Here is a 70644-nt window from a genome sequence, read left to right as displayed (position 1 = left end):
GATGAGTAACTCGTAGAACAGGCAGCTGTGAATGTAACAGTGAAAGCACAGATCGAACTCAAAAATGTTTCCAACTCAGTACTGAATGACGCTCGAGAATTTTGTTAATACTTTTATTATCTTTACCAGCTCCCTTTCGCTTTGATTCCTGTGTTGCATTTTACGGGAGATAAAACCATCATGGGAACGTTTAAGAATGGAAGGTAAGCTAAGCTGTCTCTTTGTATTGTTTCTGTGCCCTGGTTAGTACCATGCTGTACAATTGCCGCGTAACAGATCCCGTAGGGTTTAATAATTAAAGGGAAAATATGTGGCAGCTAGTTCGGCCTTTCTATGATTACCCTCCAACGTCCAAGTGTTGTTTCAGACAAAAAAAATGGTATTTTAAATTTTGAAAGAGTTGGGTCAATGCTGACTACCAAAGTTTAAAATGAGAGCATTGACGGCCAATCCTTTTTTTAGATTAAGTTTTGCAGGTTGATGGTTAGTGGAGGCAATTAAAAAGAAAAAGGCGAGCGAAAATGCGTCACTTTTTCTCTCGTTCGCCACAAACAAACAAACTGAGACCCTGGAATAAGACATTTCGCAAGTTTTATTATTCGATACCGTTTGGACTATTTCTTTTTTGGCTTTTCTAGTTTTTTCATTGAAATCCATTTAATTCTCGTCCTGTTGTTTTCATCCCTAGGGTGATGCAAGGTGTAGCGTGGTTTTTATCCGTCGTAGTTATAGGGATTAACATGTTTTTTGTGGCAGAGTATGTGGTGAGTTGTGATTTGACCCATCTCTACGATGTTAATATTTACCTTTACGACTTGCGTAATAATCTTAACTTCCAGGCAAACGTAAGAGAAGTCCGCTTATTGCGAATTATTTGCACTAAATGACCTTGTTTTTTCTTACACTGTTTTAAAAATTGTCGAAAAATTATATCAAACAGCAAGCCAACTTTGAAATTTGTAAGCTTGAAACCCTTTTCTTGCTGGAAGATCAGTCGGGTTTCGTCTTGAAAAACATGAGAGTTTAAATATGATATTTGTTTTAGATCTTTGCCCGTGGAATGTCCGTCGCTCTAATGCTTCTCTGCTGTCATTTCCTTTGTTGTCTTTCAGTCCGACATACCACGCAACGCGGGCTACTATTTTCTAGTTGGATTGTACCTTCTTTTCTACGTCACTTTTCTTTCGTTATTGGTTAGTATCCTGTGCTTGGATTTCTATACCCAGGTTTTAAACTAAGGTTCAGTTTTCAATTTCTTATTTATCCTCATCATCGATTTTAGTCTCCTTCACCATTGTTGTCTGTTCTTTTCACGTGACGCGCACTCTACCCCACCGGCACGTGCTTCAATTAGAACATTCCTTTCTTAAAGTGTAGCCAATCAGAGCGCGGCTCATATTTTTTGAGCCAGTCGCGCCAAGATTGCTTGTCCAATCACAGCTCGTATTTTATCGGGTACCATAATTTCCGGACGATGGTGGGGGAGAGTGTACATTCCGTGACGAGACCAAATAACGGCTATGAAGAAGACTTCATCAATTTGAGTCGCCCATCGTTTGCAGTTTGGCCTTTTAACCACACTTATCCGGTAAAAACAATTACCAATATATTATGGGCCACCTTATAAATAACAGTCTCCGTTGGGAAGATTTAATGGTGTACCTACTCAACCACGCCCCCTGAAGAAGAGATCTCTCCCACCGTCCATCTCTCAGTTTGAACGGATGACGTAGTGTAGTGGTAACGTCATATATGACGACTCCCCGTTTTCAATTTCTTGTGGATGAGAGGAAATGATTCAAATGTACAACAGCAGAATTATTTTTTTACTTTTACGTTAGGAGAAAGGAAAGTTTAATAAGAATGCGAGTGGACAGGGCCTGAAAATATATTTATAATAATAAAAGCTTTGTGTGATCTATTATTTTAGGTTTATTTTGCACTTGGGTTCACCTTCTTGGATTTCATCAAGGTATGAAATGGTGTTTGATATTTCATTAACTAGAAAGTTAACTATTTTTTTAAGATCTACTGGAATATAGTTCTGGTATTAAACGATCGTCACTTTTTTTGTTCATAAGCTATTAATGCAGACCTCAAATCACTGAGGTTACTTCTCTGAGAATTTGAGCCTGTACGTTCTACTGGCTAGCAGCACGGCGTAAATTGTGGTACCTTTACAAGCTTTTGATAAGAACGACAGACGAACTGCTCCTGTTCATGTGCCATTTCGTTTGTTTGGAGCATTAAAGAAAAGAGGTTATACCCATGTGAGACACCTCGACTTACTGGCGAGTGTGATTAGTTCTTCTGAAAGGTAACCTGGTTATAACAACCTGAGAACATGCGCCGATCGTTGCGCCGCGCCATCACAGCGTTGGCAGATGCGCTGACATTTGACTGGTTTGTTCCTCCTCCATCTCCCTCCCTCCCCAACTCCCCTCATTACCTAAAGGATACGCTGACTTCAATATGCTCGATTTGTAAATGAATGACGATATTTAACAGAGAATAAGTAGGGAAAAGAGTACCCTTCAAATTTTTAATTTGTTTTTATTCTGGTTTTGGCAGTTTTTGAAAAGACCTGATGCGATTCAATACAGTATTCAAGAAGACGATAACACTATTTCCAATGGCATCTCACACTGACGTTGTTCCGAGTTTATTTAGCTCGGGGACGAGGGGGGGGGGACGAAGCGTGAAACTCAATCAGAAGGCCTTGTCTTGCATTGTTATTTAATGTTATTTCACTATGAAGCCAGGCAATATTTGGAGATTAAAATTAAGAAAGAGAGTTTAAAGACCATGTTAGGTAGTGCTATAATAATTGGTATTAACAGCTTTGAGACAAACAAGGAAAAAACACATACTTAATTGAATATTAAATGAGATAGTTTTTTAACCAAGTAACAAGAAGGACAAACTTACCCACAAATGTTGCCTTGATTTTGAATCCTTCTTCCAGTCCTTGATCGTGAAGGCTACCGCGAGAAAATGCATTCTTAGCCGTTAGGACAAAGTGCAATTTAATTTTTTTTAATAAATTCTAATGTATACTGAATAAAGTTTATTCACGAAAGAGCTCAAAATGTTCAAACAGCAATACGTTAATTGGGCTTCTTCTTTGGGACGCCCATCCGAGAGGGGAGAGTGTTGGGGTGCACAAGTTCGGTCATGGAAAAATTTTCAATTCATGTCTAGGTCAGTGGATGGGTGAATGCAAAATATACAGACATTAAAAGGGTGCGAGAGAGCTGGTTTTCATCCTTCAAAAACGTTTGCATTCTCATTTATCATTCCGCCGTGGAAAGGACTTCATGCAAGGGACACAAGTTTGGTCCCGGAGAAATGTTTATGAAACGTTTGCACTTGTAACTCTTTCGAAAGGACACTTCTATGTTGGGAGAATTTGTTACTGGAACCTAATCTCTTACCCAGACCTTCTACTGCCAAGCAGTTGCACAGTTTAGTTACAGTTACACGGTATAACCTGGGTACTAGATCAGGGGATACCTTTATTCGCAAATTTTTGTCACCTTTATTCAGGGGAAAAGGAAACATTTTCTGGATCCGAAAGCCCGCTTTTAATTTCCGGACACGTTAACCAATCAACATGTCACTGACGATTGAGTGAGCACTTCACGCGATACAGTAGTTTTGTGTAAATGTACAACTAGTTGTTCCGATTTGCGAAATCTACTCAGAGCACCGTCTATTTTCAATTATAACATAACCAAAGTAAAGCGCGCGCTCTGATTGGTCAATTTAGCGTCCCCCATTTGACCATGGGTGTACGCTGCTGACGTGAGCAAATGCAAAGACTATTTTTCCGCGCGCGCTTTTTTTTTCTGGTCGCGTAGGATTTGTTAAATAAAAGGGAACTCTTTAGCTACAATGTATCAATGTTATGTTATAAAACAAATGGTAAACACCACAGCGTACACTATTGAGTTATGGATGCACTTGGGAGGTTTGCTAAGCACTCAAGAAGCTAGAGTCGCTCTCGGCTATCGCCTCGAGCGACTCTTACGCTTCTTTCGTGCTTAGCAACCTCCCGCGTACATCCATAACTCAATTGTGTACGCTGCGGTGTTTACCATCTGTTAATTGCTTGATCCAATCTATCAACAAGAGAAGACAGGGACGGGGCTACTCCTTGTCGAGGATTTAAACATGGATGACACGCCCAAGCGGTTCGGTCTTCTGACCAGTCGCACTCTCGACTTAGTTCGACTTCTAAATGAAAACATGCCCATTTGATGTTGTTTAAATACGCTGAAGTTTTTAATTTTGAAAGCTCTTGATTATAAGCTGAACCCACTCTTTGGCTAAAATTTCGCTTAACTCTCGCTTTAATTTATGTAAAAATCGCTCGGCTTATAGCTGAATAAATATGGTAAATCGACCTGATGTACTTGTGAGAGTGGAGTGCTTAATAAAAAATAAGTTTGGTTTTGGACACATTAGCTAGGTGCTTGGAATAATGCGTCCAGCGTATTCTAAGGTCATTTTTTTAGAGTCAGACAAACACCAACCAATCTCTATTTGCCTGGGTCCTGAAAATATCTCCTTTAGGAAGTTTTACTGTTCTTAAAAATTTTCCACAACAATCAGAGTCAATGAGCTGCATCAGAGCTGTTTAGGTAATAAATTTATAATCAAAGTAAAGCACCAATAATTTTCCTCGAACAGTTTTCCGTAGCACGGAGTCACATCACATACATAGACCCCTTCTCAATCCTGTTAAGACTAGGTTTACACTAAGGAAATTGTTCCGGATTCGTGATGAATCCTAAATGTTTTAGTACCGGATTGATTTTGCCGTTTTACACGAAAGTGGACGAATCCGAAATAAAAACTCCCCGGTTTGGTCGTGTCGCCGGAGATTTTGAATCCGGAATTTAAAGTGGGAACTTTGAATCCGATAACTTTTGAATCTGGAAAGTTGTCGTGTAAGCGCTTTTTTTCTCGAATCCGGATATTATTTCCGCCTGCAATCTTTTGAGTTTGCGGTGAAACTAAAATGGAGGATCTGGTGCTAACATTGCTGGTGGTCTCCGTTTGCCTAATCTTTTTGCAGGTTCAGGCGAAAATTTTATGTGTACCGCAGTATTTCTGAGGAAACGCAAATTATTATTGCAAGGAAGTTTAACGTCAGCCACACTTAATCGCCGACGACGTCGATGACTTGGCATCTGTCCAAATCAAATTTGCGTCAGTGGCATATGGATCTACTCTAGCCTTTTTTGGGGGAGGCATTTTCACTTTGTCGATCGAACGACGAAACAACACTGGACTTGGTAACCATTCCATTTCGAATGTTCCCGGAGTTGTCGTTGTGTGTAAACGGTCAGGAATCCGAATATCCTTTCTGCGTAAACGCCTACGAATCCGAATACTCCAAAATTAATGAATCCGGAAACATTTACGAATCTGGAAAACTCTCCTCTAGTGTAAACCTAGTCTAAAAAGAGCCATGTGTACTTTTCGTTTTTTTTTTTATTCCTTTCAACCCTTTCAAGTGATTAACATTTAACTTCTCCTTACAATCATACTCTTGAATCAAACATTAAGGTGACGAGTATAAAGGAAATGATCCCAACCTAATGAAGCTCTAACTACTAAGTGTACTCGAAGATGAAGACTCTTTCATTGAGGTTCGCAAAATCATCTCTAAGCTAAATTAAAATGTCAAGTAGTAGTAGAAGTTGGGGGAAGGGAAGAGAGAGAAACAAACAAACAAGCAAAATTTTATCTATTAAATCACATTCTTCTCTTACTTTTCTTTTTATTTTACTAACATTGATAGTATTAAGCTAACGATAAACTGTAGCTATTGACGGACTGGCCCGCCTAGATTAGCATAGCTAGATGCGGGCCAGTTCGACTTTAAATGTATGTTTTTATGTAGTAACAACAATTATAAATAAATGATGATGATAATGATGATGATAATGATGAGCTCTTGATTGTTGAACCAAATTGTTCTTGTAAGCACCTAAGAAAATATATGGAAAACGGTATGGAGAATACCCACACTGATGTTAGGGTGTTAAAAGTTCAGTTGCAGCTAACTTGCAAAGATCGTTGCTTTACTTTATTCTAAGTTTTTTTTTCTGTTGATAACAAAGAGAAACCCAGCCTCAAATAGGAAATAACGTTACACTTCAATAATAATACGCTTGAAGAAAGAAGTAATTGAAAGTCACAGAGTATTTAATTTCACTTTCCCGAAATTAAAAAAAGAAAAAACATTACGATCTCAAAGGTCCCAAGTAGATACCTAACGAGAAAAAAAGAATATTCCTCGGCCATGAAGCATCATATAGAGATTATTACATGGCCGGTTGGGGATACGAATTTAACTTCGAGTGCTGTGTCTCTCACGAGCTCGCTTCGCTCATTGGTAAGAGATACTTTCAGTGCGAGAAGATAAAATTTGAATCCCCAAGTGGCCATGTAATGTCTTGTTTATTTTATAGATACCGATGAAATTTCCACATAAAACAACTTTTTTTTTATTCATTATCAAAACTGCAAAATTGTGCAATTTAAAGTGCACCTAAACCCAAAATTTTTTTCGCTTAACGAAATAAGCTTATTTTTTGGAGTATTTCTGTGCAAAAATTTTTTAATTTGCTCAAATCTTTAATTTTCTATGCCCAGTCAAAATGCGGAAAATCGGCCGCCATCTTGCCCCACGACCGAGTTTAAAGAAGAATGGCTCTAGCGGGTAATGTGACGTCAAATCGAGAACACGAAAGTCTGCATCTCACACATTTTCACTTGTTTGGGAAGATTGTCGTCGATATTGTCCGAAATATGCCGACTAGGTGTGTTGTATGAAGAATGTATGAAGCGCGATACCCTCTTGCAAATTTCGCACGTTGTTACATCCTTCTACAACACACTTAGTCGGCATATTTTCGGACAATTATCAACTACAACCTTCCCAAACAAGTGAAAATGTGTGAAATGCAGACTTTCGTGTTCTCGATTTGACGTCACATTACCCACTAGAGCCATTCCTCTTTAAACTCGGTCGTGGGGCAAGATTGCGGCCGATTTTCCGTATTTTGACTGGGCATAGAAAATTGAAGATTTGAGCAAATAAAAAATTTTTTGCGCAAAAATACTCAAAAAAATAAGCTTACTTCGTTAAGCGAAAAATTTTTTTTGGGTGTAGGTGCACTTTAAGTAGTCACCTATCGAAAATGCTTCTCACAAAAATGCTATGAAACTCGGATACAAAGTTACGAAGGAGAAATAAAGACAATAATACTTATATTTTCTGTTCCAAAAGTTCAACATTGTAATGAAGAAGAGAAAAAATCTGTAAGTCTCTTCTAATTGGCTTATCATGTTAGTAACTATGGCGACACCAATATCCTCACCTCATACGTGATAGATAAAAATAGTATCTTCACTGCGCGCGATGAAGATATGAGTTGTTAGTAAAAAAAAAATCCTGGTATTTCACCAGTATCTATATAATAAATAAAGTTTAATTGTAAGAATTTGATTTTGATGCTCGAAAACAAACTTTTCCAATATCTCAGAGTGTTCCTGCCGAAATGGGATTAGCGGTTAAAACTTAGTAGAAGAGACGGTCCATGATATGGACATTTTAAACGACTTGCTGCTCGTGAGGAAAAAATAGCAGTGTTATTTTAAAAACAAGCCTTAACTCATTGTGCTGTGCGAGGATGACACGACAAACAATCTAGCGGCTTCCTTGATATAACAAAAGGCTGAGTGAAACAATGACGAGCTATAGGTGGTTTGCAACCAATCTCTAGAGACACAGGTAACTGTGGTGCCGTGACGGTGGAGTGTATTACAAGACGATTTGATTTTCAGTTCTCAACTGAGTTGATAATGTGAATTGGCCGTCGTAAATAGTTTCTGAACTCTTCACGATGGGTGGCGAGGGCTAACGCTTTTTTGAAGCTAGCCATCTGTCTGAGCGAAGAAACTATGTACGGTGCTCAATTTACCTCATCAACTTAGTCGATGAAACCCAATTAATAACAGTCTCTTTGAAATGTATGAAAGCGATCCTCGCAGTAATGAATCCTACTTATGTAGTAATGGAAATATGACCTGAAAAAAATTCAGGCATGCAGAGGATTTGAACCCATGACCTTTGTCTGGTGACAATTCTTGAAATATTGCTCATCGTTAACGTTTTCCTCTTTCTCTTTGTTGTAGTCTCGAGAAGTAGACAAGAAAAATCCCAAAGCAGTGAAAAAAGCAAATATGTATTATTTCATTGAATCAGGTAATGAATTTACCTAATTCGATGTTTTATATTATTGATTTATATTTTCAACCACGGAATAAGGGACATCAATATTCCACCATCATTTATTTTTTTTAGTGATGGAATACATCTTACGGCATTGTCTGAGAATCGTATCGAGGCGTGCACGAAAGATGAATACCATGTCAGTATCCTTCGTAACAGCTGTCATATCAACCAATCACACGCAAGACTGAAAACAATCGTAACTTTTGCAGCCGCGTTTTCCCGCGCTTTTAACAGTTTTAACACTAGTTCTCTTTCGTTGATTATGATTTTAGCCTTTGCACTGGGTTTTCTTTTTCGAAAAGGTCTCTAGTTTTGCCTATGATAAGTTACTAAGGTGATAGAAGTGTTCCACACCAACAAGATCACCGCAGGACTAAAAAACCTCTAAATCAGTCAAATTGCCTTAGTCTTGGTTTTTGAGGCTCAAAACATATACAAGCTCACAATCAAAGCAATTCCAGTCCTGGATTAATTTCAACACTGTTTCAGTCCGACTATGTCTGTGGGAGCCGTGGGAGTTGCTTGTTTACAGTAATATACCTTGTCATCATATGTAACCTTCTCCTCTTTTTTTTTTTCCTTCCAGCCATTGCACTGTTCGTGTCATTAATCATCAACATATTCGCGGTCGCAGTATTTGTTAGAGTACGCCTATTGGTTTTTACCAGTGGTTGTTCCAGAAATTGATGAAAGACAGTACCAAGTAATCCTCGTTTTACGTCCCAACGGAATTGCGTAAGAAGGGCTCAAACAATTTAGGCAATCACACAAGCAAAAGAAAAGCAAAACACTAGAAGAAAGGGAAAGAGGCGGGGCATCTTGTGGATCGAAGGTCTCATTCTCATTTTTTCAGTTTTTTAATTTGTAGGCATTTTATAAAAGGACGTATGGAGAAGTGGTAAGTCAGATTTTTTTAGCACATTCACAGGTCAACCCCACACACCCCAGCATCAGTACTCATATTCTCCATACTGTTCTCTATACATTTTCTAAGGTGGTGACAAGGAGAGCTTGTTTAACAGTCAAGAGCTTCTTTAGTTGTTGATCATTTCCTTTATTCTCGTGACCTTAATGTTTCATTTTGGAATGGTATTGTAAGGAGAAATTAGATGCTGGTCACTCTTCGTCTAACTGAGAAATTTGTGTATTTGTTACCGGGCAGCAGCAGTAGGTTGAAACTAAAGCTATGAATAAAAGCTAAGTTAACCAAGATAAACAAATCATTACAAACAGAAAAAAGAGTACAAACCAAGCGAAATGGAAAAAATATCTACAGTGACAACTGCAATAGCGAATGAGTGGAATATTTCTAAAACAGAGAACTGTGCCGAGCGCAGCTGTGGATAAAGTGACTTAAAAAAGCGATCATGCGTAAAAAGAAACTGGCTTATTTCAAAAGGGGCGCAAAATAACGTGCGATATGAGAAACGTGCAAAAAAGGTGTAACTGACGAGGAAAAACGCTAACAAACTCACTTATTGCTCGTTTTTACCTGTAAACTTACAAAAAGTACGAACAAAGAAGTTATGAAAACGTAAAAAAAGAAATAAGTACGAATTACACGAAAAATAATTAGCAAACGCGTATCCCTTTCATTCCCAAGATCTCAGTAATAATTCTCCATACTGTCTGCATTGCAACTCTTATGGTGTTAGTTTGGAGAATTTGGTATTTGATCAACTAACAACCCCCCTTCCCTAACAGACACTTTTCTTTATTTTCATCACTTAGCTGCTTGATATTGTTGTGAGTACCTTCCCTTTTACTTTCAATATTATCGTGTTACTACATTTCTTAATGAAAACTCTGACAATCTCTTTCTTTTCAGTATCATAAATGCCTTAATTACAGCATAAGCCAAGTTGACATATTTGATGTGGACAAGATCGGAGATCCTAAAGTAAGAATCTTGGAACAATTTTGTTAACTTTTCAAATACAAACATTAGGTAAACTTTTGGTGAAAGTGTTTCTTGATTTCTCTGTCAAATTTGATCTATAAAATTAGAAAATATCGAACTCTCGTTTCTCTATGTTTATCAAATATAGCCATCGACGGAGACAATTTCAAAGGGGTAAGAACTAATGGTGTACTAATAAGTAAGACATTAGTTCAGGCAGTGAATTGTAGCGATTAGTTTATACCAAAACAGTGGACAGAGTTAAAGGCGCGCTCTGATTGGCCGCTTGAACTCCGACTATTCTTTGTTATTCATCCCGAGCAACGTGGGTGGAGTATGCGCCAGAAAATATTGCAATCTTTGCAGGAACAAGTGAGTTAAAATCATCTTTTTTCGCTATGTTATCTCAATGATTTAATATTTTCTAAAACAAATATTCACCTCAGTATAGGTGGCTAGCGGTGCATATCTACTTTGACGCATTGCGACTGGTTGAATACTTCACCACGAACCACCCACACTTCGTTCGGTGAAAAGTCGTTAATTATTGCAGTGTAGTGGTGATCGTTTTAAAATCCTGTCCGTGTATCTTTTCAGGGTTTCTTTCTCGGATGCATGTTTGGAAAAGCAGCGTTGTATATTTGTGGCATTGGAATTCTTTCAGCTCGTCAAAGTTCTACTATACATACATACGTTAGTTGAACACTCCCCATAGGGGCTTTTCAGGGCCAATTCCCACCCATCCCACCCCTGGGGAGGCCATCTACAACACCGTAATCTTGTGCGTGAATCCGGCGCTCTAACCAACTGAGTTAACCGGGAGGCACTATGAGTGCGAGCGTTTGATTCACAAAAGAATAAAACACGTTTGCGTTTTGTTAGTTTGTCTGTTTGTTTTTGGAGCTTTATGCTTAGCATGGCGCACAAAGGAAAGGTCAAAGTGTCCATCGTGTTTCTTGAGCGTTAGAGTAAGCACTCAGAAAGGTTACCGTCAATGTGGTCAATCCTCAAAAAATATCGTCCTTTTGATCTAAAAATAGATCATATTTAGCATAACTGCGCTTTTGACAATCACAGGGAAGACAATTTCTCAAGGAGCCAATCAATTATCAAAAAGAAAGTTTAAACGAATAAACTGCTTTTAAGCGCGGGAAAAGGCGAAAGACCCTGTTGCAGTAGTTGTTATTTTTTAATCTGATTGGTTGTGGAGTTGGCGTAAGTTTTTTTAACCAATCACATGGCGAAGTCAAGAAAAACCTAACGATTCCTTCAATAACCTTGGACCTTCAATTGGAACTCATCTTAACGGCTCTTTCGTTGAATTTGCTCTCGCCTTCTTTTGCTGAAAGCTAATGGCATCATTTTTTTTCCAGTTTGCTATGGAGGTAGGAAGCGATTTTTACCACATTAAACTTGGAATAACTTGTGCTTGCCCGCATGTCAACGATTGTTGATAATTCCTTGAGAAGAGAAAATCTTTCGATTTGATTTGTGCACTGCAGGGATTCTTGAAGATTTCTTGGGCAAGATGAAAGCGAGTGCTATTTACCAGATCGATCGCCATTGCTCCAACCCTTATTGTGGCTTTTAAGGAAGGTGTCCAGGATCTGACTGGAATGAATGATTTCCTTAATGTGCTACAGAGTTTGCAAGTAAGTTGTGGCTGAGATAGTTTCGAGCCGCATTTGCGATATTATTAATCTTACCATGAAGGAAACCTTTAAATTGTTGCTTTGTCAGGGTAGAAAACCTACGTGAAGGATGCTTACGGATGGAAAAGAACTCCACTACAATTGAAAACACAAGGGTCCGAAAAACCATGTTTAACCCTTGAACTGCCACTGAGTGACCAAGACAGAATTTCTCCTTACAATATCAGTACAGTATGAAGCAGACTAGTGATGAGAATCAAGACAAATATCAATAGGGATTTATTAGTTGATCCAATATCAAATTTTCCGAACTAATATCATAAGAATTGTGAGGCAGATAATAAAGAGAACTTCTTTTGAGATCTTAGGGATGACATGGTTGAACTGTGACGGGGTTTCGGTAACAACTTTTGTTTGGTTTTGAGAAAAAAGAAAGTGATTCAACATCAAGGTTTCTGATGAGTAAATCGCAGAACAGGAAGCTTTTAATCAGTAGAAGCACCGATGGGAGTCAAAAATGTTTCCAACTATCGAATGACGCTCATGAATTCTGTTAAGCTGAGGACTTTTTGTTATCTTGCCAGCTCCCTTTTGCTCTGATTCCTGTGTTGCATTTTGCGGGATATAAAGCCATTATGGGAACGTTTAAGAATGGAAGGTATGCTAAGCTGTCTCTTAGTTGTATTGTTTCTATGCGTTGGTGAATATATACTATGCTGTACCATTTCCACCGTGTAAAAGATCCCGTAGGGTCTAATCTAGAGCGCAGCCTTGAGGGCAATTCGTTAATAAATGCTGTGGAAAATTTACTTGTAAGTGTCACGTGGGGCGCAAAAATTGTTCTCAGTACACTATCCAGCACGAGGTGGTGAGACAAGCCTATCATCCGGAGGGTGTTACTTTGATGAAACTCTGAGTTCTCGTAAGTAATTGAAATATGTGGCAGCTAATTCGGCCTTAGTGTGGTTTCCCTCCAACGTCCGTGTTGTTTTTGACGAAATGGTAGTATTTTAAACTTTGAAGGAATTGGGTCAATGCTGACTGACTTGTAACAACGTTTTAAATGAGAACAATTATAGCCAATCCTTTTTTTAAATTAAGCTTTGCGGGTTCTTGGTTTGTGGAGGTAGTTAGGAAAAAAGCGCACGAAAATGCGTCACTTTTTCTCTCGTTCGTCACAAACAAACAAACTGAGAGCATAGAATAAGACATTTAGCGACTTTTATCATTGGATACCATTTGGATTGTATTTCTTTTTGGCTCTTCTAGTTTTTCATTAAAATCCATTTAAATGTCGTCCTGTTGTTTTCATCCCTGGGGTGATGCAAGGTGTAGCGTGTTTTTTATCCGTTGTAGTTATAGGGATCAACATGTTTTTCGTCGCAGAGTATGTGGTGAGTTTTGATTTGACCCATCTCTATGATATAAATATTTACCTCATTTACGACTTGCGTAATACTTCCAGGCAAACTTAAGAGAAGTCCGCTTATTGCGAATTATTTGCCAAAAATAACCTCTTTTATCCTACACTGTTTTGAAAATTCTCGAAAAATGATATCAAATAGCAGGCCAACTTTGAAATTTGTAAGCTTGGAGCCCTGTTCTTGCTGGACGATCGCTTGGGTTTCGTTGATTCTAAATGTGCTATTTGTTCCAGATCTTTGCTTGTCGCTCTAATGCTTCTCTGCTGTCATTTTCTCTGTTGTTTTTCAGTCTGAAATACCACGTAAAGTATATTCTAGTTGGATTGTACCTTCTCTTCTACGTCACCTTTTTGTTATTGGTTAGTATCCAGTACTTGGATTTCTATGCCCTGGTTTTAAACTGAAGTTTTCATTTTTTCATTGATCCTCATCAATTTTAGTCTTCTCAGTTCACTTAAGAAAGCGTTAGCGTGCAGCGTGCACCCATCGAGTTATGGATGCACGCGGGAAGTTGTTAAGCATGAAAATACGGCACAACTTGTAAAAAATACTCAGCGGTACTACACAAAGAAAAGTTTAATAAGATATATGTATTTTATCGGGGCATTATGATTTCCGACCGAGTACCTGTTAGTGGGGAAGAGTGCTCTTTCCGTGACGAGACCAAATAACGGCTGTAAAGGGGAATTCATCAATTCGGGTTGCCCATCGTCTGCAATTTGGCCTTCCGACCACTTATCCGGTAAAAACAATCACCAATATAATATGGGCTACCGACCTAACAACAGTCCCCATGGGATGATTTTTATTGTGTACCTACTTAACTCAAACACGCCCCACCTGAAGAAGACATCTCCCCCCCATCTCTCACTTTGGACGGATGACGTTGTGTAGTAGGTACGTCATATATGACGACTCCTCGTATGCAGGAACCCATTACCCTGTTGGATGTAATTTGTTGTGGATGAGAGGATGTTTCAACTATCCTGAGCCATCCTCTTAGAGCCTACTTCCCTGAGACCAAGATCACGAGGTATAATTTGAGAAATAAATCCCCTGTCATGCCCGCTATTCGCACAAACCGTTTTAAGAATACATTTTTTAATAGAATTGTTTTTAAGTATAATGTAGCTTTGTGAAAGTGTACTTCCTGTATTAGATGTAACATAAGATATGTAATTTTATCTTTTGAACAATAAAGACACACAGAGGAAAGAGTTCAAATGTGCAACAGCAGAATTCTTTTTTTCCTTTTCAGGAGAAAGGAGAGTTCGTTTTCAAGTTTAATAAGAACGCGAAAAGACAGGGCCTGACAAAATGATAATGATGATGGCTTCGTGATTTTTTCTATTAGGTTTATTTTGCGCTTGAGTTCACCTTCATAGATTTCATCAAGGTATGGAAATGGTGTTTTGATATTCCATTCACTAGAAAGTTAACTATTTTTTTCAAGATTTACTGCAGTAAATTTCTGAAATTAAACGATCGTCAATTTTAATGTTTATAAGCTATTTTAAACACTAGCCTCAAATCACTGATTACTTATCTGAGAATTTCATGAGCGCGTGCGTTCAACTCGCCAGCAGCACGGCGTAAAATGTGGGTAGGTACTTGGTGAAATCCTTCATACATGCATCAATACATAATTAAGAACATGTGGGAATACAGGGTCATTTGCATACATTAACATACATTAAGGATCACACCAAGTACTTACCAAAATGCGTTACTTTCGTAAGCTTTTGATGAGAACGACAGATAAACTGCTTCTGTTTATGTGCCATTTTGTTTGTTTTCAGCATTCAAAAAGAAAGGTTATACACATGTAAAACACCTCGACTTACTGGAGAGTGTGCTTGGTTCTAACTCTTTAGGGGCAACCTGGTTATAGCAGCCCAAAAACATGCGCCAAGAGTTGCGCCTTGCTATGACAGCGTTTGCAGATGCGCTGACGTTTGACTGGTTTGTTTCCCCTCCCCGCTTTCCCTAATGACGCTCATTGTGTAAAAGATACGCTCATTTCAACATGCGGGATTTGTAAATGAACGACGATATTTATCAGGAAATAGGTAGAAAAAAAGAGTACCCGTGAAACTGCGATTTGTTTTTATTTTGTTTCTGGCAGTTTTTGAAAAGACCTGATTCATGTTATTTCACGATGAAGCTAGGCAATTTTTTTTTAAGTTTAAAAGTAAGAGAGAGATTTCGTAGACCATGTTAGGTAGTGTTATAAATGATATGAACACCTTTGTGACAAACAGTGAAAAAACGAATACGTAATTGAATGGTGGATAGGATATTTTTTTAACCAAGAAACAGAACGGACAAAATTACCGACAAGTGTTGTCTTGCAATTGAATCCTTCTACCGGTCCTTGATCGTGAAGGCTACAGTAAGAAGATCCGTTCTAAGTAAGAACGACTTAGCCGTAAAGATAAGGTGAAATATGTTTTTTACTAAATTCTAATGTATACTGAATAAAGGCTATTCACGAAAGAACTCAAAATGTTCCAACTACAATACCTTTGAGACTTCTTCTTTGGGACGCCTATCCGAGAGGGGAAGGGGAGGGGTGGGGGGCACAAGTTCGGTTTTAGAAAAATGTTCAATTTATGTAAAGTTAGTAGATGGATACCTCTGTGTTGAATAAAAGAACGTTCCATTCTTCTCAAGCAAAATTGGGTGAACTTTAAATATCCAGACATTTTAAAAGGGCTCAAGAGAGTTGGTTTTCATTCTTCAGAAACATTTGCATTTTCAGATACAATGAAAGTATATGAAATTCATATATTTTCATTGTATCTGATTTATCACTTTCACGGGTTTATTACGAATTAACTTCACGGCCTCCTCCCAGTTGGCTTGTTGGCTCAATTGGTAGAGCGCTGCACTAGTATCGCAGAGGTCAGTGGTTCGAATCTCGTACAGGCCTGATTTTTATCAGGTCTGATTTTCGCTATTGCTTAAATAGCGCTATCTACTGCGAGGATCGTGTATCATACGTATTTGCATTTTCATTTACCATTCTGCCGTGGAAAGAACACCATTGATTTGGGAACACCTTCATTCAGAGAAAACAAGTTTGGTCCCGGAGAAATGTTAATAAAACGTTTGTATTTGTTAGTCTATCGAAACGACACTTCTGTAGAGGAGAAACCTAATCTTGTACGCAGACCTTCCACGGCTAAGCGGTTATACAGTTCAGTTATAGTTACACCTTCATTCAACGTAATTCACAAATTTTTGTCACTGGAACCTAATCTCTTACCCAGACCTTCCACGGCCAAGCGGTTGTACAGTTCAGTCATAGTTACACCTTCATTCAACGTAATTCACAAATTTTTGTCACTGGAACCTAATCTCTTACCCAGACCTTCCACGGCCAAGCGGTTGTACAGTTCAGTTACAGTTACACCTTCATTCAACGTAATTCACAAATTTTTGCCACCTTTATTCAAGGGAAAAGGAAACATATTCTGGGTCCGAAAGCCCGCCTTTAATTTCCATGAAGAGGACACCTTAACCAATCAAAATGTCACCAAGATTGAGTGAACACTTAAACGTGATGCAGTAGTTTTATGTAACGAAAGGTACAACTAGTTGTTCCGGTTTGCGAAATCTACCCAGAGCATCGTATAGTTTTAATTGCTTGTTCCTATATATCAACAAGACAAGACAGCGACAGGGCTACTCCTTGCAATTGTCGAGGATTTTAACAAGGATGAGACCCCAAAGCGGTTTGGACTTCTATCCATTCGCGCTCTCGACTTAGCTCGGCTTCTAAATGAAAACATGTCCATTTGGTGTTGTTCAAATGCACTAAATCTTCTTTTTTTTTTTCGAAAACTCTTGACTATAAGCTAAACCCCTCTCTTTCGCTCAAATTTCGCTTAACTCTAGCTTTATTTATTTAATCACTTTCACCAGAGTATGGCGAGGGTCGCACAACAGAGTGAGGCTCCAAATTAAGCGCGCCCAATAATTTATGTACAAACCCCTCGGCTTCTAGCTGAACAAATATGTTAAATCGACATGACGTGAGAGTGCAGTGCTTAATAAACAATGATTTTGTTTTTGGATCACATTAGCTTGGTGCTTGGAATAACGCGCCTGGTGTATTCCAAGCCATTTTCAGAGTCAGACAAACGCCAACCAACCTCTATTTGCATGGGGTATAAGTTTCTAAAGAAACTCTGGTGCTGCGTCGGTGGAGGTAACAATGTAACCAGGGCGGATCCAGGATTTAGTCAAGGGGGGTTTGGAGATCGAATTGTTCCCCTTCTGAGGGGTCCAAGATTTTGAAAATTAGGTCTTCGGAAACATGATTTCCAGTTATGATGAATATATGAAGTTCATATATTTTGAACTGCGGTTATAGATACGTATGATGCACGATTCTCGCAGTAGAGAGCGCTATTTATGCAATAGCGAAAATCAGACCTGAAAAAAATCAGCCTGTACCGGATTCGAACCACTGACCTCTGCGATACTAGTGCAGCGCTCTACCAATTGAGCTAACAAGCCAACTGGGAGCAGGCGGTTAATTAAGTTGATTCGTAATAAACCCGTGATGATAAATCAGATATGATGAATATTTGAAGTTCAACGAAGGGCTGACGCTCGAAACGTCAGCTTTTATAATCGTAACGGTGGCCAATTTACCATTTCAACTTTGTTGATATATTCAAATTATTTCGTTACCCCCACCGACGCAGCCCCAAACAGTTTCTTTAGAACTATCAGCCTTTATTTATTAATAGGAAATAACGTTACACTCCCCACCAAGAATGATACACTTGAAGAAAGTTTGGTAATTGAATGTGACAGCATTTAATTTCACTTTCCCGAAAGAGAAAAAAATTACGATCTCGACGATCTTGAGTAGATAACCGACTAGAAAAAAAGAATCTTTTCCAGCCATAAAGCAGAATATAGAGTTAAGTTATAAGATTTTGATCTTGATGTTCAAAAAGAAACTGAACTTTCCAATTCCTCGGAGTGTTCCTGCCGAAATGGTATTAATGGTTAGCGGTTAAACCTCAGGACAAGAAAGGGTCAATTTAAGTCAGCTTGCTGCTCGTGAAGAAAAAAATAGCACTTCTATTTAAATAGTAAGACTACACTCATTACGTTGTGGGATGACAAACAAACAATCTAGCGGCTTCCTTCAGAGACACAACAAAAAGCGGAGTGAAAAGATGACGAGCTATTTCTGAACTGCGTCATTACCCTTAAGCAAACTTTGATGTTTATATTTTATGGAGATGAATCAAGATCTTGAAAGATATTCTGGAACATTTACGGACACATAATTCGGAAAAGATGTCGTTTTATCGTAACCTAGTTGCGGAAAGGAAGGCCATAGTTTTCGACTGAAATCTAGAAATGTCAACTGACCTCAGCTGTAAAAAAAATTCATCTGTTTCCGTCGACAAAAACACTAATTATCATTGACGTGATTTCTTAAGGGTCAACAGTCTTCTTATATTGAGTCAGCAATGGAAATGTTTTGAAATCGGGTTTATTAAACACGAAAGATGCTGATATTATTCCAGTCGAAACTAATTAATCAATATGCCATAAAAAGTAAACCGTCTGAGACTCACATTGGTTTGAGAACTTTTTTCGCTGTTACTTATGTCTCGTTTCAGCAATTGGAGCCGAATACATAAAAAGTGTTTTGAGCCTGAGGCGAAGTAAGATGACAATGAATATTGAGTTTGCTTCAGCTCATTTGGTTCCTGGAGTGTTTTTTCTTTCACTGATAACTGCATTCCGGTCAGTTTCTTCAGTTATCATTCTCCAGGTCTAATACGCCGCTGTAAAGAACCAGTAATGAAGGAGTTGAAACGACTTCCAACCTCGTTGCTCTTTAAGACAAACTTTAACTACAAATTTTTGAAATTCTTACCACTGGGATCGTTATTATTTTTTCCCTTGATGACGATACGGTTGGTTAAAATTATTAGATCGCCTGTTGTCTTGAGCTTTTACAAAGCACTGAAACTACTGAACTGGAACTTTGATCCAAATTGATAAGCGGAATCTTGGAAAACTGCATCTTTATTTTGTTCAAACTCTGTTGCACTGTGTAAAGTAGCGTCACCTAAGAAATAGGGATTCAAGTTATGTCTTCGATTGTAACTGCTGTGTTTAAAGCAACTATTGGCTTACTCGTAAAAAAAGGCAGAGATGAGCTCGCGGAAAAACTCAAAGATGGCGATGTAACAGACCAGAAATTCCACTCCTTGATCGTCCGTGAAATCGACGACATCAAGTCAAAGTTGGACGCTTTATCAAGGAAAGATTTAGAAACAAGTATCAGCTTTTTCGAGGAAGGAATGGCGTTCTTGTTTGAAGTGTTTAAGATAGCAAAGTCGAGAAACGACTGTGGTGCGTCAACAGCAGAGGCGGCCTGTGATGAAGCATTTTCTCTTATTAAAGGAATTAGAAGGTTGGAGCTTACTGGCCTGGATGAATCAGCTACGAGAAAGCTTTCCACTGCAAAGGAGAGATTTAAAGATGCTCGAAAAGAAGCAACGAGGGCCTTCAAAAACGAAGGCCTGAAAATATCTGACCGCATTATGGCCATGAAGTATCGAGTTATGGCGACCATATTTGAGACAGTAGACAACCCTGCTGATGCAGTAACACCATGCAGAGTGTGTGTAAAGGAATTAAACTGTCTACCTGCAGTGCAAAATAGCTTTGATGTTCAGCTTAAGAAAGGCATCCAGGCAGTAAGAGGCTTTTTCAGTCAAGAGGAAAGAAGGCAAATTATCTTCAGTGTCTGTCACGTGAATCGTGTCATCTACGATGTCACACGAACGATTGGTGAAGACGCACACTTTTTGACCTGGCCTCCTCCTATTGATACTGGAGAAAACAAAATCAATCCATTGTACGACCCAAGAATAACTAAAGTACTGCTTAAACATGGCATGGAGCACTATTGTGTTCCACCATTGTTATTTGGTCAGAAGGGCGAAGAGGAGCACACGGTGGACTATCCGATGGGCATCGCTACAAACTCCGGCGGAGAATTCATTGTCGGGGAATACTTTTATGATTGTTTGAAGGTGTTTGACAGCAGCGGCAAGTTTGTTAAACATTTCAGTCTCCCTAAGGATGATGTAAATACAAAGTTATATATTAAAGACTTAGCCACAGACATGAACGACAACATCTTTGTGCTGACCAGTCCGTGGTGCTTGTTATACGCTGAGGGAGTTTGTTGGATTTATAAACTTACGAAAACCGGTGACTCGCAACACAGGTTTCGTCTGAGGAGACATGACAGGGGCGAGTACAGAAGACTGTCAGTGAGTGACGCGGGAAAAGTGCTGACAGTACGTTCAAGGGAGGAGAAGGAGAATGAGGTGGAGGAGTATGACACTAATGGAGAGTTTGTTCGCATTTTTGGCAAAGGAATATTGAAGTATGCGTGGGATGTTACTGTCGCTACTGATGGCCGTGTTATGGTAATGGACAGAGGTGATTCCTGTGTTCACATATTCAGTGAACACGGTGACCATCTTAACAAATTTAAACTGCAAAGAAATGACTGTTTCTACTCGAACATTGCATTGCACCGAAAAGGTGAACATATTGTCATCGCTGGTGTTAGAGAAGAGAAAAAACTCCTTCAGGTTGAGATATACAGCGAAGATGGTGAATTTGTGCGTAGTGTAGAAATGCAAATCGATGGGATCAGTAACTTAACAGGGCTTACAGTGACTACTGAGGGACGCATTGCTGTTGTTGCACGTACTTTTTTAAGTCATAAGGGAGTATTAGTTTTTTAAACTGCTGTTTTGATGTTTTCTGTTATTGGGAATGTGTAGGGACTTTTAGGGTAAGCATCACAATTCTCCATCATGGCTCTTATTCGCTGCTTATTCTCATAGCTACAATCAGCGTCAAGATTAGTTTACACATGATGTTTGAGAATTAAGAGTTATGTGGAGAAAAACAGTCCTGTTTCCACCACACTCTAAATCATCTACAGACCCCCTCCCCCATTCAATGTTTGCTAAAAGTTCATGGAATCACGATACACCATCTCTTTTGTTTGGGGGGGGGGGTGGGGGGAGGGGAAGAGACGAATGTGAATAGGTAAACTTAACAAGGGCAAAAGAGATAAAACTGAAGCAATATGGAGTTGAAAAGATCAATGTGTCAACAATTTTGTTGCTGCTTGTAGGTTCATTGATTTGTTCTAGAAAAGTATTTTAAATGCTTTCTTTTGTGATTATATTGTTTTCTTGAAAATGATGGTATGGTAAAATTGAATCCACAAAAGTGAAGCAGAACACTATAAATAACCAAAGTTTATATATTCTTGTGATTGGAGGAATTACATAGATATTGAAAAAGTACTTGATCAATGTCCTCTGCATGGAAGCTATATATATATATATAGAGCATTTTATACTTTTATCTCGAAATGATAAATTTCTTCATAAACATTTCAACCTTCTTCATAGTTTTGTTTAAGATACAACTGTAAGGTTAAATAAAAACAACAACTGTGCCTATTACTGGCTAAAACTCCAGTCACTGCACTAATACAAAAATCACAGTAAACACTTTTATCTCAAAATCTCCTCTGAAACTGTTGATAAACTTTTAGACAAACTTTTCTGAAACAAAAATAGTATTTGAACTACTTTCAATTCAACTTTAAGAAATATAACAACTTTTGTTTCATACATTTTAGCCAATTAAAATAACAATTCATAATTGATTAAGTACTTTATTCTTCAGAATTTGCATTTGATTTTTCAATATTGCTACTAAAAAGACCTTTTCAGGGATGCATTCATGTGCGTGTGTAGGAATGAATGTAGGAAAGCATCCCTAGATTATACCACAATGGCATTCTTTAACTTCTTTAAATACTTAGCAGTCTTGCAGTCAATGACAATTAACTCTTATGGGTGAATGGCGATTTATGTACATTTATTAAGCATTTTACAGTGTTCTTGAAGGTTACAAAATTTTCTATATTTTATGGGCCTTTGCAACACATAGTAGAAATTTCCAGAGCATTGCATGAAATTGCCCTGGTATCCAGTTAGCACAACTAATTAGCCTTCTAGAAATTTCCAAAAACTCCTTATCTGTAGCAACACTCCATAATTACATCAGTAAGGAGGCCATCCTCACAGTTGAAGAAGCCTAAAAAAGTCAGGATTTTACAGAGTACAAACCTGTGCCTCTATATATTTGTTGGCCACTCAAACAGATGAGCTATGAATTCGCATGTGATAAGCTAGGAAATTTTCAGTGGGATCTTTACTTCTTACACAGGGAATGTGTTGGCAGCAAATGAAATTAATCATGTTTTGAACAGGTTGTGATCGCAATTGATGGAATGCTTCTTGTCCTGCTCTTGGTGTTCAACTTTGTGACTCAGTTGATAGAACAATCAACTAGGAACACTCCCAGAGGCACGGGTTCACTTGATTACAGGTTTAATTGACCACTCCCTTGATGGGGGTTTTCAGGGCCAATACAAACAAATTGTAAATAAACATAACAACTAAACATGGGGTTTAAAGATCTCCACTGACCAGAGGCAAACCAGTTGAATATGCCTCGCTAGGTCATAATTTTTTATATTTAGCATAGTGTAATTTTATATACTGTACTACCCTTAATAAATCGGAAACAATTGTGTAAGACATATCCCATAGATGATTAATCACTTTTGCCTTAGTTCTATTTTTAAGTCAAATTGATAAATAAGTGAGATCAACTCACTCTGTAGTCTTTCCATGGGTTCCCAAAGGTTACAGGGAAGTTATCATATTGAAAACCTCAAACATTTTTGGAATTTATTAACAGTTAGTTTCTCTTATTATTGGTTGCAAAACCATTTTTGAGTTGTATTGCTCTATATTATAAATTTCAAACTTATACCAATGTGCTTTTGTATCTGTAGAAGCTAGCTATTCAAGTAGGATAAAAATAAATATTTTCCATTGACTATGATAACATTTAGTTACAATCAACCAGTGAGGTTTAGTTGCTTTTTCAGTTATCATTGTACAGAAGCAAAACCAAGTACTTAAATAAAGATTGTTCAATGTTGATGATTATCAAATGCTGATTGTTTTATTTCTTCCTGATTTAAATAATTACTTTGTGATCAATATTGATATGTAATTTTGTCTTTGGTGAAGAATGATGTTGGAAATGAAAGTGTCTCCAAGTTGAAAACTGATCTTGACTTTCCATTCATAATTTGCTCTTCACCTTATCCTCTGCAGTTGACTGGTAATCAACTTGGAAAAGAAAAACAACTAAAGTTGACTTTTCTAAACAACTGCGCCTGCCTTCCTAAATAAAAACTTATTTGTTTTGTCACAAGGCCAAAGCAGGGAAATAATCTCAGTCCCCACAAGCTAGGGGTTTAACCCCTGGAACTTCTGATTTCACCCTCAGAATAATGCTCTACCACTGAGAACATAAAATGTGTTGGCAACATGGCCGAAATTAAGGTCATTTGTGACAAGTATATAACAACTTGTCATTTTTTTTGTCACCAAGCCAAACTGGGATATAATCTTTAATAGTCCCCACAAACCAGGGGTTTGACCCTTGAAACTTCTGATTTCACTATCAGATTCTCTGCAATTGAATTAATTACAATGTATAGGTTTGATTTTGAGTGCAATTTGGTGTTAATAAGTACAAATAAGTTTTTCAAAGACAACAGAATTGCACAAGCCCATAAAGCAAGATTAGTGCTATTTGCAAAAATTAGCAAGTGCTTATTTTCACCAAATTACACAAGAAATCATGTTGTTACTTGTTAGTAACCCTCAAAAAAAAGCGTCACACAAAGTCAAGAGTGACAAACCCGTTGCAAATTATCTTCGTTGGAATGTCAGGACAAATATTACATGCAAACATCACTTGTGTCATTTGCTGGTCAACTTGTATTATTACTTATGAATTCCAGGTTAAATTTCACTTGAAAACTGATATATCACACTCATTGCTTCCTCTAATGCGGAATTCCCTCGTCAAGTAATGAATTTTCTAATAATACCCTTAATAAATCTGAAATAATTGTTTTAAGAAATGTCGCATAAGTGTATGATTAATTGCTTTTGCCTTAGTTCTATTTTAAGTCAAATTAAAAAAGCATGAGATCAACTCACTCTGTAGCCTACCATGGATTCTTAAAAGGTTATAGCAAAGTTTTCATATTGAAAATCCTAAACATTTTTGGAACTACAGGTAGTTTTTCTCATTATTCAGTTGGTTGCAACACCTATTTTAAGTTGTATTGTTCTTATATTATAAATTTCAAGCTTATGCCAATGCACTTTTGTATCTTTAGAAGCTAGCTATTCAAGTTAAATAAAAATAAATATTTTCCATTGACTCTGATAACATTTGATTGCAATCAACCACTTAGGTTTAGTTACTTTTTCAATTATCAGACGTGTAGAAGCAAAGCTAAGCACTTGAAATAAAGATTGTTAAATGTGGGTGATTATCAAATGCTGATTGTTTTGTTTCTTCCTGATTTAAATAATTTGCTCCATGATTGACTGATCAGATATGTAATTTTGACTTTGGTGAAGAATGATGGTGGGAATGAAAGTGTCTCCAAATTGAACACTGATTTTTACTTTCAATTCATAATTTGCTCTTCACATTATCCTCTGCAGTTTTCTGGTTGACTAAAAAACGAGAGGCCTCTGGGGCCCGAGGAGACCCGGGGGGGGGGGGGAGGGTGAACAAAACAACTCGAACGACCGAACGACCGAAACAAAATGATCATATTACACTGACGCGTCAGTCAATGACAAGCCGGTAATGGCGTGGAGTCCTGGGGCTAATTAAGTTATTCCCTTGGAATATTAACAATTATCCCCTGCCACACCCCTCTCAAAACACACAAACAAGCAAGACAGAGAATCTGTTTGGGCATCTTTAATAAAAAAAATGAGAGGCCTCCCGGGGCCCGAGGAGACCCCAAACAGAAAGAAAGAGGCCCAAACAGATTCACAGGGGAGGCAAAATAAAAAAAAAGGAGGGCGCGAGAGGGGAATGGCAAGGAAGACAGGTAACAAAATGAACAATAAGAATAAACTACAATTACAAGGTTTGAACGTGCCCAGCTAGAATCTGCGTGAGAAGGAGTCTGTCTGCTAAAGGCAATGATAAATAAACATGTAAGCGTCCGATCGCCAGTCTCCTTGAAGCTTAATGAGCTCGGCTGGGATACCGCACTTAAAGGCGAATGTAGCGCCGCCTCGACGAAGGCTGTGTCCAGAAAATTCCAGTGGATCCAGAGAGATAAGGGATACTAAATTCTTAATACCATCATTAAGAGACTTCGCCGCAATACAGGTGAGTTGGTTTCAGGTGGAAGCGAAAGTGAAGAGAGGACATGCGTCTGGGGCGGCGACCATCCTGAGTAATAATTGTAGGGCGGTTGTGGGGCAGAGAGGCGATCCGGGAATGTGCGGAACGGGAACAACAAGGGCCGTATCACCTGCTTGCCGAGTTTTGGTCCCGGTGACTGTGAGAAAGGCGCCGGAAACGGTGAAGTTGACGCTGCCTCTAGATAATGCGTGTTGTGGAGAGAAACTGTCGAACGTCTGAGGAACGAGATTGGCGGTGCGAAAAAATGTGAATAAACCAACCAGAAGGGCGGACCACAAAGCTAAATGGGCAGAATTGCACCATGATTGCACAGATTAAGATGGGCATGGAATTGCAAAATAGACGGCGTGAGAGGTGCTTTGCGGTGGGGAATGTGAATCATGGACCTCTCTAGACCTTTCTGTGTCAGTTTGATATGAATATCGTCGAAGGCCGAAGCGTTCAAGTGGAAGAAAACGTGAAGACGCCGCAGGGCGCTGAGATAATTGTTGATGGTGTGGTGGAATTTGACAGAGAAGCTGACTAGAGTGATGAAAGCGGCGATTGTAGGTGGGGAAGCGGGGAAGGGTTGAAGATTGTAGAAATCACGGAACTTAAGGTAGGTGTTCCAGACGGAGTGATAGTTCCGCTTGGTGGCTGCTGAGAGGGCAAAGTCTTGAATTTGACGAACATGATGTTGCAAATCGCATAGGTGGTAACCTGAAATACGAAAGAAAGAAGAGGTGATTACCACTGGCAGTCAAAACGAAACAGATCAAAAGAGCAGACATATTCTGTTAAGGTGTTGTAATGAAGGTGAGCTGCCTCATAAAAAGTGCGATGACATTTGGGATCACTGTCCCAGCGACTCAGAGAATCAGCGATGGTGTTCTGGTGACCCGGCATATGAAGGGCGCGAAGCTCAAAATTAAAACGGGAAGCGTAACACCAAAGTTCGCGCAAACACGATTGAACAAAAGGGACGCGTGAGCGTCCGGTGTTGATTGCAAGTTCAGTGTTTCAATTGTCGGTACGGACCAAAAGCCGCTGGCCGCGCAGTTCTTCGGACCACAGTTTGAGCTTGATGATGACAGCCAGCATTTCGAGAGAAGCGATAGGCAGCAAAGCTGTGTCGATGAAAGGTGGATAAGAGGAGTGGAAAAAACGGCCATCGAAAAAGCTGCCAATGCCGGAAATGCAGGCTTCGGTGTAGAAACGAACAGTCGTATCGATCCACGGAAAGGAACCTAGTAGAGAGACGCCATTTTAAACAGGAAGAAACTCGTTCCACCAGCGCAGTTCGGCGAGGAGAGCGGAACTGGGGGTGAAGTGGGAAGATTTGTGGGGGAGCCGACGGAGTTCGTAAAGCATTCGCCGCATGAAGATTTTTCCGGGGCTGATACAGGCGCAGATGTAGGAAAGTTTGTCAGTGAGTGACTGTAAATCAGATTTTGTGGCTCGCGGGGAACTAAGCCAAGGACGAATAAGTTCGGTGGCGCGCAACAACTTGTCTTCAGGAACTTCCAGAGTCATATTAACAGTGTCGTAAATGAGGCCAAGGAAAACCATCCGAGTTGAAGGAGGACAATGCTAACCGAGGAAGATTCTAGGCCCAAGCTGTTGGAAAGGTTTTCCAGATCCTGAAAGGCGACAAGAGCGTCGGCGTGAGAGGCCTCAATGCCACCAAAGTCATCGATGTAATTCACACACTGGTGTTGATAAGCGGAATAGAAAATGTGAGCAATCGCATTGGTAGTACGTTGGCATGCGAGGGTGGCTGAACGCAAGCCGAAGGGAAGAACCAGATCAAAATATAGAAATTCGTTCCATGCATTGGTAACCGAGAAATATTTAGTCCTTTGTATCAACGGGAATTTGACGATATGCGCGCTTCAAATCCTTTTTAAACAGGAATAGTCACGGATTTTAGTCCCCTGATAGCGAGTTTAAAGATGGAGAATGGATGATGCAAAATTAAGAGTAGTGATCACTTATATTTGAGACAATGTTGCCGCTGGAGAGTTTAAAGCCAATTCTGTTAACAAGAATATTGTCAATGAGTGTGGCAGAATTATTAAGGACTCTTGTCGGCTTGTCAATTACTGGAAAAAAAGAGTAACTTTGCAGGGACAGCAGAAAGTTATGAGAAAAATCACAGGTTTCAGATTTGAGGAGATCAATGTTGAAGTCGCCCATGACATATATCGGTTTATTAGTAGAGCTTAGTCTTTCTATTGTCATATCGAAATACGTTTGAAATTGTTCAGGAGAAGTATGTTGCCGATAGATTACACCACACGCGTGCAGCGTGCAGCGTGCACCCATCGAGTGATGGATACACGCGGGAGGTTGTTAAGCATGAAAATACGGCACAACTTGTAAAAATACTCAGCGGTACGACACGAAAAAAAATTTTATTATACATACTTACATACATACATACTTTATTTATTCCAGAAGCAGACTATGTATACACTAAGAGGAAATGGAAAATATGCTTCCAGAAAAGGAAGTTAAGAGGTTATCCCTATGTGAAATTATGATATATGTATTTTATCGGGCATTATAATTTCCGGCCGAGTACCTGTTGGTGGGGAAGAGTGCACTTTGCGTGACGATACCAAATAACGGCTGTAAAGGAGACTTCATCAATCCGGGTTGCCCATCGTCTGCAATTTGGCTTTCCGACCATTTATCCGGTAAAAACAATCTCCAATATAATATGGGCTACCGACCTATCAACAGTCTCCATGGGATGATTTTTATGGTGTACCTACTTAACTCAAACGCCCCCCCCCCCTTGAAGAAGGGATCTCACCCCCCCATCTCTCACTTTGGACGGATGACGTTGTGTAGTAGGTACGTCATATATGACGACTCCTCGTAAGCAGGAGCCCATTACCCTGTCGTATGCAATTTGTTGTGGATGAGAGGAAAGAATTCAAATGTGCAACAGCAGAATTCTTTTTTTCCTATTTAGGAGAAAGGAGAGTTCGTTTTGAAGTTTAATAAGAATGCGAATGGAAAGGGCCTGACAAAGTGATAATGATGATGGCTTCGTGATTTATTATATTAAGTTTATTTTGCGCTTGGGTTCACCTTCATGGATTTCATCAAGGTATGGAAATGGTGTTTTGATATTCCATTCAATAGAAAGTTAACTGTTTTTTCAAGATTGACTGCAGTAAATTTCTGGAATTAAACGATCGTCAATTTTTATGTTTAAAAGATATTTTAAACACTAGCCTCAAATCACTGATTACTTATCTGGAATTTCATGAGCGCGTACGTTCAATTGGCCAGCAGCACGGCGTAAAATGTGGGTAGGCACTTGGTGAAATCCTTCATACATGCATCAATACATAATTAAGAAGATGTGGGAATACATGGTCATTCGCAGACATTAACATACATTAAGGATCACACCAAGTACATACCAAATGTGTTACTTTCGTAAGCTTTTGATAAGAACTGCTTCTGTTTATGTGCCATTTTGTTTGTTTTCAGCATTTAAAAAGAAAGGTTATACACATGTAAAACACCTCGACTTACTGGCGAGTGTGTTTGGTTAGCTCTTTAGGGGCAACCTGGTTATAGCGGCCCGAAAACATGCGCCAAGAGTTGCGCCTTGCCATGACAGCGTTCGCACATGCGCTGACGTTTGACTGGTTTGCTTTCCCTCCCCCCTTCCCGAGTGTCGCTCATTGTGTAAAAGATACGCTGACTTCAACATGCGGTATTTGTAAATGAACGACGATATTTATCAGGAAATAGGTAGAAAGAAAGAGTACCCGTGAAACTGTGATTTGTTTTTATTTTGTTTCTGGCAGTTTTTTTTTACATGTGTATAACCTCTCTGAAAAGACTTGATTCATGTTATTTCATGATGAAGCTAGGCAATTATTTTTTTAAGATTAAAAGTAAGAGAGAGATTTTGTAGACCATGTTAGGTAGTGTTATAAATGATATGAACAGCTTTAGGACAAACAATGAAAAAACGAATACGTATTTGAATGGTGAATAGGGGTATTTTTTTAACTAAGTAACAGAACGGACAAAATTACCGACAAGTGTTGCCTTGCAATTGAATCCTTCTACCGGTCCTTGATCGGGAAGACTACAGTAAGAAGATCCGTTCTTAGTAAGAACGACTTAGCTGTCAAGACAAGGTGAAATATGTTTTTTTAATAAATTCTAATGCATGCTGAATAAAAGCTATTCACGAAAGAGCTCAAAATGTTCAAACTGCAATACCTTTGGGAATTCTTCTTTGGGACGCCTATCCGAAAGCGGAAAGGGAGGGGTGGGGGGCACAAGTTCTGTTTTAGAAAAAATGTTCAATTTATGTAAAGTTAGTAGATGGATACCTCTGTGTTGAATAAAAGAACGTTCCACTCTCCTCAAGCAAAATTGGGTGAACGCTAAATATACAGATATTTTTAAAGGGCTCAAGAGAGTTGGTTTTCATTCTTCAGAAACATTTGCATTTTCATTTACCATTCTGCCGTGGAAAGAATTCCATTGATTTGGGAACACTTTCATTCAGGGAAAGCAAGTTTGATCCCGGAGAAATGTTAATAAAACGTTTGTATTTGTTAGTCTATCGAAACTAAACTTTTGTATAGGAGAAACCTAATCTTGTACGCAAACCTTCCACGGCCAAGCGGTTGTACAGTTCAGTTATAGTTACACCTTCATTCAACGTAATTCACAAATTTTTGCCACCTTTATTCAAGGGAAAAGGAAACATTTTCTGGGTCCGAAAGCCCGCCTTTAACTTCCATGAAGAGGACACCTTAACCAATCAAAATGTCACCAAAATTGAGTGAACACTTAAAGGTGATGCAGTAGTTTTGTGTAACGAAAGGTACCACTAGTTGTTCCGGTTTGCTAAATCTACCCAGAGCATCGTATAGTTTTAATTGCTTGTTCCTATATATCAACAAGACAAGACAGCGACAGGGCTACTCCTTGCAATTGTCGAGGATTTTAACAAGGATGAGACCCCAAAGCGGTTCGGACTTCTGTCCATTCGCGCTCTCGACTTAGCTCGGCGACTAAATGACTCAACACTCGTTCCATCCTTTGCTTGTTCGCCTTTCTGAAACCATGTTTTGCAGCGAACTTATGACAGTACCATGCTGCTCCTTTAAAAATTCGATAATAACATTATTTTCATACCCTTGATGAAAGTAATCTTCTTTAATCCTACGCAGATCGCTTTCGTCCATAACCAAAAACGAGTTCCAGTTCATGCTGTTTTTGTGGGAAACTAAGAACTGTTACCCTGTCTTCCTTGGCGTTGCGTTCCAATTTTTTTTGTTTGCGTTGCATATTTTATTTGCTGCAGTATTTTTTGTTTGCGTAGCAGTTTTTTATTTGCTGCGGTCCTTTTTTGCTTTGCGTTTTGATTTTTTTTATTTGCTGCAGTATATTTTTTGTTTGCGTTGAGCCTTATGGGCCACCGTAGAATGATGCTCTGCCACTGAGAACATAAAATGTGTAGGCAACTTGGCCGAAATTAAGGCCATTTGTGACAAGTAAATAAAAACTTGTCATTTGTTTTGTCACCAGGCCAAAACTGGGATACAATGTTAGTCCCCACAAGCTAGGGGTTTGACGCCTGAAACTTCTGATTTCACTATCGGATTCTCTACGATTGAATTAATTACAATGTATAGGTTTGATTTTGAGTGCAATTTGGTGTTAATAAACTCAAGTAAGTTTTTCAAAGAGAACAGAATTGCACAAGCCCATAAAGCAAGATTACTGCTATTTGTAAAAATTAGCAAGTGGTTATTTTCACCAAATTACACAAGAAATCATCTTGTTACTTGTTAATAACTCGCAAAAAAAAAGCATCACACAAAGTCAAGAGAGACAAACACATTGCAAATGATCTTTCGTTGGAATGTTAGAAATCATCACGCCCAAGATACAAACTGCCTTGGGTAAATACCAACATTAAAAGGGAAATGCGCAAGAAAGACTGAATGCACAAAAGAGCTATTCGCTCTAAAAACAAACAGCATTAATTGGGAAGCCCTTAAGCGTCAACGGAATTTGGTTTCTTAGCTCATCAAAGAATATCCCACAACAATTATCTAAATGATGTTATTGGCAACAGTTTATCTGAAAACCCCAGAGAGTTCTGGTCCTATGTGAGGAATAGCAAGTCAGAGAATATTGGTATCCCTGTGACCCCTAAAAAATGATAGTTCATCAATATCTGTATCAGACAAAGACAAAGCTGAATCTCTCAATGCATGCTTACTTTTATTCTGTTTACACCCAAGCGCAGCTGCCGACACCTAATATTGGAACATCGCCATTCTCTTCCATTCCAAACTTACATCTCTCAGCAGATGGTGTTCGTAAGCAATTATCTCAACTGAATCCCAGGAAGGCATGTGGACCGGATGAAATTCCAGCAAAAGTACTATAGGAACTTTCTGAATCAATATCTCACTGGCTAGCATTTATTTTTCAGTAGTCACATGAATGCAATGAAATTCCATCTGATTGGTCAAATGCCTTGGTGACAGCAGTTTTTAAGAAGGGTAATAAATCAGAACCTGCCAGCTACCGCCCCATTTCGTTAACTTCAATCTGTTGCAAGATAATGGAACACATTATTTTCAGTCACATGGCGAAACATCTGTCCTCGCATAATATCCTCATCCACCATCAACATGGATTTAGGGAAAATTTTCCTGGCCTCCAATTGATACTGGAGAAAACAAAATCTGTCCATCGTATGACGCAAGAGTAACTAAAGTACTACTTAAAAAAAGTATGGAGCGCTGTCGTGTTCAACCATGGTCATTTGGTCAGGAGGGCGAAAAGGAGCACAAGCTGAAGAAACCGATGGGTGTCGCTACAAACTCCAGCAGAGAATTCATTGTCGGGGAATACGAGGATGGTTGTGTGAAGGTGTCTGACAGCAGCGGAAAGTTTGTGAAATATAATCAGTCTGCCTAACCATGATGTAGATACAAATTTATATATTAATGATGTAGCCACAGACACGAACGACAACATCTTTTTGCTGACCAAACTGAAGAAGCCTGGGACTATGAGCTCTTTGTGGATTTATAAACTTACTAAAACCGGTGACCTTTATCATACGTTTCGTCTGAGGGGAGAGGGCTGGTACACAAGACTGTCAGGGAAGGACACGGGAGAAGTACTGACAGTACTAAGGGAGGAGGTGGAGGAGTATGACACGAATGGAAAGTTTGGTCGCAGTTTTGGCAAAGGAATATTGAAGGATGCGTGGGCAGTCACTGTCGCTACTGATGGCCGTGTTATGGTAATGGACGATGGTAATTCCTGTGTTCACATGTTCAGTGAACACGGTGACCATCTTAACAAATGTAAACTGCAAAGAAATGACTGTAACTACACGAGCATTACATTTTACCGAACAGGTGAACATGTCGTCATCGCTCGTGCTAGAGAAGGGAAAGATCTCCTGCAGGTTGAGATATACAGCAAAGATGGCGAGTTTGTGCGTAGTGTAGAAATCCAAGTTGATGGGATCCAATGGTTAAATAGGATTACAGAGACTATACTGAGGGACGCATTGCTGCTATTGTACGAACTAAAAAAAGTCATCAGGTATTAGTTTTTTAAACTGCTCTTTTTGATGTTTTCCTGTTGTTGGGAATGTGTAGGGACTTTTAGGGCAAGTATCACAATTCTTGGCTCTTATTCGCTGCTTAGCTACAACAGAGTTAATAGAGGGAAATAGTGCAACAGAAATTTCTTGTGACCACCCCCTACCATTCAATCAAAGAAATGGTTGTTCCCTCTATTAACTCTGGCTACAATCAGCGTCAAGATTAGTTTACACGTGATGTTTGAGAAGAGTTATGTGGAGAAAAACAGTCCTGTTTCTACCGCACTCTAAATCATTAACAGACCCCTCCCCCACTCAGTGTTTGCTAAACGTTCATGGAGTCACGATATACCATCTCCTTTTGTAGGTTCATTGATTGGTTTTATAAAAGTAGTTGAAATAATTTCTTTTCTTATTATTATTATTGTTTTCTTGATGGTGATGGTATGGTAAGACTGAATCTACAAAAGTGAATTAGAACACTAATGACCATTAGGTTGGGCCATTCCATTTAATATCTGCAACCCCCCCCCCCCCCCTCATTGAAGGACTGGGGTTTCTTAGGGAGAGGGGGGTTAATGCTATATTTTTTCTTAGGCGGGTTGAACCATATTTCTGAGAGGGGTGGCCATAAAGTACCCTTGACAGAAATTCTCACGAGTAGTTTCTGAAGGGGTTTCAATTGCTTTGCTTGATACCTACATAAAATTCTGAAGGGGGTTAAAAAATTTCTTTTCTGGAGGGGTGTTACAGGAAAGTCTTCAATTGGGGGGTGCGGATTTTAAATGGAATGGCCCGTTATATCCTTGCGATTGAAAGAATTACATAGATGTTGAAAAAGTACTTGATCAATGTCCTGTGCATTGAAGCCAATTAGAGCCCTTTATGCATTCATATCATGATAAATTGCTTCAATTTGAACACTTCAACATTCTTTATGGTGATGCTCAAGGTACATCTGTAATGTTAAATAAAAACAACAGCTCATTACTGGCTAAACCTCCCGTTACCAGTGATACAAAAATCACAGTTAGCACTGTGATCTCAAAATCTCTTCTGAAACTGTTGATAAACTCCTAGACAAACTTTTCTGAAGCAAAAGTAGTATTTGAACTACTTTCAATTTAACATATAATTATAACAACTTTTGTTTCATACAGTTTGACCAATTTAGAATAATGATTTATAATCGATTAACAATGGTAATTGAACTGAGTGGAGTGCAATTTGGGCTAAAATCATATGCGTGATTTCAAAATCGAACGAGCGCGCAGTGCGAGTTCGATTTGAAATCACAAGTATGATTTCAGACCAAAATTGCACGACACAAAGTTCAATTACCACTTTATTACATCCATTTTGAAATCGCCCAAATACAGGACTTGGTCAATTCAAGTATTTTACTGATGTAGTAATGAGCCAGTTTTTAAATAATAAGTGGAACCGGAAATGCTTTTACATCTTATTTTGTATGCAAAACAGAAAGACTCAGTCAAGCCTAAAATGATGCGATGTAGAGCAAAAAATGGTGTGATTCGTGAATAAATCACACCAATTAGAGCCATTTAGATTACAGAGACCACCAGTGATTTCAGAATGGATGTAATAAAGTTTTTTGTTATTTAGAATTTGCATTTGATATTTCAATATTGCTACTAAAAAGACTTTTTCAGGGAGTGAGTGAAATACATTTATGTGTGTATGAATTAATGTGGGAAAGCATCCATAGAAGACTACAATGGCCTTCTCAATTAGCTTCTTTTATCACTTAGCAGTCTTTACAGTCAATAACAATTAACTCTGATAGGTGAATGATAATTTATGTACATTTATTAGGTAATTTAGAGTGTTCTTGAAGGTTACAAAATAACTGTTTTCCATATTTTGTGGACCTTTGCAACACTTAGTAGAAATTTCCAGAGCATTGCATGAGATTGCCCCAGTAATTCAGTTAGCTCAACTAATCAACCTTCTACAAATTTCCAGAAACTCCTTATCTGTAGCAATCCTCCATAACTACCAATAAGGGAGTCATCCTCACAGTTGAAGAAGCCTAAAAAAAGTCAGGATTTTACAGAGTACAAACCTGTGCCTCTATATATTTTGTTGGCCAGTCAAACTGATGAGCTATGAATTTGTGTGTGATAAGCTAGGAAATTTTCAGTGGGATTTTCGCTTCTTGCACAGGAATGTGTTAGCAGCAAATGAAATTAATCATGTTTTGAACAGGTTGTGATTGCAACTGATGGAATGTTTCTTGTCCTGCTCTTGGTGTCCAACTTTATGACTTAGTTGACAGAGCAATCAACTAGGAACACTCCCAGAGGCATGGGTTCACTTGATTATACAGGCTTAATTGACCACTCCCTTGATGGGGGTTTTCAGGGCCAATACAAACAAATTGTAAATAAACATAACAAATAAACATGGGGTTTAAAGATCTCCACAGGCCAGAGGCAAACCAGTTGGATATGCCTCACTGTCATAATTTTTTTTTTTTAGCAGTGTAATTATATACTGCACTACCCTTAATAAATCTGAAACAGTTATTTAAGACATGCCCCAGAGATGATTAATCACTTTTGCCAATAGTTCTATTTTTAAGTCAAACTAAAAATAAAAGTGAGATCAACTCACACTGTAGTCTTACCATGGATTCCCAAGAGGTTACTGGAAGTTTTCATTTTGAAAACCTGAAACATTTTTGGAATGACAGGTAGTTTATCTTGGTTGCAAAACCATTTTTGAGTTGTATCATTCTGTATTATAAAGTTCAAACTTATGCCAATGTGCTTTTGTATCTGTAGAAGCTAGCTATTGAAGTAAGATAAAAATAAATATTTTCCACTGACTATGATAACATTTGATTACAATCGAACAGTGAGGTTCAGTTGCTTTTTCAGTTTTCATTGTACAGAAGCAAAACCAAGTACTTGATAAAGATTGTTCAATGTTGTTGGTTATCAAATGCTGTTTCTTTTATTTCTTCCTGATTTAAATAATTACTTTGTGATCAATATTAATATGTAATTTTGTCTTTGGTAAAGACCGATGTTGGGAATGAAAGTGTCTCCAAATTGAAAACTGATCTTGACTTTCAATTCATAATTTGCTCTTCACCTTATCCTCTGCAGTTTTATGGTTGACTGGTTATCAACTTGGAAAAAAAACTAATGTTGACTTTTCTAAGCAACTGCACTATTCTGCAGAACAAGAAATGAGACCCAGCATCTAAATTGGTTTGGGTAAAAATGCCCCAAGAATGTACAGAATGCACCTTATTTTCAGTTTACCATTGATATGGGTAGTCAACCTGCAGAACAAGTGTTATTTTGGTAAGTGCCTGGTAATTTCTTGGTGAAAATTACACCGCCATCTTTTGACTCTTGTAGGAGTGGAAGGTTTGGGAGGACAAATTTGTATCAAGGGAGTGAGCAATGATCACAGCAAAGCAAAGTGATGGGGATAGTGCAACAGAAATTTCTCCTGACCACTCCCCCTACCATTCAATTAAAGAAATGGTTGTTCACCAGCCCCAATAAGACTGAGCAGCAGGTTTAGTGAGCAGCATGTCTGATGTTCCATTGAAAAGAAAACATTCCAAAAAAAAAGTAATGAGCCAAAAAGTGTCAGTTGCGGGATGTTGGTTGGTTGAACATAATTCTCAGAGCTTGAATCCAAAGAACTACAAGACAGACTGCTGACAAAATATATTAAAATAATGGGACTATACAGAGATTAAATTTTTATTGTGTGAAAAGAAGTGTCAAAAGCTGGAATTGTAAGTCAAGCACAGAAAAACAATGATATGCACTGTTGTCACTGATTTAATATCCATCTTTCTTCATATGACATGTGCCTTTCTCCTTGTTCATTTCATTTTGTATTTTTTTCATGGTATATAATAATTACTGGTATGTTTGCAGTGGGTTTGATGACTGTTGTCTTGATAAGTAACTTAAAATGGATTCAAAGTATTCATTCTGAGCATTTCAAATTCTTTTCCTTTTCTTTTTTGAAACAGATGATGGAGTAGATTCATTAGGATTCTGTGGATGGAAAACACATGCATTACATGTTTTAATCAGTAATTATTCTTACTATAATTTTAACACTTTGGGGTGAGAAATAATCAACCGACAGGGAGATTTGACTTGCGATCACAAGGCTTAAAGAGAACTGCTCTATTCTGATTTACTGACACCTTTCTGAGATCTAAAACCAAAGTCTCTTGACGGATGTCTATAAATTTCTTTCCTCGCTAGTCCAGAGAATTTGTTGATAGATTCCAACAATGGTATCCTTTTGTTGTTAATTCTCATTACTGACAGTGACAAAATTGTAACAAGTAATCACTTTAGAAGACAAAGTTGAGCTTCACTGTTCTTGTTACCTGAATAATATGAAGCTGCACATTTTGTTCTGATAAAGATGAAATATTATTGGTACTCTGACATGCTCCTGATAGCTGCAAAGAGAGAGACAACAGCTTGGTATGACTATGTTGGGTGATATGCAAGCTAAACAGTTTACACCCATATGACTGCTTATATCACTGCAAATTAATCATTACAACTTCAAGTTACAACACTGTGAATCATATTACACTCAAGCAATAGAAGACTTGCTTTGTCTAGAGAGGGGTTGGGAAGATTTAAGAAAACTATACAAACAGAAAAACTTGGATATATCAACAAAGTTGAAATGGTAAATTGGCCACCATAACGATTACAAAAGCTGACATTTAGAGCGTTAGCCCTTCGTCAGAGTGAATAGAGGAATTGTGGGTTGTGTGTGCTTTTAAAGGCAGAAAATGGAGCTACATTATGTGTGCAAACAGAAGCACAGTAAAGGGCTTGCACAACTTTTGAGAATCCTCCCTAGCCCCAAGCATTCAGATGACAATGTGAAAACACAGAAAAAAATCTATTGCCTTTTAGAATTTTTTTCTGGGAAACACAGAAATTGTACTGTCACAATCACATTTACATAGTTATCTCATCTAAATATGCTTATCAGCCAATGAGAGTGCTCTCTACCATAATGCCTTATTATCAAGGTTCTTGCACTTTTCCAGGAACCCAATTCAAGGACTTTCAAGGATTTTTCGGTCATTTTCAAGGACCTTTTTTCCATTAAATAGGTCTAATAGAAATAAAAATCTTTACATACAGGACTGGCGAAAAGGTCCAATGAGCACGACTTCAAGCATTCACATTAGAGTGATCACCGGTTATTTTCACTGCACCAATCAGGTACAAAAAAAATCTAAAAATCATGTGTCAAACTTCATAATGGGACACGGGATTTGAAAGGAAAACTTGTTTTCACAATTTGTGCTAGAAACTTACACTATCAACACCGAAAACAAAAGAAAACTTCGACTTTGATTCATCTGCACTTATTTCGAGGACTTTTCTGAAATTTTCAAGGAACCGAGTCCAAATTCAAAGGTTTTCAAGTCCTTGAAAACAAAAAATTAAATTCAACGACTTTCAAGGAGTGCGGGAACCCTGTATTATATCATATTACTATTATATGATAGATTAGATATCAAAGATCATCAACAATCTTTGTACGCATGAATTATACCTTTTGAAATTTATTCCTAATAGTGTAGGCCGTTTTGTCAAGTGAGTCATCACCAGTCTAGAAAACAGAGCAAGAGAGATGTAATAAGCAAATTCTCCCTCGTAGATGCTTTACATTTCTAGTAACCAGCTACTTATCAGTTGGGAGAATTTGGGGTTATGCACTTTTACAAAGATATCACACCTGATTGAAAGGATTTAATTCTCATTATCTTTAAATCTGACAATGTATCGACACATAAGAGGTAATTACTGAAAGGAATATTTGAAGAAACATTTTCTTGGACACAACTGTAGGAAAAACTTCCCTCGCTCATTCACTGATTGATTTAGAGGGTATTGATTGTGATATCAAGATTTTGAATTACTCTCCCATGAGTGACCAAGACAGAATTTCTCCAATTCTTTCAATCAGGGGATTATTACTTGATCCAATACCAAATTCTCCAAACCAACATCATGAGAACTGTATGGCAAAGTGTAAGGAGAATTACTAAATAACATCTTGGGATTGAAAATGTTAAATGCCACACCACTGGGCAAGGTAAAGTATTAACCCTAACATGTGGGTAAAATCCATCATGGATCAATTAATCATGCAATAATAAGTTTGCTAATTGTCTTAAGTATGAAAAGAAGTTTAAATTTAGTTTTCCTGCATGTGAGGTGAGAAGTGTATTTACACGTAGATACCAATTACTTTTTAAAAAAATTCCAATTCTGCTGAAAATTTAAACATTTCAAATTGTACCCAGACACACTCAAATATGTAGCCACTGAAATATGGACTACCATAAAATCACCACCCAGTTTTCTCAGCATGAACACTATGATTTGATTCTAACTGGTCTGAGAAATTAATATTGGAAAATACAAGGAAACCAAGAACCTCAAACAATTTACCATTGATGTTTGCCATACAGTTTTCTCATAACTGATTCTCTTTTTCCATAGAACACAATTACATTCTTATCATTGATCTTTGTGGAGTTTGTGTCCTGAAAATTAATTAACTAATCAAGATATTTATTCATCAAATAGTGTAATTAGTACAATATTCACCAGGGAAGACATGGTTGAGATCGAATAAGACCTGAAATGCAATTGAAGACACCTGTGATTAATTATAATGTCATCAAATACAAATAAAAGCCACAAGAATCCCAGCCTCAGCCTCGATCATTTGATAGTTCTGTTTTGAAACATCTGCTTGTCTGAGCTTGAGCTCAGATACTCTCATGATGTGATTTCCATGGACTCTTTTTAAAGGTTTTAGACTACTTCCATCAGAGGTCTTGAGAAAATTTAATGTATTTGGGTTTTTGGTAAAACTTGACAATAACTGTAAGAATTTAAAGTAAAAGGGACTACAGCCATTCTATCTATGGCTGTTTAAGGTTTGTGTGGATAGAAAAACGGCATAAGTAACCTAAAAATTGGGAGTATTAGTGTTATTCTTTTCATTTCCCGATTGAAGTCTTCACAGGAAAGAGATGGTATGTGCACGATAATTAAAGCATATCTAATAGTGAATATAAACTCACCCCTCTTCACGTTGTGGTCCAATCATAACTTTTGACATATAAACAGGAAAGCCCTTTTCTTGTCTTGGAACCTCACTTTTGTTTGCACTTGCCTCTTGAGAAGTGGGTGATTCTACAGAATGGAATTTAGGAGGAGAAGTAGGTGGGGGTGGAGGTGGTGGGATTGGGGGAGGGGGAGGAGGGGTAAAACTTTGTAAGTAGGCTGGAAGTGTTGCATGTGCTGATGGTACTCGGGGTAACTCCCATGGGGGTGGAGGAGGGGGATATTGGTATGGATGAACATGCTGAGGGGGTGGTGGAAGGGTTGGATAATTGAATGTGGAACTTGGCATTGTGTACATTGAGTAATTTATTCCATGTGATAAGCCTCTCACTGGATCAGAGGAGTTTGTACTAGAAGCAGTAGTTTCTGCTGAGGATGAAACCAAGATTGCTTCCCTGGAATCCTCTTGGGAACTCTTGATTGAGGAATCAGCAATGGGTGCAACTTTTGTTTTGTATGTTTTCTCTTGTGCACCAAACAATTCTGTAAAGATAAACAATTTGCATAAGTACCTACAAACACATGTACTGCACAATAAAGAGAGGACAGGAAAAAAATACCGGTAGTAGACAAGCCATCTTGTTGTTTGAGGGATTTTTTCAAAATTTCCTATCTTAATTCATCAGTGGGTGATCATCTGGAGTACTGGTCTGGTTATTGTAAACAAAGGTAGAGAAAGTTACATACTTTTAGGAAAAAATCTGTCAATAACTTCTCCTTGTCAGTAACAAAGGTAATGTATAGAAAAGAGTAAAGAGAATGTGCATACTGATGTTACCTTGTAAAGGGTTAACACTGACTGTTCAAACAGAGTGACAAAAACCTATTTCTGATATAAAATTAGAGCACCTATATTAAAAGTTCTTCTTAACAAATCAATGTACTCCCATTATTTCTTTAAATCATATTCACCTCTTGTCTTTTTGGCCATGATTTTTCTTCTTTCTTGGAGCTTTTCCCTTGTATCATCAACTGTTTCAAACTCTGGTGCATAACACACATGCAAAATGCCTCCAAAAAATGACCTGTTGTCCAACTTCTTTTTTGCATTTCTAAGAGGGGAAAACAATTATGATAATTGTGGAAAATAAATTAGGAGAAATTACTAGTATTCTGATATCATCATTGATAAAATTTTTGGAATAGTTTTGGAACTTGATTAGTAAATTACTGTTTTTTTATTTGCCTACAAGCTGATCCCAGACATAGGCTGAGTCCCTAAACTTTTAGCTTTCAGAAGCTGTTAGATTCTGATGAAAAATGATGTTCAGCTATTACCTGAAACAAAACTTTTATTGAAATTTTGTGAAGTGTTCCACATGCATTGTCAAGTAAGACAAATAAAAATAACCACAGAATGACTGATCCCAAAAGTTGTAATCTTTCCCAGTGGTTCTTACATTTGGTCTGCATTTGTTAAATGCTCCCTATGAAACAAATTGTTTAACTTGAACTTTGTTTGCCGAGTATTTGGATTATGAATTTCTTTTGCTTTGTGTGCTGATCATCTAAAGGGTCCTTGTGAGTAAAACAATAATCGGAAATAATCCTAAGCCCATAAAAAGCAGCTTATTTTGGAAATAATAACAACCTAGAGAAGTTAAAAAATATGCAGGGTCCAGACTAAAATTACTCTTAATTACTGTTTTATAAATGTAAAGCACTGAACGTAACATTTAATTGGGTTGTTTTCCACAAGGAATGAACCATTAAAAAGAATTTTAAAGGTAGTGTATATTTTTCGGTACCTTGCTGAATTGATTCTTTGAAACTTGATCCAGTAAACTTCAGTGAAAGGTTCTGATGGGTAGTCATCTAAGATGCGATACCTTAAAATATTCAGCAAGAAACACTGTCAAACTTCAAGTTTTTGAAGAAATTTATTAAGTGGTAAGATGACAAATGGATGCAACCATTTCAAACTCAGTGATTTATTTCAGGGCTGTTCTCTAGCAGTGTCAGGTGACCCCTGGTGCCTTACTTTTGCTCTTGGGCAACTCAGGAATCTTGGTTTTTTCATAAAAAGTATACAATGGGCACCCTGGATTTCACAGTTTCAAGTTTCCTTAGAGCACAGCCTTATATTTAGATAAATCATGTCAAGAACAGTTAATACACATATTTATATTACATCAATTTTATGTTTTTACCTACTTTTTAAAAATAGATCAAACAGACACCTAGAAAATACCTCCATTTCACAAAAGAGCAGATATTTTGACAAATTTATCACTCAAAACATTTTGCCTTGGAAACTCTTGAAGAAGGCCGGTTTACATTATGAACTCAGTGTTTAAGACTGAACTGTCTACCCAAACATCAGCTAGGCTTACTCATTAATAGCACCATAAAGGGCAAAGAGTTCCAAGAGCTCCTTCGATGCACCCACAGCAGGAATCCCCTGGATCAGGACATACTTTGACTCCAGATTTATGGTGTAAACCTTGAAAATGTAACAAGTCCAGGTAAGAATGACATGATCTTCAACAAAAGTGATCCAAATTCATTCAGTTATAGTCAATCCACATCTAGTTTGCACAGTAAACATGTTCATATGCAGCCATTTTATTAAGGTACTGCTCCTACAGTTCTATAGTTCCACGGTTCTTCTTTTTCATATTCAATAAACCACTGTCACAACACCGAGATTCACTGGTTAAAAAATAAACGAGAAAAACAAAGCAATCCTAATGATAATTATTCACGGTAAATCACACTCAGATGCTCCTTGAAATGGTAATGACATTTACATTCCACTTCTAGCTTTCTGATCTGGAAATATTAAGTTTGCCTCTCAAAGTCCTTAAACTGGTGACGATCGAAATTTTGTAAGACCTGGGAAGGAATTTCTCGTTTTGAAAATGCTGTTTTCCTAGGATTTAATGTGTTAATTTCTTTGCTGTCTTTGTGAACAGCGCAGTCGGTTCCCTCACCGAGGATGCAGCCATTTTCGAGGCCAGTAAGGCTTTTTTTTTTGTCCAAGTTAATCATCATGAAAACTTTCATCTAAGTCAGAGACTAAAACACAATCACAATCAGATACCTTGACTGCTCTTTCCCAACGAGCTTCTCGATACTTTGGCCGATTATAATTTAAATTTGCCTGCTCGTGATGTTTCTTCACCATGGACACTCTGTTCGAGTCATCCGCCATTTTGCTAGATAGCATCACAATTATAATACCTACACCACATAGGGAAAGATTATGTGATCACTGCTGACTGGTACACGTTGCAGAAGACGAGCGCGAGACGACAAAAGACCAAGTCACGCCAAAATCACGAAAAATTCAATATTGCGCTTCTCCAAATTATTTTTAGTTCTTTGTGTAAGATTTAATATTTTTTCAGCATGACTTCGAAGAAGAAAAAACAAGCTTCTGGTCAACAGACCCAGAAATCTGGCTCTGGAAGCACAGCACAACCCAAAACTCCCGGGCGTTTCAAAATGAAGTCAAAACAAAAGGACGAGAGCGCGAAAGATTCTTCACCGTCTCTTGTTCCATTTACGAAACATGGGATCGGTTATGCTTCCTTAGTACTGATAATCGGTACGTATCTCATGTGCTTAGGATTTTTCTATTTATCTTATATCAGCTTTTCTTACACGTGAGTTTACTGAGGCTTCAGAATTTCTGAACCATCTAGTTTTGTGATCGACATTTATTTCTCAGGTAACACTGACTTGAAAATTTCTGACTCTTTTCTATAGCTGCAAGTTTTGGGATATTCCAAAGGTAAAGTTAGTTTTTGAAATTACTGCATTTTTTTTTTATCGATATCGTCTGGTAGACTAGAATTGAAATTTTAAAACAAAAGGGTACCCTGAACAATAAAATCGCAATTAGAACCTCTAACAATGACTATAAACATTTGCGCCCATCTGGTGATGTACTGTTGTTCTTACAGCTACCATGTATCAAGAATGTTTGAAAACGAGCGATTTTTCTCGCATTTGTCAGCGTTGGAGAGGGAATTGTCGTTTAGGACGGAGATGGTGAGCTCTTTATCTTTCTTTTGAAGATACCTGCATGCGAGTAGGCTTTCATGTAGACGGGAAAGAATCGAATGATTGATAAAATATAGTTATGTGAATATTTTATAGTTGGGCTATCAAGGACTCCTTGAAATTTAGCTGGTGAATTCTTCAAGTAAATACCATGTATTTGAAGTAATATGTTTACATGCAGTGGGAGATCCAGGGGGAGGGTCTGGGGGTTAAGATCCCTTTCCCCTATGCATCATTTCTGACGGTTTTAATTGTTTGTCACCAAAAGATTCTTCCAAAAAAAAGGATCATATTTTACTGCTTAGTATTAAGTATTAAAAATTCACTTGTCATGAAATATTTATTTGTAGCTAATTCATAGGGCACAATGAAAAAAGAACGGTCTGTTCTGGATTAATGTTTAAGGTGCCCCCCCCCCCCCACTCAAAGATTCTAGATCCACCCCTGATATGGCAATGATTGCAACCAAATTAGTAAACTGTTTACTGGTAGTTGCTTTTAACCTTTCAGAAAAAGGAAATTTCTTTATCTTAAGTAATCTTATGAAATTCATTGTAATGTACCTAAATAATTTGACAGCCTTTTAATGATTATACAAAATACATATTATTAAATGGTATGTTTTATCCAAATAGGGCCTGTACTATTCGTATTATAAAACTATTGTGGAAGCCCCAACCTTCGTTGATGGAGTTCATTCTGTTATGAATTGCAATGTAACAGAATATCCAGATACCATCAACACTCTGAAAAGGTTCAATTTATATCCAGAGGTGAGTAAAAGGAATTTGGTTAATGACCAGTGTCTTAAAAAGACTTCTAGCTATAGAGTGAACTCTTATAGACCACTTTTATAAATGGCTGCCGTATAAATATTCTTTTGTTTCAATTTAAATTAGCCCTTCTGGCCTTGCTTGAGATAGTGAATTCTTTTGAATTTTGTACTGGAGAACGAGGCCAGTAGGGCTAATTTAAATTTAAACAGAAGAATTTTAATCCAGCAGCTATTTATGAAAGTGGTCTATTATGATGCAACACTCTAAAAAAACTGATGGTACATGTATACCAGCAAACTTTTCTGTCTGGAGCTTGATTCTCTCACATGTGCGTTGCAAAGTGATCTAATGCCAGTTTTAATTTGGGTTGATCTGTTTCTGACACCTTGGGAAAATTCAAGCTGACTCACCTTTAACTAATGCATCGTTGAAACAATTATGTACAAGATGAAATAAACTTTAATTAAACTGAGAGATAAAGAGTACTTGTGAAAATGTGTCCTGCTTCCAACAGGTAGCTTGGTAGCTCAGATGGTAGTATTGCTCAACTATTACCCCATGAGAGGCAGGTTTGAATCCTGTCCAAACCTGAATTTTTTTTATTTTTCGTGCAATTGCTCAATTTGCAGCTCACTTGCAAAGATCATTCCTCTATAGATTTAATTATGTATTTGTGATATTTAGACAGGCTGGCCCAGTTCAGCTCAAAGCTGGTTTAAATGGGGAACTGTATAAACAATTACAAGGCCAGACCACAACACAGAGAGCTATGGTATTATATGTCTCAACCCTTTTGTTGTTCATTATTGGTAAGGAAAAGCCTTAACATAAAAACTTAGTTCCTTTTGCTTACAGGTTGTGTTAGGATTTGCTTTTCGCATGTATGACTCGTTCACCACAAGTTTTAATATTCACACCAAGACATGCTATACTGTTAACAGAGGTTACAACCAACCTCCTGTACAAAGCTGTGAAGGTAAGGAATGCACTCCAGACAATATTCTGAATGATCTCCCCAAATGTAATATTATTTTTGGTAGTATCTTTTTCAGACAAGCTCTGTTGACAATATTAATTTCTGACTGATTCGTTCCCATGTCACTCAAATGTCAGAAACTACATGATCCATAGAAGCGAAGCAGTGAGGTTAATATCACCCACTTTCAGCAAAACTGATGATTCTTTAACCTCTAAGAGTGATTTGATCAAGAAGTGTATTTCTCCCCACAAGTCACCCTAATTCAAATATAAGATCATGAGAATTAAGGAAATGGTCACCATCTAAAGAAGCTCTTGGTTGTTATGCAAATTCTCCTTGTGAGCACTTTAGAAAATGTGTAGTGAAAGTTATGGAGAATATGCATACTGATGTTAAGGTGTAAAGGGTTAACATTATATACAGTTTGAAGAAATCACTTTCAAATTGAGGATTTTGTTTACTCAGAATTTTGGCCACGATGTGTTGACTGAGGTTTAATATGCACTGGAGAGGGTTTATTTATAAACAAAAAAATTTCAAAACAAAATTCATTTTAATTATTTTTAGCACAATATAACAATCCTTATCTGCAAAATAGCAAAGCTAAGTACTGTAACCTTTACTTGAGTGTCAATTTTTTATTTAAGTACTGACTGGTATCTCTCCATTAAATAAAGTGTTTCTTCCCCTTTTTATGTGATTTCTCTACTTCCAAAGGACGGAATTGATAAAATGCAGCCCACTGTTGTAGCTGTGCAAAGTGAAATTTCTCATAGTTGAAAATTAATAACTTTAGATAATTTAAATTTACTTTTTCGTTAGGTATGGGGGAACTGTCGTTCTTCTATGTTTATGCCATCTTCTATTTAAGCGGACTCATGATATCCATGTTTTTCTTGCTCTGCTTTTTTCTCAGGTAAATATTTTTGTGTTGCCATGACTTGATATGATTCTCACTAAATGTTCATTTGTCGTTAGCCTTTTAGTATTTGTTCTCCATAATTTAGGTCTACATATCTAAAATTGAAATGAAAACACAGATCTTAGATGGAGATATTTAAAATTGGTTAAAGAGTCAATTGCTACAGTAACTGTAGCAGTACTAGTCTTCAATTTTAGAGGACACTATAGGTCTGGTATAAGTCCTCTTTATTTTAATTTATAAGTTGCAATTCTTTTTGTTCATATAGCTGGGTATTTAGTACCTCCAAGTTGACAACAATCAAGCTTGGGATTCTTATCGGTTTGAGTCGGCTCTGATGCAGGATTGCAATGAATGCAATTTATCTTTCTAAAATTATTTAGATTTGCTTTTAACTACTCTGCCTTGTAATTGGTTCATTAAACTCATGCTGCTTACTTATTTATATATTATTAAGTAAACCATCTGTTGCTAATTCAAAATGCATCATAACTTGGTTACTCAAATTAAAGGTATTAGTAAGAGTTAGAGTGATTCAGAAATTAACCTCCACATATTAAATACAATAGGTCATTTTCAATACATCAAAATTCAAACTTGGCCCCAAGGCTTGGGGAAATAAAACAAGAAATCACATCGAGGTTGAGGGATGAATAATTAATTTATTTTGTTTTATACCCTCAAGCCTCTGATCCATGTTAGAATTTTAATATATATCGAAAATGGCCCATTGTATTTATGTGGAGGTTTTTCTGATTTTCTCTGATATTTTTGTTTGCTCTGACTAATAGTTATCTCCTTACTTTCTGCATTATGGTGGGTTTCATGGCACACAATGGAAAAACAATGTTGTCAACTGTCAGATTTTCAATTTTTTTTTCCTAGTGGCAGTATCCTTGGTGGACTTATAGGCACGTTGTCATACCTGTATAATCATGGTGAAGTGAGTATGGAAAGGAGACAATTTATAAGAAGAAAATCTACGTGTATTTGACAGCCAAGCTCAAACTTTTCTGCAATCTTTCTTTTACTTTTTAATTCACACAATGCTTTTGACATTGTCGATTCCTACGGGCCAGAGGTCTGCTTATGCCAGGGCTTGAAATTAACGGTAACCCGTTAACCAATGGTTAGTAATTTTCAACGTTTGGTCGCTAAAAATGTGTCCAACTAACCCGATATGGTTAGTAAAATTTTCTAACATATTTAAACATTGGTAGACTTCGGGACAAAGAGCATGTAGACCCGACTCTCAGAGGAATGCTTAAAATACTCAACTGAGTTGTTAAATCAACTTAAACTCTTTTTAGAGAATGTGCTGTAGATGTACTGTTCTTGACTAATCATGGTAAACGAGAGGGAAATAAAAGTGCATACAATTAATTGTCAACGTTATTAAGGTCACCATGCAATTTCAGCTACTCTTTAATTTGTCGAAGTCGTTATTATCAAGATGTTGAATATTTGAGATATGGTAACCTGTGAGCTTGGATACCAAACTTTATAATTTGGTTAGTAAAAAAGATGTCTACTAACCCGATGGGTTAGTTTTCCAAAAATTAAATTTGAGCCCTGTATGCAGAAGGCTTGTCATAGTTGTTCATAGTCTAATATGACATTCATTCGGGAGAACAACTGGTTGGGTCTTGGGTGTTAAAGGGTTAGAACTGAGTTGAAACTTTACTGATTCTTAACCTTTATGAAGGTGCCTATTAGACAGCCTTTGATATGAAATAAATGTGGATAAGGAGCTGCACAGAATAAATTTGTTTCAAACTAAGTAAAGCTACATAATGTTCAATGTACGTCTTATATATGTTTGCGGATTATCACTCCTATTAAATTCAAGAAAAAGGCATGTTGCTAATTTATTATTAATAAATAAATATATATTTATATTTTTTTCAATCAGTGCACCAGAGTTATGTGGACACCACCCCTACGAGAAAGCTTTTCATATCCTTTTCTTGTTTTCCAACTTCTGGCTGTTACCTTAACAATAAAGTAAGTAAGTTTTCATTACCTTTTTACTATAAGCTAGGGAATGTTTGTAGCCCTGTTCTCCATAAGAAAATAGGGTAGTAGAGAAAATTTGGAGAATCATCTATGTTGCTGCTAAAAATTTATGATCAGCTTTCTTTCTTGATGGACAGCCTATGCTGTGTACCCGCAAAGGTTGTATTGTGCATGTCAAGTGATCACATTAACCCTTTTGGTACCAAGATCTCTTTGATAAATATATCTTATTAGACGTTTTGTTGTGTAGTATCGCTGAGTATTTTTATGAGTTGTGCCGTATTTTGACGAGCCTGTAGGGCGAGTCTAAATACAAATAACAGTTAAAAATACTCAGCGATACTACACAACAAAACGTCTAATAAGTTATTTATTATCCAACATGCCAAACTGTTATTTCAGTGTGGGGGAATTTCGTGGATGTTTATTTACGGGGAGTGCGTGACAGAAGTATGCAAAGCGGAACGGAATTGGCGTGTTGTTGTGCTGCTGCTTCTATTTTCTTCATTAAATGAAGAAATTTTCTGGTCGTCAAGCTGTTTTTATTCATTCTATTCATCTAATGAACTTCGATCTATATTTGCCAGCCATTCTGACTCTTCGCCGTCGGAAATATGATTCAAATTGTCCGCCATTTGTTTTTTTTCGTAACTACAATCCAATTCTTCATTTGCATGATGCGAGAAAACCTGTTTAACCGCTACTACAATAGACGAGTACAAATACCGCGTGATATTTGTACTTGTCTATGGCGTTATTTGTACTCATCTAGGTGTAGTTGGATAATAATTCTCCATACTTTCCTCCATACAATGCTTATAACTTTATTCTGAGAACCTAGTATTGGATCAAATGGCAATCCCTTACCTGATACTTTTCTTCATTCCCATTCCTTATCTGCTTGATATTGAAGGGAGAAAGTTTGTCATGGACACTGCTGGGAGTTGATTAAGCCATGATATGGGAAAAGGTCATCATGGTGTGCTTAAATTTCCCTTTGAAAATATCCTCATCTTATCCTAAACTAAAAATTAACACTCCATTTGCTAATTCCAGGATTTGCTGGTGGATTTATCTGAGATGGTGCATGTTTTGTGCCACTTGAAATGATAATTTACAGACTACAGGTGTACGTGCCAGCAAATAACACTTTTTCTAAAATTTTGCATGTCTTTCCTAATTGTTTCTCAAGGTCGCCTAAGGTTGACTGGAGACACATGTCATTAGTTGCCATAACAACAAGCTTGTTTATGGTTCCGTGGCAGGTATGGCTGATCCTTAGGGGTTTTGATCAAAATATCAGTTAGTAGTAAATTCCCTATAGTTTTAGAACTGACAATTTGATGTGAAATCACTTGATATCCCTTTAATGATATTTTTCTCCTCCTCACCGATGTACAGCTCTTGAAAATATAGCAATTTTGTTTGGATGAATTCTTTTCTGGTCACCAGTTTGAGAAAAAGGGTTAATGTTTGGTACCTAAAAAAAAGTATATGTTTATGAAATAAATAATACTCTAATTTGATCTCAGTATGAAGTTATTAGTTAATACTTGTTGGTAGATGACCAATTTAGAGATCTTTCATCCTCAAACTTTGAAGAAAATGGTGAAATTGTTTAGTCGAAAGCAGGTGACGCATCTCTCTGAAAGTTTCTTTGTTTGAAAACCAACTGGAGATGATCATTTGGGATAACACCTGAAAAGTTTTCCTCACTCTCACTGGCATTCTTGGGGTCGTTCCATTTGTCAGCGAATAACCAGTACTTCAACATCCAATTTTGCATTTCATGGAAGTGATAAATTATTGATAAAGATATTATCTCCTTTTATTTTCAGTTTGCTCAGTTTGCACTACTAACACAGGTAATTGCAATAGTACATAGAGTAATGAAATATTTCTTTCACTTAAGGGAAAAAGTGGCTGAGTCTATGTTCTCCTTAATTTATTGACAGCCCTGAAAGTTGAACCACACCCATAAAATGTGCTCTAAGGCTTGCAAGAAAATCTATAGCCAGAGCAAACCAAAAGACTTGATTATGAAAGACACTTGTTTGATATTTTTGTCCATTTTTTTATTTTATGTTTCAAGCATAGTAGAAGAGGAACATTGTGAATGAAAACAACTTTTAATTAGTAGATCTTGCTTACTGATATCTATCCATTATTCTTATGATAATTGTCCGTTAATGAGAAAACTTAATTTGTTTTACAGACATGTGCCTTGTTTGGACTGTACTCTCTTCAGTTCATCACTTCTCATAAACTGTGCATTGTGTTATATGGATTGCTTGTAAGTAATTTCTCCATTTATGACAACAGCTTAAACACGAAGACGCGCTATATAAGGAAGCCTTCCCTGGGAAGAACTAGGCTCATTTGTCACTCATCGTTGACGTGTGCGGGTCAAATTTAAATGCTGGTAGACGAACAAAAGGAGCTTATGAGATATCTATTGTTTACTTCCACCAGCATGGGGGCATGAGGTAACGTGCGAACCACCTACTTCCATCTCAAATTTACCGCCACAAATAAAGACAGTTTCCATTGGAGAAAGGAAATACAAATCTCAAAAATTCTTGTATTGTGATGAAGACTTAAAACAATTTTGAGGAATGCGCCCGCTTTTCACTGCTTTGGAGTAGCTGTAGCTCAAGCTGACTTGACTCTAAGAGCTCTACATCACACGACGGTTGATTGACAAATGGTCCAGTGGGACCTAAGGCTCCTTTTATAGCGCGCCTTCGTGTTTAACATTAATTAACAAATAGTGTACGCTGTGGTGTTTGCCATTTGTTTATTAACATAACATTGACATTATAGCGATAAAGGTCCCTTTTATGTAACAGATCTTACGTAACCAGAAAAAAAAAGCGCGTGAAGAGTAGTCTTTGTATTCTAATTCGCTACCCCGCTCAAACGAATATAAAACAATTATCATGCAGTAAGCAACCACAAGCGCGCGTAAACTAGTCTTTGCATTTGCCCAAGTCAGCAGCGTACACTTATAGGCAAATGGTGGACACTGAATTGACCAATCAGAGCGTGCGCTTGACTTTGGTTATGTTATGATCTAAAGTGCTTGTCGTTTTTTTAGCTAACAGAGAAATCTAGCACCGCATTTACGTGAAGCTTGAACGGCAAACGTGACCACGTTTTTCCCGCCATTCGTCACGTTTGCTAGTTGCGCTTTGCCATTTTACGTGAAAGTAACTAGCTGTTTCGTATTTGCCATGTACGTAGAATTTCTGCCCTTCTTCTCACACAGAGTAGAAATTAATTGCCGAAAAAAAGAGCACCAAAGTTATTCCTTGTAAGTCATGCAAGGGCGCCTTCAAATCCACCAGGGCGTGAGCTTATGCGAAGCTAAAGCAATAAGGTTCACGCTATTTTACATGAAGTGTAAAAGGGCAAGCCGTTTGAACTAAACGCGGTGTTAAATCTCTCTAGTAATGGTCGTGTTGCAATTTGCAACTTGTTTCATTATCGAGTTTAGCTACAAAGTTAGTTCTTAACTATTTCTTATTTCTTATTTCTTCTTTGCAGATGGGACATTTATTAAACTTTGTGATTCAGTTTGGAAACTCCATGCTTTTGAGGTAAGGAATTGGACTTTAGTCTCCTAGTTTTAATTTCACGCATAATTGCTTCATTAAATTTAAGTACATTGTCACATATCAACAAAAGGGTGCTTTCTTGATGGAACTTCACATTCTCACTACTTAGTACAGGGAAATGTGTACATTATAGAGGAGAGAATTTCTAATCGTTAGTTTTGACTCTTGAAGTGGAGTTTCATCAGGTGACTCGGCTTGTGCCAGAATCCCAATCAGTGAAGAAAAAGCGCGTGCGCAAAATATGTTAGGAAAACGGATGCATCATGGTTTCTCTTCGCGCCCCGCTTGTTTTGTGAGCGCCAGTTTTCGCGCGCCTACTTTTTTGCTGGTCTCCACTGACTGAGAGTCGGGAAACGCCTACAAATCACTGCCTCTTGAATTTCAATGTTATAATTGGTTGTCTTTGTATCATTAATTTTTCTGAAAACTGATTTAGAAATTTCCTTTTTTTTGCTATCAGTTCATTCTTCTTGTCAGCTCTCATCACAACTTTGGTGAGTGAATGCAACCTTTGTGAAAGAAAAAAGACAAATAAGTGAATCTTACCTCTCTACAGAAGAAATTACCTCTTGTCGTAGTTACCCGGTATAATGCCGCCCTCGAATAAACGCCACAGTTGGAGGAAAAACTACATTCACTAATAAAATCTGCCCTAGAATAAACGGTGCTTCCAATGTGAAACATGTTGCGTTTATTCGAGGATAACGAGGTACATTTCAAGCATGATGCTAATCGGTAATCTGCAACATTTATATTTTGCATGACAAACTTAAGACAATCCCGATTCTGTCTCAGCAAAAAGCGAGGCTCCGTTGGAACTTAAGACGTGTTTCTGTCTAAGATGATTTTTAGAAATGATCTCTGGAAGTTCTTGTCAGTGATTCAAGAAATATTATTCCGAAGTACACGCCGCCCTTGAGTAAAAGTTGTTCTAGAATAAACGCGGCATCCTAAACGCTAAAATTGTCATAAACGCTGCGGTGTTCAATCGCGTAATGGACATAGTTATTATAGGAGATACAGTGTCACTCGCTCGTTTGTATAGTATTAAATATATTAATCAGTAGTTTCACTAGCAACCTTTGTGGCTGCTTTCCTTGGTGTTGATGTATGGGATCCCATGAGTAAACGCCGTTCTAGAATAAACGCGGCATCCGAAACGCTAAAATTGTCATAAACGCTGCGGTGTTCAATCGCGTAATGGATATAGTTATTTTAGGAGATACAGTGTCACTCGCTCTCTTCAGAATGAGCCTTAGTAGACGCTGTCAGCCGGCACAGGCGACACAGGCGACACAGGCGACGCAGGCGACACAGGCGACACAGGCGACACGGGCGACACAGGCGACACAGGCGACACAGGCGACACAGGCGACACAGGCGACGCAGGCGACACAGGCGACGCAGGCGACGCAGGCGACACAGGCAGTACTGATAACTCAATTCAAACGTTGTTGATTCCTCAGTCGACCAAGAGGGTCTTGGTTGAAAACAGGACAGAAGAACAAGTTCCGAGTAGCTCGGATGTAGTTTCCCTCGCAGAGGGCCTAAGTACAAGTGATGGGACAACAATACCATCAAACTTTCAAGGAAGCTTCACTTTTTGCTGAGAGAGGGGTTGGGCGGCGGTACTTGTGATTGAGGAGTATCCTGTCTCGTGGATGTTGTGCTCTTGTAGGCTGTTTGACTCGTAATAGAAAGTACTCTTTATTTGTATTCATTGATGGACATTTGCACAATAACATTTTTCCGTTTGATATCACAGATCATTGCTAATCTTGAGCCGTTTATTTACCAACTGCCCAATCAGATTGTTATGTGGGTAGGTGAAAAAAAACTGTGACCTGTTATTTTACTTCCAAGGAACTGTTCTTGAGCTTCAATGCTAGTTTCAAGCTTTTATTTATGCGGTGGACATGAGGCACATTATTGTCAAACCACGCTTATACTATCTATATATAGAGTTTTAAAGCTGACGTTTTGAGCGTTAGCCCTTCGTCAGAGCGGTGGCCAGTTTACATTACCAACTCAGTTGATAAAACCAAAATTACCTTGTTACCCTCGCCGACGCAGCACCACAGTTTCTTCAAAAACTTACCCTCTTTACTTATGAATAGCCTGCCAAGCAGATGCTGAGAAAAAAAACGAGTTACAGCGACTGCACTGAACAAGAACAGCGATAGCAAAAAAAAAAAACAAAAAAAAAATTACACCACATCACTCAGCTTTTTTAGCTTCTGTAGTTTCTTTACTCTTTACCTAGTAGGTTTTTATATGAGTGTCACCACAACAAAGCAATTTTACCGGAATAAAACTTAGTGACGTGTCTTACAGACAATCTAAAAAGCAGTTGTAGGTTATCGATTCTTTTCTTTTTGTTGAGAACTGATCAATGTTATTTTTCATTGTTTCAGGCTACACAGGCTGTCATCTTCCTTGCTGGCTCTGTAGGAATTAAGATCACCATAGCCAAGATCCTGGGAATTGCCGATGATGTAAGATGATATTTCAGTCTTTATATAATTTGCTTATTCTGTCCCTTTCACTCCCAAGTTCTCGATAGTAATTCGCCTTACTATCTGCCATACATCTCTCAAAGTGTTACTTCAGAGAATTTAGAGTTACATCAAATAATAATCCTCTTGTTGATATCATTCTTTATTCTCGTCATATTGTAAGGAGAAATTAGTTCCAGGCCACTCCTCGGAGTTAAAGGGCTACCTGAAATAGCACTTCTCCTTTCAAACCTCACCGATTAGCCGATTAGTTGGAAAAAAAAAAAAAAAGAAAGAAACTTCTCTGAGCAGTGCAACAGCCTCTTCAGGTAAATACATTGTCTGCGGTCCAGCCTTCGAAACATCAAAGATAGGAGAAAAACAAGGACTTCTCTTTTGGTCAACGACTTTTCATACCATTGCTGGGGAATTCCTAAAATAGAGAACTTTACCCTTTAACCTCTAGCAGAGACGGACTTCTAGTTTCTCCTTACAGTAACTCTCTTGAATCAAATGTAAAGATGATGAGACTAAAGAAAATGATCGCAAAGCTTAGAAGCTCCTGATTGTCACACAAATTCTTGTCAGCACCTAAGGAAATGTCTAGTGAAGAGAATGGAGAATATGCCTACTGATGTTGTGGGTGCACAAGGGTAATACCTAAGTTCCCACTAGTTTCTTGGTTCACTGTATTGTTTTTTTTTTCTGTCACCTTTAATCCCAGGCACATATCACAAGCATCTTGCGTTCAAAGTTCTCCAGCTTCAGGAATTTTGACACGGCTTTGTACACATGTGCTCCAGAATTCGACTTTTTAGATCCAGAGGTTGGTGATCTCTTTTTGTTCGTGTGAGGTGAAGAATTTTTCATCTGTGAAATATCACTGAGCGAATTTTCTCAGATTAGAGAGAGCTCCGTACAGCAGATTCAACAATTTTGACTTGTGTACTCTTCATTTACCTTGATTTTATTCTTTAACTTCGCCATACATTTATCTTATTAAACATTTTGTTGTGTATAGTATCGCGGAGTATTTTTACGAGTTCTGCCGTATTTTGACGAGCCCGCAGGGCTTGTTAAAATAAATATAACAAGTAAAAATACTCAGCGATACTTCACAACGAAACGGTTAATTAGAGATTTATTATCCAACACGCCAAATTGTTATTTCTGTGCAGGCGAATTTCGCGGATATTTTTTTAAGGGGAGTACGTGACAGAAGTACGCGAAGCGAAACGGAATTGGAGCGGTTATCTGGAGTTCAAATACCGCGAGATATTTGTTCTCGTTTAGGGCGTTATTTGTACTCTACGAAGCTCAGTTGGATAATGAACATATTTATTCAACGTATTCCAGAGGGGAAATTTTATGGCCGAGATCGTTTTATGAAGGCTCCGCAACTATTTATTTACACCACAAGTTACTCTGCTTATGCTATATTCACCTTTTGATTCCGTGCCACCGAAAAAAAAAAAAAGAAATAAGAATTGAAGAAAGCCAATGTGTACCTGACTGTTTGACCAGACTTTCCTACCTTGAGCTGCGATCTTATTCCTAGAGAAATTTAGTGAGCAGCGACATGCAGTTCCAGTTTCTTTCAAGTGTTTTACAATGAATTGTGACTAATAAATGTTCTAAAAGTTTGAAAAGCGTTTTCAATGTCGCGAGCAAAAATAGTCAGTTCAAAGTCACCGAAAAACGAAGTCTGAGCGGATTTCACATTGTTGGAGTTTTTCATGGCACGCTATCGGTAACATGCTCCGCATATCGCTTGCCTTTCGTGTTCAACACTTTCGCCTAAACACACTCGCTCATCAGAAACTCGAACGTCTTTCAGCAGAGAGGGCTGTACCCGAATCGTCTATTTTATTGTTCCTCCAAATAGAACCCGATAAAGTTGACCAAGACGTTGCTGTTACCGGCTGCAATCGTGTCTGTCACAGCTGTTTTACTAAAGGTAAAAAATCGTTAAATGTTCATAACATTTTAGCAACAATTCGTATCGTTAAATGATATCCACATAAGTTTCCCCTGGAAATTGTACTTTTTACGAAAGCTTGTACGCTGCATATTTTAGCAAAGAAAACTTTTCAATGAAGTGTTTATTTGCTGAAGCACGTTTTCCTTAAAATCCTTCACAGCTCTACTTGACCAGTGTCCTGTCCTGTGTTCCGCATCTACACCAGCGAAGTTTGTCTCTAAGAAATTTTTTTTCCCTAAAAAAGTATCCTTCTTCAAAATCTTGCTCATGACTGAAATCCATGTTTTTAGCACAACTGACTCATTTCGTTACATATAGGCGTTTCTTTATCAGTTAGGTCACTATTTGCAGACAGCAGTTTCAAGAAAGGTTGTTGGAAAAAAGCACAAAAGTGCACTCGACAATCTCGAAAGGTAATCTGGGTATCAGGTGATCAATTGATTTTTAATAAATTGCTGAAGTCTAGGAACCGTGACCTGAAAACTGCCCTCCATACTTTTAGGAGTTGTCACGTTTTTCCTCGACAACTTTTCTTGAAACAGCTGTAATTAATCTCATTTCAATAACCTTACAAGTCCATTAACCTCCATTTTAGATTCTAAAAAATGAGTGGGATATCATGATGGCTACGAAAGACAAGAAAGAAAATCCTAAAATGTCAGATCCTGAATCGGATGAGGAGGAGACAGAAGACCTCAAGTAAGACGTGTTGAAAAGTTTTCCTCGAGACTGTTACTACTTGTGTTAAACCGGGTGTAACTAAATGAAAATCAGTAAAAGATAACTGAAAAACTAATTTTCCTGAATTTTTCTCATGATAGGTTTCATGTAATTACTAACTTGTATTTCGATATGTTAAATTTGAAGTCGATAAACTTTGGTTTAAGCTGCTTCTATGAAGAAAACAATTTTTAATCGTGTTCAACAAAGCAGCTTTAAAACATGTTTAAACTTTGGTGGGAATGGAGTATTAGTTTTGCGGCCGGCTTTATAATGAGATAAGTTAAAGAAGAGATTATTGACTGAAAGTCTTATTTTTTTGAAGGAAGAGAGTGAATCTTAAACCTCACGCAGAGGTAAGGACTAGAAAATTAAGCTTCTCACCGAATTATACCTAATCTTTTTCCTCCCAAGATCTCATTACTGTCTTCCATACATTTCTTCTAATGCAAATTGTGAGAATTTACTGTTGAATTAGCTAATAATTCCCTAGTTGATATTTTCTTTATTCTCATCACTGGTCTGCTCGGCAAATGAATTGACACTAAGGGTTTTCATTTGCCCCTCCCCTTCCCTTCCCTCTCTTCCTCCCCTTCCCTTCCCTCTCTTCCTCCCCTTCCCTCCCCTTCCCTCCCTTTCCCTTTCCTCCCCTTCTCTCCCCCTTCCCTCCCCTCCCTTTCCCTTCCCTCCCCTTCCCTCCCGCTTCCCTCCCCTTGCCTCCCCTTCCCTCCCCTTCCCTCCCCTTCCCTCCCTTCCCCTCCTCTCCCCTCCTCTCCACTTCCCTCCCCTCCCCATTGCCAGTAAAAAAAATCCTAACTTCGTTTCCTCGGTCCCATTCTCTCAGCATCTCTATCATGTGCTGCAGTCACTGGCATTCGTTGCCATGGCGATCATCATCATGCGACTGAAGTTGTTTGGTACCCCAGCTCTGTGTGTCATGGCGTCCTTTCTGGCCTCCAGACAGGTAATTCAAATTTATATCCATTGTTGAGTTTACTATGTAATCATTTTTAACCAAGTAACGTTACAAAAATCATCATGTTTTTCTCTTTATTTTTACTGTCTACAACACGTGTTTGGCGATGCCATTGGTTTAAAAACTGTCAAACTGAAGAATACTTTTTGTAACCGGAGTTTTTTCCAAAGGTTACGACGGAGGTATTTAAACCGGCAGCAATTACTTACACCGGGAATTTTTATTTCTTTGAGGTTGAAAACAGGCGGTACCAGCCTTATTGCCCGCTCTTGTAGCCAATCAGAACCCAGGACTCGCTTCAACTTGCCTTATTGCGCAGCCAGCCGTATGATAAACACCCTTACCATGCGTGATTTTAAATATCAGAGATGCACGCGTTAAAACGAGTCAAAGCAATTTATGTTCTGTCGAAAAGATGAACAGCGGCAAGTTTGTCTTTCTCTGTTTCAGTTGTTTGGTTTTATTTGCGACAAGCGAAAGCACCAAGCAGCCTTGGTGGTCCTGATCGCTGCCATGTCTGTTCAAGGAATCATGAACCTTCAAACTCAGTTTGTGAGTACTTATTATTATTGTTATTATTATTATTATTATTATTATTATTATTATTATTATTAAATATTATTTACTGTCTGTGCAATCAGCGTTTGGATGCGATGTCGTTTTGGTGCTTTCCTTTCTCCATACTGTTCTTTATACAATTGCTAAGGTAATGAAAAGGAGAATTTTTGTAATAATGAACGGCTTCTTCAGATGGCGATCATTTGCTTCATTTTCTTGACCTAAATGTTTGATTCACTGTTGATATATAGTGGGGAGAAGTTAGGTACCAGTCACCCTCGGGGGTGAAAGGGTTCGCATACCATACCACATAATCAGTGATTGATAGAAAGATAGAGAGATCGATAGATAGTTTATTAAAATATTCAAATTCGTAGCCTTCTAAGACAGAATTGCATGTAATTTTCAAAAGGTTTAAGTTATACACACATTTACAAAGTAATGATTTCATGTAATCTGAAATAAAAAAATAATTATCATAAAAAAAAAAAACTACACCGGCAAAGTTCGAAGGATTGGACACGGATGGATCAAATTTGTTCGTGTGACGATTAGTGCGCATTTGTGGCAAAGTAAAATTGCGCTGGTTTCTAAAATTGTATGTGCTCATATTCTTGTATGGTGGTAGATGATGGAGTTTATGCACAGTATTCGGGACACGGCCGAGTCGAAGAGGTTATAACATTGTTCTTTGCGCTTGTCTTTCAAAGATTTGTTGATATAAAATGCTTGGTCACAGCCAAAGAAGTTCAGAATTACTTTTATTTGTAGTCAGTAAAAAAATGTCCATGTTACCTAATTTCAACTCAGGCGACACAAGGGGAGTACAACAACCCAGAACAAGAGGCACTGGTAAGTAAAGACCTCTACTCACTCACTCGCCTACAAGGAAAGGATAACTTTGTCAACTATAAACCGCATAAAAAATAACTGAGATCGACTCCTATTGAAAGTACTCTGAGTTTTTTTTTTCTTTTTTCATTGATTATGCCTTTTTCATTCACTGAATAACGTCAACTTTCACTTGGATAACCGCAATTTACCTTCTTCATTGACAACATCATTGTGCAAAACCATCACATTTGACATTCCTGTCCTAACAGTATGCAGGAATTTTTTCACCATGGACCTAGTTAAACGGCCAAGCCGGCCTCTTGTCTACTATAGTTCACTGGTAGAGCATCCTAGGTACCAATTGGAAGGTCATCGGTTCGACTCCCATGGCGAACTTTCGGATTTTTCCCAGAATATGCTTGAGCCATTCAGTGAATAACATCAAATCTCGCACCAAATAATTTGTTAACTCCAGAACCGAATATAGAATTTAAATGCCAATGTTGTTTTACCTTAAAATATGCACAACTAACACAAATGTGGAAGAACAAATTGCGCAGAAACACTGTATTCTGCTCTTGTAATTTTTCTACATAACCAATTCCGCTATTTTTGATGTTGGAGAGTTTGTAATCTCGAATTATATCATTACAGGTTGAGTGGATCAACACCAAGACACCTCGAAGTAAGTGTACGATTACGTGTACAATGAATGTGATCAACTCTGTGGTTTCTCGTTTTGTTTTTGTTTTTGTTTTGTTTTGTTTTGTGTTTGTTTTGTGTTTGTATGTTTTCAAGGGAGCTGGGGTGGGAGAGAGAAAATACATTTTGGTGACACATTAATACCATTTCTGTGATTGATGGAGTACTTCAAAACCTGTTTGCACAACACTTTCTCCTTAAGAGGTGCGATACAGAAGACCAGTTTTTTAATTGCAGATTTAACTCAACGTGTTTCTTCTGGGAACTTGTACTAAACTGAAATTGGCTCTATTAAGAGTAAAGCTGAGCTTAACGTTGACAGCTTCATGGAGTGTATGGACTGCAATCTAAAACTTGCGGTTGCTTTCTACTTAAAAATCACGTCACCTACAATGTAGTTATTAGCAATTCTCTTGTCACAACCTCTAAACTTTCCGTCCATAAATAGACAAATACATGGACTCCCCTTTCCCCGTCCGTGATTGAGGGGGGTTAAATTCAATTTGCCGGGGTAAGGCTCATGACAGAGGTATTTTGTTCCTGTATGGAATATTCACGAGTGGCGCGGAATTCTTGAGTACTAAGTACTGCAGACGAAAATTTAAAATTATTCCGATCTTCAAGGTTTTAGAAAGAGGCGATTCGGTGCAACTAACGTGCACACTCGCTATCCTTTTACACCGGCGAGAACCTGTTCTTTCAGTTTTTCCGGACCCAAATGAATGGAAAGTGTATTTATGTTAATGAGAGAATGCTTTTTGTTTCGTCATGTAGCTGCTGTGTTTGCTGGTGCCATGCCAACCATGGCTACCGTCAAACTGTGCACCGGACGAGCTATTGTTAACCATCCTCACTATGAAGACGTTGGCATTAGGTAACATTCTCGCACCTACAATAACGATGTTAATCTGAGTCTCCATGTTGAGCCTAGGCAACCTCATTTTTGAGTACGTAATGTGTCCATATGGTTGATATGGTCATATGCGTTGATGAAATTCTCTGGTGATCTGGCCCTGTTTGTTCGAAGGCGGGATAATGCTATCCTCAGGGTAATCTGCTTTTTAGGGGATAGCGTAGTGTTTTCTGTAATTACTTCTCCGCTGGACTGAGATTTATCCGGTGAAGAGCGCTATCCAATATTTTTCTTCGTCCTAAGCTGGTGACAAGACAAATAACATATTTCTGTATTTTACGACCAAGCTCAAAAATGACCATCTTTCGTATTCACCTTTCAACTCCTACAAGTGATTAACTTGTAACTTCTCGCAGACAGATAATGAGTACACTCAAACTTAGCAGGGAGAAGTTGTTATCGTGAGCTAACACTAAATTCTCATAACTATTTTTTAAGAAAATGTGCAGCAGTTCGAGGGGAGAATTAACAATTGGATCTGGGGAGTTGTATTTTGTTCTGCAGTAAGACACTTTCTCTCATAAACCGATAAACTATCAGAGAAACCTGATGAAAGGCCGAGGATTGCCTACGATGGAGTGGCATCCCATTCAGGGGGAGAGGGGGCGGGGGAGAGTGGCAAAACTCCTCGTTTCCTTATGATACAAAACCTTTACAATCTTGGATCCTCTGGCTTGTAAGCTGACTTTAACTTAACCAACCATCATATCATATCATATCATATCGTATCATATCTTAGAACATAGCCAGCAGAGTCGCGCAATCAAATTCATTGTACGTAAGCGTGCTCAAAATCCCGATAGTGCACGTTGATAGCGTCAGCAAATCCGACTTCGCCAGAAATTTTTTTTTTCGCGCGAGCGGCCATTGCTAGCGCGGGGAAAAATAATACATTTCGCGACAATAATTGATACAAACAGAAACTCGGCCTACTAGTCCGAAAACGAAGACAATGTTTCGACCTTTCGACAATGTTTCGACTCAAGAAGCTAGAGTCGCCCTCGGCTATCGCCTCGGGCAACTCTTACGCTTCGTTCGTGCTCTCCAAACTTCCCGCGTGCTCCATAACTCGATAGTGCACGCTAAAGCATGAACCAATTGTTAAATATCATATCATATCATATCATATCATATCATATCATATCATATCATATATCATATCATATCATATCATATCATATCCTTTATTTAAACACGATGAGGTTTAAAGCTGGGGGCTTGTGGGGTCGTGTGGATATGATTACAATAACAATAAGAATAGTGTCCCTTAAAATCACTCTACAAAATATACAGTAAGAATAATAAAAACGATTTACATTATTTATCTCTAAGTGAATTGACTACAGCGTTTAAAACGTAAAAATAGTTAAAAGCATTTAAAATCTTGGTACTGGACTGACTGTGCGCTAAAATCGAGATCCTTAAAGTGAACTTAACAAATTTTAAAAAATATTTCTCTGCCGTACAGAGGAGAACACAAATCGTTCGCATTAAGAATAGAAATAGTGTATAGTTAACAACTATTCACCTCAGTGTCGGTGGTTAGTGGTAAATATCCACCACTAACCACCGACACTGAGGTGAATAGTTGTTTTAGTATATACTAAAACAGTGAGATAATATACACCACCGTCGTTGATTTGAGTGATTTCTTCGCTTGTCACGGATGCAAACCGGGACGCCATTTTTTCTCGAGTTGCTCGGAGGTAAATAGCAAAGGATATTCGGAGTTTGACTAGCCTTCAACGCTATCCACTGTTTTAGTATATACTAATATGAAATTTTCCGGCTGGCGTCATATTTTACTCAGATCTTCCCTTCCATACTTCCTTATTGCATGCAAGTTTACCATGTTACATTTTCAGTATGGTCTGCTTTCACATATTGCAAGAATGTAAACAGAAATGTATACTTTTGTAAATTCCTCAAATTATGGCCACAGAACCTTCCAAATGAAACCCTCAATCCACTTTCGTCGATTTTCTTGTAGAGAAAGAACTCACAAAGTGTATCAGATTTTCAGCCGGAAGCCGCCAGCTGTTGTCTGGCAAACTCTGAATTCCATGAAAGTTACCCATGTTGTTGTTGACGTTCAGTGGTGCAGAGGAAGACCTAAGTAAGTAGATCTGGTTAGATTGCAATCCATTGCGAACCTGCCTTTCCTTTTTAGAGCAATTTTCAATGGAGTGTTGAAAGTAATCCAGAATTACTTTGGTTTTGCATCACTTTGCTATGTGATTAGTCCAGAAAACTTGTGCAATCCTCTCAACCAATCAGATACAAGACTTAAATGAATCGCGCGTTGGTCGTTCGCGTTTTCCCGCGGTTTACTGAAGCACTTTACTGGTTTTCACTTTGACGTTTCGTTGGCTAATGATAAGACAAACCTTTGCTATGATTGGTATTAGGGATAACTCTGGTGTTGGGTTTTCGACCCTCAATTACTGCTCTAAACTCAATTGAAAATGAATTTAACCAATGATTTTATTAAAATGTCTCTTTCTCTGCAGAGCTGGCTGTGGTATGGTAGACATCTGGGACCTAGAAGACGAAGAAAACAGGTCTAGACCGAGCTGCTGTAGTGTTCTAATGGACAATCCAGCGCCTTTCAAAAAGGCGTTCAGCAACGACAAATATTACGTATTTCAACTCCATCACAGATAACACTTTAGTGCTTGCTTTCTCTTAAGATCGTTAATTTTTATCAAGAGGTATGCCGTCTATGGCGGTCGCTTGTTTGGGTTTTAAGATAATTAACTAATTTATGAAACTGGAGTAGGATTGAAAATAAATTTTTACGTATTAAAAACAGAAATTCGTGTGCGTTTACGAGCTCTTTTAGTCCCAGCCAGCATGCAGACCCTCATTACTGGAGCTGCAGCACGCGTTTTTTCCGCCCGCGGGAAGATTGAGACTAGTAGGGAGAGGTTTATCAGGGATCTGGCACTAACGTAAGGCAGACCTCGGGCGAACCTCTCGCCGATTCGCGTTTCAGAAGGCTTCAGACTTTCCAGCGGGCGAAGAAAGGCTCTTGCCGATGGGCCGGTTAGTTCCGCTGACAACACGGAAGATCATGTACCATGGAGAACGTATGGACCTAAATTCACTCACTCCATTCTGATTAAGTTGTACATCAAACATGGTTAATAATTGTAATTGAACTGAATGGAGTGCAATTTGGGCTGAAATCATAGGCGTGATTTCAAAATCGTACGAGCTCGCAGCGCGAGTTCGATTTGAAATCACAAGTATGATTTCAGACCAAAAAAGCACGACACGAGGTTCAATTACCACTTTATTACATCCATTTTGAAATCGCCCAAATACAGGACTTGGTCAATTCAAATATTTTACTGCTGCAGTGCTGAGCCGGTTTTTAAATAAAAAGCGGAACCGGAAACTCTTTTACATCTTATTTTGTATGCAAAACAGAAAGACTTTGACGTCATGTGTCAAAAACTCAGTCAAGCGTTAAAAGATGCCATTTATAGCAAAAAAAAAAGGTGCAATTCGTGAATAAAACGCACCAATTAGAGCCAATCAGATTACAGTGATTTCAAGATGGATGTAATAAAACGTGTTATCACCTGCCTCCCCTACCAGGTTTCGTTTTGTCCTCAGAGTAGGCTTCTGTCCTCTATGTTGGGGTAAGCGGTAGGATGAAGGCGGACACTTAAGCTTGATTGTATGGATAGGTTACCATAATTCAAAATAGCGTCTGTATTGTTAGGCAAGACGCCAATTTTACATTCCTTTCGCTTCTTCTTTGATCAAAAACACCTGTGTGGACCCCTCAAAACAAGAAGTAGATGTGCGCAGAAATACTCAACTAGATGGAAAAGGGCCTCAAAGTCCTGAAGGCGACGATGAGAACAGTCTCAAAGAAGAATAAACGACTAGGCGGATTCATCAGTTCATTTGACTAAGACTCGATCAGGCGCAGGAAGAACGCAGGATACGTGATGAACACTTCACCATCTGGGAATAAGGTAAGCCTTCTTCTTATTTACTTTCCTACAACTCTCGCTTGCATAAAATATAACTTAAATGCATTCTGAGGCCCCTTACCACTATCTTTCAGGCTGTTATCGGATAAAATTTAATTGGCTGAAATTCGACGTTATTTTGCTATAATTGGACTAAATAAAGCTCTCACATCAATGCTTATACATTCCTCGGAACTGAAATACAGTAATACTGCGGTTAATTATTGGCCTGAGAAACCTTATTTTATTACACAGCCCTAGCCTGGCTCATAATTATTCTTGTTACCCTTAAAAGGCATGTTAACCCAAAAATATATGTTTTTCTTATACTATGTAAAATGTGTTTAAGAGTACGAATTTGCAATTCGTTTTGACTAATTCGACTTCTTTTCAAGAGAAAACCAGTATTTAACCGAAATTCCACTTCCGGTGAAAACAATAGCGAGGAGTCGTGACAGAAGCGGTGGAACTATAACGCAACGAGGTAACGGCTCTTAAAGAGTCAAGGAAGTACATTGTGAAGCTTTTTTTATTTCATTTTTGACTGAGTGCCGATTACACTTTTGAATACGCTACTGATCATGTCGCTTACAAGCATGAAGTAGAATACAGTTACCGTGGAACCAAACGTTGTCTAGTCTATGACGTCCGTATAAGTTTTCTCGAAGCGGATCTCCGTGTACCAGGAAATCGTGACGAGTTTCTGCTCCCACAGTTGTCTCTACAGAGCTATTCACCCCCCCCTCCTTTGTTGTTGCGTTCCCCACAAATTCCAGTATTACGCAGAAAAACCCATCGTCACAGCTCGAAGAAAAGAATCATTTCTGACCCATATCTGATTATAGTCAACTGTATTTCCATGTCACGCTACGCGAGTTGTTTTTGTTACGTCACAGCGTGACCTTTTACTTACAGACTACATACTAGGCAGTAGATCACGTACTGATTTAAAGGGCATGTAAATCCAAGAATCGTACATTTTCTTTTCACATAGTTGATTAGTAAATATATCAAGCACAACAAAGGTACAATTCGTTTTTTCTCAAAAGTCTATTTTCACCTTGTAAAAGCTCTTCTAAATTCGAAACACTCGCCATCTTGAATTGCGCCATCCTTCCTGTGACGTCACAGGTGGAACCCTCCCGTACTGGAGGTCAAAAGCACTTAAGATACCTATATGTACTATCGAGCGCGCGTCCCTATTGTCCTGTAATTTACAATATTTGAATAATATCACAGAAGAAGCGGAAATTGTCTCTGAGGTTGAGGGATTTCTACTTAAAGATTCCATCTGTTTCCACAACGGAAAAAGTTTCAAAAAATAAAAAAGCGGGTATAATAGACTCTAGGCCATTTACAACAGTGAAATGTTTTACAGCTCCGAAATTAAAAATATCTATCTTAATTGTGGAAGTATATAATTTCAATAGTAATGGTTAACAATAGTACAGAAATGCAGGTGTACAATGAAGACAAGCGTCAAAGCAAATTAAAATGTACTTGCTGAGTATTTAAAAAACTACTGTGGCGTTTTTTATATTTTCGATTAAATAGAACGAAAGAACTTGAATAGACTCGAATAAATCGAAAATTATTAAATATGAAAAGTTAACGATTACATAAGTACCGAAACCCACAAAAACCCTTAAAATAACTGTAATATTCTATATTGAACGACAACAATACAATATTTCGGCGATAGCTTGAACAATAGTACTAATAATTTGTATAGAACGAATGCATTCATCATTCTTTACAGGTCAGCCAGTCGAGTCAAAGAACGAGCAAAATACAAAAACTTGATTGAAAACCGGAGAAATCAAAACTTGAACTGCGCGACCGTAAAAGTACTAAAACTTCGTCCGAAACCAAAACACACAAACTTCTCCCCTAACAGAGTGCGACTTAATTTAGAAGTATTCTAGACAATCTAGAAATCAAGCGATTAATAACCTCTTGCTAAAAATGTCTTATTAAAGAAACAATAGTAAATAAACCAGCGAAAAGACAATCGTTGCGGGAAAGATATCAAACGTACTAGCTCTCCAAAGCGAGGAAACAATGAGTTCATTCATTTCACATAAGCACCCGCAGCCTTTTGACCGCTGTGCTCCATAACACGCATGTTTGAGACACTTTGAATTGCACTGCAGGCTCAAATGCTAAGAAGGAAGCAACTTTTTCGTCACGATACCTAGTACGACCTGCACAGTGGTCATTAAACCTGTTACTGATAAAAGCACCTTAGTAACATTAATGCCGAATAGTTTGAAAGCAAAGCTACTGGACATCTGCACCCGGTTAATGAAAAAATCGAGCGATGTCACATTGAAATTCCCGAGAGGTCTCTCATCTGTTTGTGCAATAATGCCGTTGACCGATTCACGGAACCTGTTACACTGTAAAGTTACCATGGCAGCCCAGTAGAGTGGGGACATGAAGAAGAAAAAGACCAATGAGGAGAAAAGCATCTCACAGCTAGTGATGAGTCCATCATTTAAGAGCAACTTCGGTGCTGGCAGAGGCTGGCTCCACGAACAGTTGTAAAACACTAACCTTACCACACTACCTTGACCTTCGCCTGCTAGAATTTTCCACAAGTGGAAATTGATTAGCCAGCTGACAACAAAAGTGACGATATTAGCCAATAGCCACCATTTGGTTGATTCGATTTCCTCGTTCATGTATTCGCAGAGTTCTTCGTACTCGATAAGAGCTTCACGAAGTCCCTTGGACCAGTTTTTGAACTTGTCCTTAAAGTCGATGATCCTGATTTTGATGGCAGCGCATGACGCACTAAATACCAGGTTCATAGCTACGCCTATTGAACCACAGTAAATGTAGCCGAGGAGATAGATACAGCCAATTTGAAGCCACGGGACAGGGCGAATTGATTGCGTGACGTACAAATAGACAAGAAGAATGAGATAAGACAAAGTCAACATTGCAAACGTCGTGATCACGATCAGGCATGTTCGGCAGAAATTCGCTCGTTCGATAGCCAAACGTATATTCCCTTTGAGTCTTATACGATGCTTGAATCCGTACAAAGCTCCGAAGTGATGCGATAGAGCAAGGCCCGAGAGTAACAATATTGTCGGTAAGCCACTTGGTGAGGACATAGTTGGGTTTTTCTTAACGCAGATCGCCAGAAAAGTTGGTGGGATCCATGTTATGACGACAATTGCCAGAATGAAAACCCGCCCGAATCTTCTCCATCTACCTCTTTCAACAAGACCCAAATACTGCAGTACTTTGAAGATTTGGTTCGTTTTTGTCTCAAGGAGACTAGCGCTCAAAGGTCCGCTTTCGGTTTCGATAGAGAAGTTTTCCACGACATGGCATGACTCACGGTTTTCGGTCGAACCATGCTTACTACAAATAGAATCCATGGCAGGCGATGAAAGAGGTATTGTTCCAGGGATCGTCGTTATAGGGAAGACTATTGGATTATGTTCGTTTTCGTTCCTCAACTGAATAAGCCTATAAATGTTTTGAGAGCGGAAATGGAAGCGGAAAATTGCGTCGTGGTTCCCCTCTTAGTGGCTAATCGGCAGGAACAGGACGGAGCTGCTTAAGCAAGTGAGGGTAACAATAGAATATCGACCTTGACCCAATTTTACCGGATGTTTATCGGTACTACTTCTTCCTTGTTTCGGAGAACTACAGAAAACAACATCTCAAAATAATTTCAGGATTGCGCATGAAAAAAGAAAGCATTTCCTTGTCGTTATTTTAAAAGGTGTGATCGTCGCAGCATGCAAATTTAGAAAAAAAAATTTTTTTCAAAGGGGGAGCATTTAACCGTTTGAATCAACGAACTATGTCAAGTAGATCCAAAGATATGATATTTTGTGGCTGGTACCCTCTATAGGAGGCAAAGCCACGCATGTTATTGAGATGAGTAAGTGAGTACAATTCTGCCCGAAAACCTTCAGAAACTGCAGAACCGTGCGGCTCGTATATTGTTGTCCGCTCCTTATGATTCAAGTGCCCTAGACCTGTTCCGTAGACTTCATTGGAAAAACCTAAGGAATCAGAGGCTTTTTTCCAAAGCCGTTGTGATGTTCAAAATTCTAAATGGACAGACACCTGATTAACTATCAAATAAATTCATCTTTCGTAATGATACTACTAGTTATAGATTGCGAAATAGTGAAATGAGGCTGGCTCTTCCACAACTTCGTACCGATTATGTTCGTAAAAGTTTCTCTTATAGCGGTGCCGCGTTGTGGAATAGCCTTCCGACTGATATTAGAGTATTTAAAACATTAGGTGAGTTTAAGACGAAGCTAAGCAACTTCAGTTTTGAGTGAACTAATGACACGGCGTCCCTGAAAAGCAATACGTTTATTTTCATTTATTTTCATTCTAATAAGAAGTTAGTTCAGTTCGTTTAGATTAGGCTTTCAATCTTTGTATATATTTTATAATGACTATATAGTTTTAAGTGGTACATTTGTAGGTCAATTTTGCTTGTATACGACTGAGTGGAATTTACCGTGTATAAATAAAGTGATCTATCTATCTATCTGGCTATCTATCTAATGAGTAAATGGGGGGGGGGGGAGTTAAACATAGAATACATATATACATACAAACATACATATGTTAATTGACCACTCCCCATGGGGGGATTTTCAGGGCCAATTTCCACCCAGCAACCACCCCAAGGGAGGACATCCTTC

General features: G+C 38.2%; 6 protein-coding genes and 1 pseudogene across 9 annotated transcripts in view; 4 read left to right on the top strand and 3 right to left on the bottom strand.

Annotated features, from left to right (window-relative positions):
• Positions 1–3091, top strand: part of LOC111347049 (natural resistance-associated macrophage protein 2) — a 27243-nt gene extending 24152 nt beyond the window's left edge. For both annotated transcript variants that reach the window (XM_088740870.1, XM_088740871.1), the window contains 5 exons: positions 130–203; positions 689–764; positions 1113–1193; positions 1931–1972; positions 2572–3091. In XM_088740870.1, coding sequence (XP_088596996.1) covers positions 130–203; positions 689–764; positions 1113–1193; positions 1931–1972; positions 2572–2649 — 351 coding nt within the window. In that variant the 3' untranslated portion in view covers positions 2650–3091. The remainder of the gene's footprint in view (positions 1–129; positions 204–688; positions 765–1112; positions 1194–1930; positions 1973–2571) is intronic.
• Positions 3092–18896: 15805 nt separating this feature from the next.
• On the top strand, positions 18897–23395 carry LOC148719088 (uncharacterized). Its single transcript, XM_088740164.1, has one exon. It carries the CDS (start codon positions 19416–19418, stop codon positions 21090–21092), a length of 1677 nt encoding a protein of 558 aa, XP_088596290.1. The 5' UTR covers positions 18897–19415; the 3' UTR covers positions 21093–23395.
• A 728-nt stretch (positions 23396–24123) lies between these two features.
• Positions 24124–27074, bottom strand: LOC148719087 (uncharacterized; annotated as a pseudogene).
• A 5319-nt stretch (positions 27075–32393) lies between these two features.
• On the top strand, positions 32394–37225 carry LOC148719086 (uncharacterized). Of its 2 annotated transcripts, none has more exons than XR_015993643.1 (2): positions 32394–36117; positions 36688–37225. XR_015993643.1 is itself a non-coding variant. In XM_088740166.1 (2 exons), exons 1-2 carry the CDS (start codon positions 32750–32752, stop codon positions 36734–36736), a joined length of 594 nt encoding a protein of 197 aa, XP_088596292.1. In that variant the 5' UTR covers positions 32394–32749; the 3' UTR covers positions 36737–37225. The 2 variants fall into 2 exon arrangements, 1 of the variants encoding a protein (XP_088596292.1); XM_088740166.1 differs by having other exon boundaries at positions 32394–33294.
• Positions 37028–43647, bottom strand: LOC111328219 (uncharacterized). 2 transcript variants are annotated; one of them, XM_022932610.2, is made up of 9 exons: positions 43517–43647; positions 42807–42916; positions 42222–42302; positions 41386–41525; positions 40431–40956; positions 39949–39979; positions 38888–38944; positions 37689–37763; positions 37028–37344 (listed from the first exon to the last, which is right to left on the bottom strand). In XM_022932610.2, the coding sequence occupies exons 1-9, from the start codon at positions 43640–43642 to the stop codon at positions 37288–37290; spliced, it is 1203 nt and encodes a 400-aa protein (XP_022788345.2). In that variant the 5' UTR covers positions 43643–43647; the 3' UTR covers positions 37028–37287. The 2 variants fall into 2 exon arrangements, 1 of the variants encoding a protein (XP_022788345.2); XR_015993642.1 differs by lacking the exons at positions 37028–37344; positions 37689–37763 and having other exon boundaries at positions 39790–39979.
• A 45-nt stretch (positions 43648–43692) lies between these two features.
• LOC111328218 (protein C-mannosyl-transferase DPY19L1) lies at positions 43693–64793 on the top strand. The gene is made up of 26 exons (XM_088740163.1): positions 43693–44023; positions 44185–44209; positions 44382–44469; positions 45117–45254; positions 46113–46233; positions 47059–47152; positions 48044–48101; positions 49071–49162; positions 50367–50439; positions 51013–51039; positions 51390–51467; positions 52721–52773; positions 53252–53285; positions 54557–54613; positions 55206–55286; positions 56011–56112; positions 57172–57243; positions 57863–57966; positions 58313–58343; positions 58832–58951; positions 59414–59515; positions 60332–60373; positions 61010–61040; positions 61832–61931; positions 63961–64086; positions 64481–64793. The coding sequence occupies exons 1-26, from the start codon at positions 43825–43827 to the stop codon at positions 64632–64634; spliced, it is 2202 nt and encodes a 733-aa protein (XP_088596289.1). The 5' UTR covers positions 43693–43824; the 3' UTR covers positions 64635–64793.
• A 2093-nt stretch (positions 64794–66886) lies between these two features.
• LOC111328220 (uncharacterized) lies at positions 66887–69525 on the bottom strand. Its single transcript, XM_022932611.2, has one exon. It carries the CDS (start codon positions 69346–69348, stop codon positions 68119–68121), a length of 1230 nt encoding a protein of 409 aa, XP_022788346.1. The 5' UTR covers positions 69349–69525; the 3' UTR covers positions 66887–68118.
• Positions 69526–70644: the final 1119 nt, after the last annotated feature.

Source organism: Stylophora pistillata, chromosome 12 (assembly GCF_964205215.1).
Source record: "Stylophora pistillata chromosome 12, jaStyPist1.2, whole genome shotgun sequence".
Classification (NCBI taxonomy): domain Eukaryota; kingdom Metazoa; phylum Cnidaria; class Anthozoa; order Scleractinia; family Pocilloporidae; genus Stylophora; species Stylophora pistillata.
Note: the sequence above shows the minus strand (reverse complement) of the source record. Positions and strands in the feature narration are given on the sequence as shown.

Excerpts from the sequence above, each read along its gene's own strand:
- LOC148719088 (XM_088740164.1), top strand. The coding sequence starts at position 19,416 with ATGTCTTCGATTGTAACTGCTGTGTTTAAAGCAACTATTGGCTTACTC.
- LOC148719086 (XM_088740166.1), top strand. The coding sequence starts at position 32,750 with ATGAGCTCTTTGTGGATTTATAAACTTACTAAAACCGGTGACCTTTAT. Across the intron at positions 33,295-36,687 it reads GAACTAAAAAAAGTCATCAG|GAGTGGAAGGTTTGGGAGGA; the intron begins GTATTAGTTTTT and ends TGACTCTTGTAG.
- LOC111328219 (XM_022932610.2), bottom strand. The coding sequence starts at position 43,642 with ATGCTATCTAGCAAAATGGCGGATGACTCGAACAGAGTGTCCATGGTG. Across the intron at positions 39,980-40,430 it reads GGACCACAACGTGAAGAGGG|GTCTTATTCGATCTCAACCA; the intron begins GTGAGTTTATAT and ends ATTGCATTTCAG. Across the intron at positions 37,345-37,688 it reads TGCAGCTTCATATTATTCAG|AATCCTAATGAATCTACTCC; the intron begins GTAACAAGAACA and ends TTCCATCCACAG.
- LOC111328218 (XM_088740163.1), top strand. The coding sequence starts at position 43,825 with ATGACTTCGAAGAAGAAAAAACAAGCTTCTGGTCAACAGACCCAGAAA. Across the intron at positions 54,614-55,205 it reads CCAATCAGATTGTTATGTGG|GCTACACAGGCTGTCATCTT; the intron begins GTAGGTGAAAAA and ends TCATTGTTTCAG. Across the intron at positions 58,344-58,831 it reads ATCTTAAACCTCACGCAGAG|CATCTCTATCATGTGCTGCA; the intron begins GTAAGGACTAGA and ends CCATTCTCTCAG.
- LOC111328220 (XM_022932611.2), bottom strand. The coding sequence starts at position 69,348 with ATGGATTCTATTTGTAGTAAGCATGGTTCGACCGAAAACCGTGAGTCA.